Here is a 72,089-nt window from a genome sequence, read left to right as displayed (position 1 = left end):
GTTGAATCGTGGTTCAAAGTAATATCATATCTTTGTTTGTTTTATGTTTTAAATATCCTGATTCATGAAAACGTGAATGCTGTTACAGATTGCTTGTGATAAACGGTTGACATGTCTGGATTGTCAATCTGCTGAGAGATTCATACTTGAGACTATTTCAATTGACGAGTTTTGCGATCTAAATAGTCTCGAATCTGTTAGTGACTGTGAACTGTTAGGTGTGAATCTGAACTTAATCTAATTGCAAAATTGCTGTTCGTTTAAAATTTCTGGATCGTAGTTGGCTGTTTGAACTTCTCGTGAGAAATTTATATCTTGGAAATATATTGTTCTGAACTAGATATTCTTTGTGTTGTGTCTGAAACTCATGGATATCACAGAGTATATTTTTCTGGACTAGATATTCTTTGTGTTGTGTTTGAAACTCGTGGATATCACAGAGAAAACACTGACAGTGTTTTCCTTGTTGGTCGATTGTGTGTGGTTACAGCTCACCGTGTGGAGCTTCCACTACCAACGTCTTTGGACTGCTGTACATGCAGACCGTCTGGACCCGATCTGTTGAGTCCGATTCGACGCCAACTGAGTGGTGCCGCTTGCCACAACTCATTCCTCGAACAGCTGCTTAAACAAACTGAACTGCCATATTAGTATCTTGTGTGTTCATTGTTTTTTTTAATCTGAATATTGAAGTGCATTCTGTTTTGGATATTTGGTGTTTGGTGGAAGTTGGGAATCACATACGGAGTGTGTTTGTTGCAGGTCATATTTATTTCAGCACATATATATAGCTCCTAATCTGATTTACATATACTTTCAAGTTATGAACATATTTTCAAAAATTACAATTTGTTTTGAAAGTAAATCACTTCCACATCTTAGTTGAGGCATTTAGTGGTGTGTGCGAACCGACCTCACGTAATAGGTTGCATCAGATCTTATCAAAGACGAAAAAAATGAGAAACAGGAAGAACACTCACATCAGATAAGAAGAATGGCAAAATTTAAGCAGATTTAAGAGAAAATAGAGAGTGGCAGTAAGTTTTGAGCATATTTAAGAGGAACAAGAAACAGTCAGGAAGTTGGGAATCAACAGAAGCACATAGAAAGCCACCACATGCCATAATGAATCACAAAGCCCCAGTAAATGGTATAGAAGAAGCATCAACAATATCTATGTAACATGGACTTCTGGGTGTGGCACCTGTGTGTGTTAACAGCACAATCATAGCCACATTTTAAATGAAGCAGTCCAAATATTTATAATCACACCTCCTTTTTTTCTGCAGTTCTCTTTGCATTGCATCACTGTAAAGATCTAGAAATACATTCTTTCTTTATTTGGTTAAAGATACCTATAGTGGCTGAGCCATAATACTGAAGAATTGAACCTATGTTTCCTATTCTATTCATAGCCATTAGCCAGCACTTCATTACTTCCTCACCGAATGAAAAGCTAACTTCTTGTTAGTTCTGAGCAAAGGTAGTTCTGTCACTGCAGTAATACATACATTGCATTACACTTAGCAGTCATGAAGTCATCATGGATGGTCACTGACCAGACTTGACCCTTAATGACTAATCATTGACCTAAGTTTCCTTGTAATCTAACCATTCTAGTGTTTGTGAATAAGAGTTGATAGAACCGGGAGACTGATCTACTCACAATACCAAAGTCTACTATTTTATCAACCATTCATCTATCAGGAAAGAAGATTGAAGTTCACTTTTTTCTGCGCAATTGGTCTCCCGCTTGTTAAAATTATTTAGCCATAAATATCCAATGCCTCCACAAGCATCACACACGAGTTCCAGTCCTTCCACATAAAGATAAAACTCGACCTTTCAATTACGAAGCAAGAAGAATGATCTAGCACCAAGTGAATAAGCTACTATAGAGCAAGCTAAGATAGACTATCTTGATTACATAATTTTACACATCTATAATACCTGTAAACAAATGTAAGATGTGTCTGTATTCCTTCAGATTCCAGCAATCTTGAGGCCTCAATCCCCTAAATTGGAAGAACAAAACTTAATGGGATCAGTAAGAGACACAAGAAGCATGAACCTACTAGCACTAACTCACATACATAAAATAACAAAGTATGGCCTGGCAACAGCAAGTTCCACAATTTGGTGATATCTTACCTGCCATGTTGAAGGAATCTTGAATAGGAGACGTTCATGAGGAACTTTGACTTCAGCATACAACTGTAACAGTTCATGAACCTAGTAGCTCAAACATGTTAGAATGAAAAAAAACTCAATGTAAAATATATGAAAGATCTGATTAAATGCAAACTAGTTATAATTGCTGTAGCAAAATACAAGTCCTAGTAGCAGCAACCTTATAAAGAAAACAAAATATCTTTATGCAGAAAATAAAATATCCCCATCAGTTTGCAAAAGTGCACCAGGAAATAAACTAGCATACAAAAAGAAAATTGGAAATTAACCATAGTTGGTATATATTCAGGAATACACAGCAGGAAAAGGAAAATAAGTAAAAAAGAATATGGAAGTATTCAAACCTTCACACGAGTGTACAAGATGAAATTGCTTGCATAAGAAACACTTTCAAATTCAAGATAAGACAAGATTTTATGATATGTGCAGATTAAAGCCAAATGAAAGGTGGCCACGAGCCTGGATGAAACTTTACCCAATGAATATATGGCATGATAACCAAATTCGAACTTTAGTAAAGATGGAAGCATGGGGAAATGACTTATTAAAGTGAAGAGAACCCCAAGACAAAAGCGGGCTTCCAGAGAAATAGGATATATAGGCAAGCTGGGGAATATCCCTCATGGAATTAAAACCCAAGATCCCTCAGTCATGACAGTGAGACCTAACCATCCAGTAATCTCATTCGACCTAGCTCGATACATGTTCCGCAGACATTAAAATCACTTTCCAAAAACGGTTGTTGTGATAGAGCTTCTTTCATGGATGGATGGTTTGACAATTAACAGGCAGAGGATGAAGCACCAACATGCTTTACCCAAGTACGCTAGCACAAAACATGTCAATGCAGCTGCAAATCATGTTAACATTAGAAAGAGCAACAGCAACCAAATCTACAGCAATGTTAATAACCATTCTAATGAAACAGTGATTTACAGATGACAATAAAGCTATAGATTATGCCCCATGCAATTCATCAATCCATCTCATAATTAAATTCCCACATACCTTTCTTACAATTCCATGCGTATCATAAGCCAATCGAGCATCCACCTCAGTCGACACTCGACCCGGCACTTGTTTCACAAGGTCTGCCCCGACATTCACAAGTGCCTACATAAACACAAAATGCAAGCAATCAACCGATTCAGCAATTACTTGAACCCCTTTTCTTTTTAAAAAGGGATGAATTACGAATCGAATAGAATCTGCATGAACAGACCTTATTAAAGAAACAAGCGAGCCGGTCCTTCGGATCATTTTTCGCATAACATTCACCATCTGCGAGAGCTGTTTCAATGGCACTCTGCACCCCATTTTATTAAAACTTCACAACCATGAAACTAGTGCAGAACAAAGAAGAAGGAAAAAAAAAGGCGGTAATCCTCCTCACCTTAAACATGGTATCAGGGAGGCTGGCGATTCCTAAAAGGAGGGAGGAGCTAACCGTCGCAGCTGTTGGTACAAACCTACGAATTACGAGACACAATTACCATCACCATCGACCAAAAAACCAAATTAAGATCGAGAAAATCCGCGGTATCAATCAAGAGTTTTTGGAAAAAATGCATCAAAAAAGGGAATGGAGGGGGGGATCGATCACCTCTCAAAGTCGTCGAAGATGACAGTGTCAGGAACGATCTCAGTGAAGGCGGAGACTGCGTCAAGCTCGTTAGTCGGTACTGAAACAGTTCCAGGCCACCCCATTTTCAGAGAGAGAGAGAGAGAGAGAGAGAGAGTATGAGTTACCGGTTTCAATGGAAGAGGCATTGCCGGGAGACGACGCTGCAGCGGCTGTTGTGAAGGAGGGAAGATGCTGGGGGTGCCTGAGCGAGAGGATGGGTCTCGTCGGCAGGAACCACCATCGATTGCTTCTCTCCTGTCAAGGAATCGAACGAACCAACACCCCATTAAGACAAATTGCCGGAAACACGTTACAGGATTTCCAAAAATGGCATCAAATTTCAAACGAGGAGAGAACGGCGGAGGAGGAAATGAAGAGAACGAGAACCTGAACGTGTCTGGGAGAGGCGGAGAAGAGCGCAGCCGACGAAGACGCGAGCATCGTGCCTCGATTCCTTCTGTTGGTGCCCACCAAAATCCGGATAAATGATGGGAATCTTCTCTTCTTCTTCTTCCACACCACCCTCTGTGAAGTGTGAACCCACTCACTCACTCTCTCTCTCTCTCTCTCTCTCTCTCTCTCTCTATATATATATATATATATATATATAGAGTTGAGTATTGCGTCGTCTGACCGTAGCCGTCTATCTTAATGATGAACAGTGCTCAATACAGAGCAATAACTTCAAGTTTATATAGTTATTTTAAAGAGGATGGATAATTTAGTTAATTAATCAGAGTCTGATAATGCCTAATACTCTAATTAAGTTAGGGTTATCTGGATTTGGGTCTGGACATGTGCCCCAGCTACGGCTCGGCTCGGCTCGGCTCGGCTCGTTGGTAGCTCGTTCATATACATAAAACAGAACAAAAGATTTTCATTCATCACAATGTGTGATCAGAACGGGTTTCAGTCGTCCCCTAACTCATACCCTTTCATCACCCACAAGTTCTCCGCTCGTTTGGTAGGGGCAACTTGTGAATGTCACCAAGTTGACTGGACATCACACACTCGATGTTAACTCAATACAGGATCCAGGAAAGTCATTGGATCCAGATCCAAGTAATTCAAATTATCAGTGTATATCAGTACAGCTGGGTGTGATTCAAGAGAACAGAAACTATCTGAATTTAGTTGCACTAAAAAAGGAAAGTCCACAAATTGTGTTGGTGATGGGTCCTTCAAGGAGAACTTTATCAAAATAGAGAAGGGTTGTTTAAAGATGAAAAAGATCGTAGAAATATTTTTTTTTGAAAGGCAAGCTGGGAGTTGGACCGACCCCTGCCAGTTATACAACTATACCATTGGTTTTTTTCTTCTTCTTGGATTATGCAAAAAAAGGAAAAGAAAAAACTCATTAGCTTTTCATCATACTACCCGTGAGATCTCATTGTTACACACTGTTCTGATTAAATCTGACCCTGTAGATATGATCTACATGGTTCATAAATTAGCCGTGCTGGGATCTAATCTACAGGGATGGCAGTAGACGGGGGCGGGGGATAAGGTCTTCACCCCCACCCCGTCTCAAAATCCTGCCCTTCATCCCCGCATGGGTTTTGATTTTAACCTCCATCCCCGTTTCATGTCCTCCATCCCTGGTTCAAACGGGCCATCTCATTTCCCCTCGGTCCATTGTCATCCCTAAAGAACGATTGGAGATGGGGCGGGGCAAGCCAGGGATCAGGACGGGAATAGGGCAGGGCAGGGAAAAGTGTAAGTTCATCCCTGCACGGGTTTTGATTTTAACCTTCATCTCGGCCTCCATCCCCGTTTCATGTCCTCCATCCCCAGTCCAAATGAAGCGAGGTGGGGCGGATCCCCGTTCCGCCAGATCCACTGGCATCCCTACTAATCTATGTACAAGATTCGTAAAAACCACCAAAGAACTTTATCTTACAAGTCTTACGTCTTCTTTAAAAAAAAGAACCAAGTGAAACTCAGTTTTTCTTCCAAATATCAGCAAACGAGCTCGTTCTTTAGAAATTCTAATGTCCATTTTATCTTTCCAAATCTAAACTTGTAGCAGAACAAGAAAGCTACATATTGGTCATAAAAATAAGGGATCTAACCTATCCCTTGGTCTCAAGTACATCTCTTCCCCATCACTACCACTAGTCTGAATTTGCTAGATGAACTCCTCACACATTCATCCCTATCTTTCTCAGCATAACTTAAAAAAAAAAAATTGAGCATAAGAGTTTCACCTCCCTTTGTTTGGGCTCGTTTTTCTAAAGTTTTTTGAGGGCCCATCTCCTTAGAGAACCATGCACAAAACATTTGGTTATCGATACAAATGTATGCACTATAACCACTGGAAGCTTCTTGCTACATGGAAAAACTTGTTTTTCTACAAAGCTCGCTTCTAGGTCTGGGAATTTTTTGCTTCTCCAAAACAAATAGAAGCTTTGAAAAATCTGCTTCCAAAATAGGCGAACCTTTTTTTCTTTCCTTTAATGGGAAGCTCGCTTCCTCTGCTTTATAAATTGATTTCCCTATGGGTGTCAATGGGCCTGGTTTACCTAGACCCAACCCAAATAAAACCCTATACTGTTTGGGTATGGTGATAAACAAGAAGACCCGAGTCCGGAGCCAAAGGTCCAATTAATACATGGACGTGGATATAGTTTGGAAATTTTATACTAGACCCGGACCGAGTTTCGATTAACACCCACAAATTTTCAAAGCAAAAATGATAAAAATATGGTTTTGCTAGGTATGGTCTAGGTTTGGTTCATGTAGTTTGAAAATTTGTGGATCAATAGGCAACGAACACTAGAGGAGGGTGAATAGTGTTCTTCAAGGATAATCGCAGAATAAAATCAAACCACATGAAAATACATGATATATCCCGGTTCCGTCTAACCTAGACCTAGGTCCAGTCCTCAAGCAACTTGCTTGAGGTTTTCACTAAATCAATCTTGCTTAACTTGGCACAAGATCAAGCCAATACACATCCTTTGAGGAGCACCCTTGTCAAAGTAAATAAATCTGCCTAAAAAACCAAACGTGTTTCACTTAGCTAGAGAAACCTTTACAAACCATTGTTAAAGGTGAATACTTCAACTTAACTCCTATCAGCCTTGGAATCTTGAGTTCTCAGAGAAAGTTGTAGGCTAAATAGGTATCTCACGAAACTTAAAATAAATCTAAGAGCAGAGTTGGACCACAAGAACATTTTCAGTAGTGTAGTGAGATTTTTTTTTACAAAAAAATTCACTTCTTGAAAACTATCTAAATATGTCTAGATTGACTATATAAAAAGTAGGAAAGGTCATCATTGGGTCAGTTCAAGAAGAGTTGTGACCCTTTAAAAAAAATCTAACAGTAAAAAAATGGCTACAAATTTTTTTAAAACACATCTTAGCATTAGTTTGAAAATACACATGGTGTTTGAAAATTTTCTTATAAACACATGAATCAGAATGTCTAAAATAAAAACATGTGAACAGAAATGCATATATTATATATTTTTTTAATAAATAAAAACATTTGTCAAAAAATTTACTTTTCTTAATCTAGTCATATTCTTATACAAATGACTAGGTGTGAGACAAAGAATTTCAGGCTCTTTTACATACGATCTAAATCAAGACAAAATACATTAAGCCTTCCTTGTTATCCATCCCTTGATCATGTCCGAGCCTTCATTGCTGACTTTTGATCACTTCATTTGAACTGCGTAAAGATATGCATATGTTTGGAATCATCAATACTTATCGAGATAGTCATTTACATGACTCAACATAGTTATTATTGGGTTCAGGTATGTTTTTTCTTATAGTGAACCCAATTAGACCCGAGTCCAGACCCGATACCATACCACAGTCAAAATTTTGATCCTGGTTTCACCCGGGTCTAAACTAAACCCTACCCGTTGACACCCCTAGATTTCCCTCTCTTCCTTAGGGTACGTTTAGAAGCGAGAAAAACTCTCATACGAAAAGAAATTGTTGCCTATGAGAGTTTTTGATATGAGAAGTTTTTTAAAAAGAAAACTTTTAGTTTGTTTGTGTAGAATAAGAAAAACAAAGTCGGAAAATGTGAAAAATGAGAGAGGAGAGGGGTGGTGGTGGAGCTGTGAAGCTCTATCAGAGAACCCCTCTACCCCCAGCAGAGTCTGGTGCATCATTGTCACTGTCCGCACTTCCGTCGCAACCCTGCTCCTCGTCGCGATGGTCGTCGTCACCGTTGTCAATTCACCGATCAGCACGGTGGCAAGAAAGGTGGTCATGTCGTCTCCAAGGTCTCCAAATCTGGCGGGGTGATCATGTACCACCCGTCCACCAGCGTTTCGTCGATCACCGACTCCCTCGGCCAAACATTCACCGCTGGAGCTGGCCCTTCTTTCTCTTCTCCCACTGCCGGAGCTGGCCAAACGGCCGTCGTTGGATCTGAGTGTCATAGATGGTGGATGGTGGATGGTAGTGGTGAGATGGGTTGTGAGGAGTATAAAATAATTCTCTTGATAGGAAACATTCCTCCACCCCCCCCCCCCCCCCCCCCTTGGAAGAACGTTTCCTATACAAAAAGTGTGCTTCTTAGAAAAACTCTCCCAGCTAAAGTCTATCAAGTTTGGAAAGGTCGAAAAAATCATACGGATTTTGTCCTTTTGCATCACTTTTCCTACATCTTTCTGGCTTCCAAATGTGCCCTTAGTATTCCCATATTCTTTCCCTCCTCACTTCCTGTGTTTTCCGTATTAAAAAGTAGTAAATTTGTTCATAACAGGTTTGCATGTTAATTTTATATTGTTTTCTACTCGTTATTATGTTGCTTCTTATTCACTTCCTGTTCCACTTCACATTGCTTCTTATGTGTTTGCTTTTCATTTCTCATGTGCTTCCGTAGTTTAGGGATGGCAGTGGGGCGGGGCGGGGGACAAGGTTTCCACCCCCGCCCCGCCTCAAAATTTTATCCTCCACCCCCGCCCCGCCTCCGCGGCGGGGATGGATTTTATCCTCCACCCCTGCCTTCATCCCCGTTTCATGTCCTCCACCCCCGCCCCGTCCCCGTCCCCACCCCGTCCCCGTCCCCGTCCCCGTCCCCGTTTGTCAAATTGCATCCCTACTTAGAAATCATTTTAATGATAAATGAATTCATCCACATGGAAAACAGGATCTCCCCGCCTTCATAGCCCAGACAAAAATTAGATTTTACTTGTGCCTAGTAAACTAATACATAACATCCATGGATCATGCTCTAGAAGATATTGAATGGACTCAGTTCCTCATCCTCCAATTTTTTCTGAACTGGAGAATATTATTTAATAATTAGAAAATTGAATATGCAAATAAGTTGATCTGAAATGTTAAAAAAAATTAAACCAAATCAAACAACCACTATAAATGAAAAAATTAACCTATTGAAACCTGCTTTATAATCACAGAAAAATGTGTCCACTATATGAGAAGATTTGACAGCACAAGCAAAACCACACAGTGCAATACAAATTTAAAACATGAAGGTCCAGAAAGAAAGCAGGATGGAAATATTGCCCTTATGCTTCTTCAGAATGTCAAGCAAAACCCTAGTCCAGTAGCCACGATAACTTAGATTACCAAGATCGGAGAGTGGTCTCTCAGGTGTCCCAACCTTACCTTCTTTTTTTGATAGTTCATACGCTGACAAACAAACAATGCATCAGCCATGTCAAAAGTTGTTTTTAAGATCTCAGAAGATGTCAAACAATGCATCAGCCATGGAAGGAGGGAGAGATCGTGTCGGCCAACGGTGGTCGGTGTCGGCAAACGGTGGTCGGCGACGGCCAACGGTGGTCGGCGACGGCCCAGCTCCAATGATAATGCGGATGGGGAAGGGGAAGAGGCGACGGCCCGGCTCGGCGGCTCCAGGGTTAGGAAATTAGGGAAGGGAGTTAGGGTTAGTAAACATGTAGAAAAATATAAAGGGATGGGGCGGGGCGGGGCCGGGACGGGGATGGGCCGGGGTGGGGATGGGCCGGGGCGGGGCGGGGGAACGTGCCAGTCCATCCCCGCCTCCACCCCCGGACGGGGATGGATTTTAACCTTCGTCCCCGCCTCCATCCCCGTTTCATACCCTCCATCCCCGGTCCAAACGGGGCGAGGCGTGGCGGGGCCCCGCTTTCCCCCAGTCCACTGCCATCCCTACCGTAGTTCCTTCACAACCATATCTTACTTTCCATTTCATACTAATTTTTAACATTTGATTCCCCACCTCCACTTGGTTCATCACTTTTCATATCTATTTTGTTCCTTTGTAACCATAGTATGTACACCGAGGTCCATCATTTGCGCAAGCAATTTAGATTGAAGAGGTTCTTCCAAAGAGAAAAGATAAAACCCTTTCAGTATGTTTGCTTGGCCACAAAAGATGATCATTCTTTTACAATCATGAGAGAATGATTCTCATTTTGTCTCGATTCTCACATGCAACAAATGTGAGAAAATGGAGCAATGAGATTCAAAATCACATTAGAGGCCATTTTACTCACTTCTCATATGATTCAGAATCACATTATCCACCTTTGTGATTCCGAATCAGATGGGATTCAAGCAAACGTGCCCTTTGTGTCATCTGCTTAATTTTTTTATTTTTTTTTTAAGAGGATGTATGGGCCTAAATTGTTGGAGATGATCATTGTGAAATCAAGTTCCAACTGTATACCACGTCTTCTACTTTGCCTTTGCAACGATGTGAAGGGATGCTGCATTAGCATTCTTTAACATCATTAGCATTTGATGAATTTAATAATGCACCGTGCGTTTACAGGTTGCAATTTTATCTCAAAGTGCTCTGATGGCACATATGACCATCATAAAGACCAAACAATCATTGTTAACTAAATCTTTAAATATGACTATTAAACAATTATTAAATCTATCTCCTTCATTCTCTAATAGCTTTTCTTCCAAATTTCATAACCTAAGCTACTCAAATACTATCTTGTCGAGATAAATATGGCCTGCGATGCAAGTTGAAAGTCATATTTGACATGAGAAAGCCTAGTTTAGTTCTCTTAAAGAGCAAAATTGCAGCCAACCTTTCTGCACTGAGTCAATCCAAGAGAGACCAGTGTTGCTTGAAAAATAGCACAGAGACACGTGTCTCCATGCAAACTATTGGTTGGTTTGTATTAACAGTACCTTTCAACATTACATTGTTCTTGGTTGGTTGTTTTAACAGTACCTTTCAACATTACATTGTTCCTTTAATTTAAATACAGGTTCTGCTGCTTTCTTCTGCATTGTTTCAGCACAGGTTAATGTTCCCCCCTAAAGGAGAAATGCGAGGTTTTCATTCCTGACAAAGAAGTACGACTCTTGGATCGAGAACTAAACCTCAAAGAGCTGATAGACTCTAAGAGAGATGTCATACAATGAAAAAAACATATATCAAAATTAACTATATATCATACAGAACAAAGGGCCATAAAAACAAATGAAACTTGAAAGGGTCATGGGAGGATGAATCATATCTCACTTCCATCACCCCAAATTTAATTCCACGTATAACCTATTATGATGTATAATGGACATGATAAATGGTAACTCTTTATTCCTTGGCTGATTTCCTCCACCTCACCAGGTTCTTGAGGAAATCCATCACCTGAGGAAACCACAAACACAAGGTTTACTTTTCTATCAATCAGAGAAGGCAAGAAAGTCAGAAACTGCTGAGCAACAAGCTTACACTCACCTCAGATGGATCTCTCAAGGAGTAAAAAGCATTGGTTTCTTTAGGCACCGAGGATACTAAAATGCCACAACCTCGACTGCCCTCATGCAGAACCTGAATTTCATAAACCAGAAAGTAAACAAGCAGATATGTGGCCATTCTGAGTACAAGCTGCAGATGCAGGGGATACCGCTGCTGTTGGTAAATCCAGAATGCTGCATGCCAAGCACTCTCCATGGTTGTTTGGCACAATCCAACAGCAACGAATTGGGGAGATAAGATATGCCTAAGATTACTGAATCATTCATCTCCCTACCAAACGAAAGATCTAACCTAAAGGATATGTAAAATTCGAGAATGAGCATCATATTACCTTAAAAGCATCTTCATCAGTACTATCGTCTCCAATGTATATAGGAAGTACATTGTCAGAATTAGTTGGATCTGCATCAACAAAAAAATGTAAATAAAACCATCCTGCTCCACAGGTGTGAAGATTTGACGTCAAGATCGCTTAATTAAGATGCAATGACTTCACAAAAAGAATCTTTCTTTCTCAAAGCAGTGAGGAAGTGTGGTTAAAGATGCTCACCAAGTGAATCTAGTAAAAACTTGACGGCTTTTCCCTTGTCCCACTTAATCACTGGACGGACCTCTAAAACCTACAAGTTGGGTTAGATGACTCTTAGGAAAATATGCTTATAAATATGAACAATTCGAAAAACACCACAGTCGGCTAAGTACCTTCCGTCCATGGGTTAGTCTTAAACGAGGGTACTGGCCTAGTACATCACCAACACGTTGTGCAACTGTAGCCCATTTCTGCAAAGACCAAATGTACACATATCAAGAAAAAGCTAATGCATGCGAATGCATTTCATGTTTCACAGTGATTGGAAACGAAAATGTTGAGTGGCAAGTTCCTTACCTCCTCTTCCACAAGCCGATAGTGTACTGAAATGCAAAACCTATTGTTCTCTACCTTCACACCTTTAATTTCTTTAGTACTCTCCGCGAGTGACTTGAAAACCTGAATGAGTAAAAAAAACCCTTAAAACATGGAACAGATGGGAGAAACGAAAATAAAATATGGTGCTGAAAGATTGGTCGTGTGACTGTACCTCCTCAATCATAGGTATAAATTGACTAGCAGGCTGGAATAAGTTAACATCCTTACCCTGCACATGGTTATGAAAATCAATCAAATGAAGGAAGAATGCTCTCCTAGAGCTATAATCATCAATTCATGAAATTTTGCGTTTAGAAAGAAATTCAAAATTATCCTTCTTTCTTCAGAATAGTATTGTGAAAGTCTAGCACAAAAGTAAAAGGGAAAAGTTTTAAAAGTAGCGAGAAAGAAAGGAGGATTGAAATTGAAGGCTAAGGCCATAGCCTCTTAGTAGATGGGCCTCAGTTTTGAATCCCGCAATGATGTATTCCAGAGGTTGCGGACAGAACAGGATTAGGAGCAAATGGGAAAAAAGAAAATTTCCATTTACAAGAACAACGCTAGAAACCAAGGTTATAATTTATCCATTTTCGTTCAGGATTATCAACTCCTTTCCTCCAGAAGGTAAAATAAAAATCATCATTTTGTTGCATCACATGAAAGAGTTGTGTTGCCTTGTGAGATCACTGCGTCCTTGTGTTATTACAATTAGCACACATGAACTTAACCAAGCATCAAATTATATTGTGCTAAAAGAATATGGCCGAGCAACAACAAGAATATTGGTAAAGCATTGTGCAGTCAAGGCATCTGGTTTGTAGGTGGGTGTTCACCAGCTACCAATACTTCTGCTAAACTTACTTGGTGATTAACCAGAGTAAAAATGCCGCTGGATTGCAATTATTTAGATTTTAGTGAAGGAAATAGATTGAAATGGATGTGACTTAATCCGTAATCAAGAATGATGAAAACAATAACACAAATATAAGGCAGAATTGGTTGAAAAGTTATGGATGCTCACTGCTTTGCTAGTAGACCTAGTAAAATTTGGATGGTCATCAACAGATGGAAAATGTTTGACCGGGCCCATTATATCCATCCCATGACTCCCAGCATAGTATAGTTCGGTTAGCCTTACAAATTCAAACACCTGGAATGGTTCAAGTGGATAGAACAAGTCAGAACCATGAACACAACCAACAGCACAAACATCATCTTAAAGACTGCAAAGGGCATATGATGAAAAGTTAGTGATATAATCTCACCTTATCGCGGCATCTTCCACTGATTATTGCTGTTGGAAAACATTCTGCTGCTTCTCTTACAGCATCACGCATCTACAAATCAAGGGTGAATAGGAAAAGATAAACAACACATATGATAGGAAACCTGCACTAACCACTTAAAGAATCTGTAGCTGGAGTTAAAAGTAAGCCTTACAGCATCAGACATAAAAGCATGGTCAGGGTCATCAACAATTGGTGACAATGTTCCATCATAGTCGAGAAACAAAGCCATCTGCTTCCCTTTTGCAGAGTTTGTAATGTTCTCAAATGAATTCAAGGCTGATGGATGGTTGAGCTGCATGAAGTTTCAAACCGTGATAAAGGAAAAATGAACATGATTGACAACTTATAGAGAAATGTTCGAAAATCTTCAAGTTTCAGATGGCTAGCAAACTTACTGCCCATGAGCGATATGCTGCATCCTGTCTATCCAAGGTTGCAATTTCAAAGCTAAGGTCTTTAGCAAAAAAACTCCGTGTAGGTGAGGAGGACTTCATAGAATCAAGCAAACCACTGGCACGAACATCATCGAGTTTAATTGGTATTGGTTTCTTCTTGGAAATTGATCGGCACAGTATGGGAGGGAATGAAGCCGTTGGTGGAGAATAAAGCAACAAGTTAGAGTGAATACCCAGTCTTGACTTGGGTAACGGAACAGGATCAGTAAGAACAGGTGCAGTATGGTTTGATTTCAGATCCATTGGATCCAGATTGATGGTTGTTTTTTCCAAGCAAAATCAGATATTAAATCAAGTGATGCAAACCGATGGTAAGTGGTTATTTCCCAAGGTCCAAATATTTACCCAACCCTTTTATCTATAAACCACCTCTTCAGTCTCTTTCTTGCCGTGATTATGCATGCAGCCCATCAAGAGCAAGCTTCCTTGCACATCTGACCATCCCAAGAATTGCAATGCATTTTTCAGCCAACCAATCACCCCAGAATGGAAACCAAAGCAGAGTTTTGATAGTGATCACAAGTCACAACTCCAGACAAAATGATCTGATCTACTGCCAGTCAAGAAGCCACATTCAAATCAACTAAGAAACAATAAGAGTATTGTTAACGTAAACAAGCAACACCTACTGAAACCACAAATATTTTTCAAAAATGCAATCTTCAACAAACAGCAAGCAAAATAGAATAAAAGACATCATCGGGTCGTCCCCCTAACTAAATACAAAATATTAATTACCAAGCCTGAAACTAACTGTAAGAGTTTTCAGGGAAAAAAAAAAAACTAGGGATGTTGAACCAAGGATAATTCACAACCAGAGAACTAAAACAGGTTCACTTCAGCTTCAGAAGTTTGATGAAGGAACTGTTTCTGAAAAAATCTACAGATAAGCCTGAACTCAATCAATCCCAGAAGGAAATACAACCGTAGAAATACATTACATCAAAGGACAAGAAAAAAAACCCTCTGCAAAAATTTGGGCTGGTTGATAAATCAAGCGGATGTAAGAATCCTGATTTGCCAAATCCTTTGAATCTATGTCAATTGATGATTAGTTTAGGATATAAAAAAATGTGAGCTGAAATTTACCATCCTCCAAATGAGTGTCATCACCAGAAGGATCTCAGACATCAATATTAGCATGGTCTATTTGACAAGACTTGTGAAAGAAACAGAACATGGTAACCCATGTGAATCACTATAAAGAAAGAAAAAATTTGGAAAGCAAAATACGAACTGATCAAAGAGTTCAGCTTTGGACAGCTGGAAAATAGATATCCTAATCAAAACAAATGGGGATCAAATTCCAGTTATTTATTCTTCATGATACTCATACCATAAAAAAAATGACCATGATAATTTAATGGAAAAAGAAAACATTGAATAACTTGTACTATCCCAAAATTCAAGCCTAAGGAACAAATACATCTACATGATGCAAGCAATATACAAAACAGTATAGATCAATAAAACAACAGAATACAAAACTAACATATCATGAAAACTGAATACAATCAGGACAAACAAACCCTCAATCTGATTACCAATCTTACATCTTTCAATTTGAAGACTTCCTCCTTCAAGGGTTCACATATGAACCATGGGTACCTAAGAACTTAAACCGCTCCTCTTTGTATCCCCTTTTTATTTTTCTTCAAAGGAGAGCAGTTCCAACAACCAAACAAAATAAGATGATTTGATATGTACTTGTCACAATTTTATACACGACGGTGCTATGGATTTAGCTACCTTCTGTCTCTATTTCAAGTAGACATCAAAAAACAAACCTACATCATTCCAACAGATTCACACTCCATCAGCGACAAACTTTTTTGGCTAGACTACATTCCACACAATACCAAGGGAAATCTCGCCTAGATCACATTCACATCTAAATCGCCTAGATCACATTCACATCTAAATCGCCATTGACTCATTGAATTGCTATCTGATAATAAATATGAGACTCTTTTAGTTGACTACTGCAACTAAAAACGTCGGTTGATTTGGGACATCTGAAGACAAGAACTAAATAGGAATTTATCATTTCATCAGTAAAGATGAAAACGGGCAGGCTTGAATGGATACTGAATTTGTTTTTTGAAGGTTGGGTCGGGATCTAGATCTTAACCCAACTCAAATATTATAGTACAGATCCAGACAGTGAAAGGATTTGAGCTTCCATGGTTCTAGATCCACTATAAACATATAAGACCTGGTTTCTATATTCAAAATGCAAAACAACTTGTGTTAGGCTAGGAACAATGGGTCCGTGCTGAACCAATTTGGTGCTAAACCGCGTAATAAATGAGTTTTTCAGCTTCTCCAGTGCTTTTTATGTGGTTCGGGCCCTGTAAATGTGTTGGGCATGGTCAATTTACTAAGAATCCACACCTGAATCATGAGCTTTCTATAAAAATAATGATGTTTGGAACTTCGAAATTTTACAAAGATTTTGGACCATTGATTTTTTTTCGAACTTTATAAAAACCCACCCATGTGTTGGAATCAAACAATGCTCATCCCTATAAAATCAAGCACATAGATTACATCTATATGGTCAGAATTTAAAAATAAAATGAAAAAAGCCCAAAAAACCTATTTAGCATGTGGTTTAGCACCAAATGGGTTTAGCACCAACCCATTACTCGTCCTGTTTCTAACGCAAATACAAACTTGCATACCCATTTCTATCCTCCTGGATCCAACTAGTCCCGCCAGGACACATCCATTAGATATATATTGGCCATGTTTGTACCACAATAATTTCAAAAGCTGGTATAATGTTGAAAGATGTGATATTTTGAACTAGCAAAGGCATAGATGGCACTCATTTTTGCCACCATCTTGCCCGAAATAATGACAAACATGGCCAATTCATTACTCAAAATGTGATAAATCTGGCCAATTGGTTTTTTTATGGATGGTTTTACCCTTTTGCCGCCTGAAAAAGTAGGTGTTTTGGTCAAACCACTTGTCTAAGTTGTCTTATCAAAAAACAGTGCACTCATTTTTGCCACCATTTGAATTGAAATAATATGACAAACATGGCCCATTCATGATTCAAAATATGATAAATCTGGCCAATTGAGTTTTTTTATTGATGGTTTTACCCTTGTGAACTGAAAAATTAGGTGCTTTGGTCAAACTACTTGTATAGGTTATCTTCTAAAAAAAAGCAAGCGCCATGTAAGTTGTTTGAAAAAAAAACATGCCATGATTTTTTTTTTTTTTGAAAGGCAAGCTGGGGTTAGGTTATACAACTATACCATTGGGTTTTGAACCTGCAACCCCTCAACACAAGGTGACATGCACTAGCTGCTCCTACCAGACAGACAGCTATACTTCAGGATTTAATTTATGCAAAGTATCATTGGTGTGCTAATCAAACTCAAACTACCAAACCCCACCTTGTTTGGACCTAGGATGGAGGTTAAAATCAAAACCGTGCAGGGATGGAGGCGGGGATGAACTTGCCCTGTCCTGTCTCCATCTTCAATCCTCGCCTTGCCCCACCCTATCCTTCTTTAGGAATAGCAGTGGACCGAGGGGAAACGAGGCCCCGCCCTGCCTCGCTCCATTTAAACCGGGGATTAAGGACATAAAACAGGGATGGAGGCAGGGATGAAAGTTAAAATTAAAACCCGTGTGAGGATGGAAGGCAGGATTTTGAGATGGGGCGGAGGTGGAGACCTTGTCCCCCTCCCCCGCCTGGTTCCACTGCCATCCCTATTCACAGTTCAAGTGAAAAACTTATGTACAGATATTAAAATATTATTTCACAAATTGCCTATTTGTTTATGTGTGACACGTGGCATGACTGGACAAATACATATCACTTGCTATTTGTGAGTAGTGGTATGTGGGCGAACCCACTTGCCTGACTTGGTGCCAAGTGCTTGTATGGCTTCCAGTTAGCATGTCATGTGGGTCTGGTTGGCCTATACCGGTTTCTTGCTTTAGAACGTAATAAAAACTGACGTTTGAACGAAAGGGCTGCAATCTGATTGCTACCTCAAGTGGGCGTTCTCATCTTCCTACCTTGGCTTCTCAACATCCTCATTGCAAGTAGGAATGGAAAATGACTCGAGCAATTTGGCTTGACTTGCGAGAATCTTGGCTCGGCTCCGATCGGCTCATCTAAAAAATTGAGCTTGGCAAGCCAAGCTATGCGCATGGCAAGCTCGGCGTACAGGTTCATTTTACATATTATGTATTATATATTGTATATATGCATATTATATATGTTTTATATATGCATTATATATATATATATATATATATATATATTATTCAGCTTTAAAAATCATTTAAAAAGAACTAGTCGATCTTGGGCTGTTTGGTTGAGCTCATTAAGAGTACACTCCTGCTCGGGATTGAATCAGCTCAGGATAAGCCGAGCCTGAGCAGGAGTGTACCCTTAACAAGCCGAACCCAGACAGCCCAAGATGGGCTAGTTCGGGTCGTTTACGAGACCTACTTGCAAGCCTGCTCATCGTATTTTCAAAAATCAGGTTTTTTCTTAAAGAAGAATATTGGCATGTACAAAAAACATAAAAGATATATTTTTAAAATATAGCAAAGATTTTAGACAATACAAAAAGTTGCAAAAAATAAATTTTTGAGTGTAAAAAATCTCATTAAATATGCAATGTATTCGAAATAAATAATTTTTTGAAAATGTGGCGTTGTCTTTTGCATAATATCAGCCATCGGAAATATTAAATTAAAATCACAAAATTTTCAAAATATCTGGTGGTATTTGTTATTATGGAAGCACAGAGTCTCTCAAGTTCATCACCAATTGCATATTAGGTAGACCTTTCATCGGTAAAAACCCTTGACGTCTCCTTGGCCAGTGGAGAGTACACCTAGCTTCAACCTTGTGGAAAGGGATGCTCGGTTTCGAATTACAGACGTCCAGCCAACTTGGTGACTTTTACAATACAGGGTATTGTGGGCCATTGATTTTTAGCACTTTAAAAATGCATTTAAAAATAAAAAATTCATAATCCAAAACATGTAGTTCACTAAATGAATGATAAAAATCCAATATGTAAAGTCCTAAAAAACTTAATCGTTAGAGACGAACACCATCCGATTGTAGATTTTGGACCTTCTTTGGTTTGACGGTCTCTCTCTCTCTCTCTGTATATATATATATATATATATATATATAGAGAGAGAGAGAGAGAGAGAGAGAGAGAGTATGAACCAGGTTTTTTGTTTACTGGTATCACGGTCACCTTCCTAAAATATGTTTACCAACTATGTTTACTAGCATGAACCAAGATTTTTGTAGGTTCTTTTATCTTTTTTTGAAAATTTTACCTTATTAATATGATCTAGACACTTGGTTTTATTAAAATAGACTCTTGGATCATCCAATTACGAAGAGATACGTAAGAAGGTAGGTGTTGCACCCATTGAAAATAAGATGCGAGAGAATCGTTTACGGTGGTTTGGACATATTCGGCGAAGGCCTAATGATGCTCCAGTTAGAAGGTTGGAGAAATGGGAAAATATATTAGTTAAAAGAGGTCGGGGTAGGCCTAGGAAGACTTGGATGGAGATGATAGGAAAGGATATGAATGCTTTGAACCTCACCGAGGACATGGCGTTGGATAGAAATGATTGGAGGAAAAGGATTCATGTGGAAGACCCAAAATGAATTTCTTTTTTGGTTCATATCGCTGACCCCAATTGTTTTGGGATGAAGGCGTAGTTGTTGTTGTTGTTGTTGATCATCCAATTACGATGTATAAGGATCATTTAAGAGTCGAAAATCGATGTCTTAGAATTTTTATAAATATTCAAGCATAAAAAAATATATTTTTTTATCCGATTACGATGATCCAACAATTGATTCCTTGCAAATGGACCACGCCGAATGCATATGCAGGGTTGGATTTACAAAAAACCCTACAAAATTCTCGATACATACCAGCAAACATATTTAGTTGGTATGCGGCTCTTACCAGATAAGCGGGAACATGCATATGTTATTTTTTTCAAATTAAACAAGAGATTTTGTGTGAGTCAACTCATTTAGCTTATATTTCTCCCTTGAACTATTTGGTGAAACGTATCTGAGTTCATGAAAATCTCGCTATAATATCATGAGAAATTGCCTGAAAGTTTGAAATGGCAATATCTTGCGAGATTTCCAAACCATGACAAATATCGTGATATTTACATTTTTAGTAGTTTTTTATTGTGAAAACCCAGATATTTTTATTTTTAAATGTATTTTATTTATATTTTCTTATAAAAATTAGTTTTTTATATTTTTAATTTATTTTTTATTGGCCAAGATTTTGCCGAAAAAAATACAGTATTCAAATGCAACTTTTAAGCCTTTTTTTTAATCAAAGGTACTCGCTGTAGAATATGAGAACTAGAAATATGCATGCTGAATTTGCTATGAATCAACCATTGGATCATGTATTTTTTTATGAAAAATAAAATTTTTGAATGCTTGAATATTTATGAAGATTAGGAGTCATTGATTTTAAAGCCTTAAAAAAATCTTGTTTACATCAAAATAGGATGATTCAAGAGCTGGTTCTTATAAAACGTAGCATGTAGATCACATCCATATGGTTAGATTAAGAGAAAAGAAGAAAAAAATCCATAAAAATCACACTTCACACATTAGTTCTCATATTTTCACTTCTCAAATTCAAGTGACTCCTCGCTGTATATGTATGTTTATAATAAAAACATATATTTTAAAAATGAAATCTGATTTTTTTTAACATAAAAATATTTAATTGTATATTTAAAAAGAAAGTTTTCCATTGTTTGAAAGTGAAACTGTCATAAAGTTCAAATCGTCTAAGAAACATATGGTCTCATGCTAATAAGGCCAGTTGAGTTTCTAAGGTTTTTTTACTTTGCGTGGATGTGTGTAGGTCCCAACTAGTTTTAACAGTTTTGTTTTTTTAAATTGTTCTAAACAACTCAAAAAAAGCATATGTGTAAGCATTTACTTGACCCAAAGTGGTTTGACTTAGTGAGATGGGGCCTAGGCTGCTAAGCGCCAGGATAGTGACGACATGTAGAGCCGGGCGCGGCTAGGTCTTTGATCATGGGGCCAGTTTTTTCGGGTAAATATGGAAAAAATTACTTAATCTAAGCTTACTTATATTATTTACCAGTCGAAAATATGTGCCAAAATGAGTTACTTTTCATGTTTAGATGTATTTGTAGAGTGATCAAAATTAAAGGTTCATATCACACTAAAACTTAACAATGAAAAATTTTTTTTATGGTAATTTGATATGATTCAAAGCATGATTTTAGTAAATAAAAAATAATAAATACATCTATCGGTTTAAATTAACCAAAATATGTATAATTATTTCTTTTAAGTATTTCGGATGTTTACTAAATAAATTTATTTAGAAGCTACTAATTTTGCTACATACAAATCAGGCTGTGAATGTATAGGCAGTGCTATAAGCTATCATTTTCTGTTTGGAAGCCTCTGAACAAAGGACGTCATGTCATCCAATGAATACGCGTTGCTCAAATATCACCATCCCAGCATCTCATCAATCAAACATCATATATATCTTTTATAATTTGTTTAGTAAGAAGTATATTTTATACGAAGACTTTATGACATAGACATATTTTTAGAAACGTACAAAATCAATGACTCACATTACATTTAAAACTTTATAATACAGGGTATTGTGGGCCATTGATTTTTAACGCTTTCAAAAATACATTTAAAAATAAAAAATTCATAGTTAAAGTCCGATCGATGAAAAACTTTATAGATTTTGGACCTTTTTTGGTTTGGTCGTATACATAGAGAGTATGAACAAGTTTTTTGTTTACTGTTACTGGTTGGACCTTCTTCCGCTGGATAGTCACCTTCCTAAAATATGTTTACCAACCAACTATGTTTATTTGTATGAACCAAGATTTTTGTAGTTTTTTTTTACTTATTTTTGAAAATTTTACCGTACGGATATGATCTAGATGCTTGGTTTTATTAAAATAGACTCATGGATCATCCAATTACGATGTATAGATCTTTTAAGGGTTGAAAATCAACGTCTTTGAATTTTTATAAATATTCATTAAGCATAAAAAATTGTATTTTTTTATCCGATTACGATAATCCAACACTTGATTCTTTGCAAATAGACCACACTGAATGCATCTGCAGGGTTAGATTTGCAAAAAAACCTATGAAAATCTTGGTACGTACCAGCAAACATATTTAGTTGGTAAACATATTTTAGTTTCCCTATATATATATATATATATATATATATATATATATATATATATATATAATGGCATTTTTTGTTGTTAGCTGTAAATGATTCATTTCAATAGGTTAGGCTTTTAATTATGGTGCAGCGCAAGAAAAGAAGATATAAAATGCACAGTCCACACCTGACCCAATCTAAGATTACATAGCTTTATCTTAGGGCTGGCTGTCTCAGCATTATTCATCAATGAGAGACCACATGAAAATACTTGCCTCAAGTAAATCAAATCGGTCGCTTTCTAGCTGACCCAATTGCTTAAGTCATCCATGCTGGCCCCTACCATGTTGGCCAACCCTTAGCAGTTGGCCCCCACTGACCCGCGGTGGACCTACCAAGAGCACTTGTGCTACCCATAGGGACAAAAGTTAAAAACGGCAAAATCTCGTTTGGAAAAAAACTCGGACGATTTTGAAAATTTTCATAAATCTTGCTTTTTTTCGGAAAATTCTTGGGAATAAAAAATAAATTAAAAAATATAAAAACTAGTTTTTATAAAAAAAAATATAAATAAAACACATTTTAAAATAAAAATCTTGGGAGTTTTCATGATAAATATATTTTAAAAATATAAATATCGCAATATTTGTCACGGTTTGAAAATCTCGCAAGAAATTGCCTTTCTAAACTTTCAGGCAATTTTTCCCGATATATCCGAGATTTTTTATAAATCTCACGATATTTGTCACAGCGGTGCTACCAAGGAGCCCAAATTAGCCCTTAAAACATACATTTGATTTTGATACAATTAGTGTCGAAAATGTATGCTACCACACCAACCTTTACACATTTTTAACATAAGTCAGCTTAGATTGTGCATCTTGAAGGAATCCTAGAGACTATGATAGATACTTTGGCACAGATTCATATCTGTATGCTTATGACATGTAATTGATTTTTTTTTTTTCATTTTTGATTGGCAAGCTTGGGGATAGCCAATGTGGGATTCGAGCTCGAGATCCCTGATTGGTGATAGTGTGACCTAACCATTCAGCTTTCTCGTTCGATTTGACCTTTCATCAGTTCTTGGTCAGTCTGGATCTAGGTCCGGGATCCCTCACCCGAATGTAGTATTGAGTAAATCCAATCTGGCACCAATATGGTCCTCCAGTTGGCATACATTACTGATTACATTTTTCCTCCAAATTGTACATCCAGATACATCCTTATCAGGCCTGCCTCTTTTCCTCTTTTTCATATGGTATAGAGTCAAGCTTAGGCTGCTCTTGCTCAGCATGTTTTAGGCTCAGACCCAATTAGGCTCAGGCGGCTCATAAGCTTGAGCCCGTTAGTTTGGAGCTTAGATCTGCTAGCTAATTCCGACTTAGCCAGCTTGCTTTTAGATATCTTTTGCTTGATTGGCAACGGTTAGGAATTCACATATTAAGTAGACAAATACCTCAACAAACTAGTCTACAAATTTGTTTGACGCCCTTGGATTTCAGATCCACGGATCCGAGGTGGTGTAGGACGCACTGATGCAGCCCACGCCAAGAACCAAGGTCTAGCAAACACTGGGTCTCAAATCCGAAGCTACCTCGGATCTAGGATATTTTTTTTTTGGGTGAGAGAAAAGGGATAGTGGGGAGGATTTGAATTCTCAGATCATAGTGACAAACGTTTTTTTTTTTTGGCAAAATCTTGGCAATAAAAAAATAAAATAGAAAAAATATTTTTTATAAGAATTATTAATAAAAAATATTTAAAAATAAAAATACATGGTTTTTTCATGATAAACGTAAATATCGCATTTAAATCACGGTATTTATGGTTTTTCATAAATCTTGCGATATTTTGAAAATCTTGCGAGAAATTGCCGTTTTAAACTTTGAGGCAATTTCTTGCTATATTATCATGAGATTTTCATAAATCTCGTGATATTTGTCACTATGCTCAAGATCCAAGGGTGTCAAGGCCCTACATCCGTCCTACTTCTACATGATAGTTGATATGTATGACTCTCTCTCTCTCTCTCTAAACATGCATCTCTTATGTCAGCTTTTGGAGTGCCTTATTTCAGCTTGGTGATGTTCACAAGTCACCCAACCAAACGAGGGAAGCCCTCGATCGTGGGCATGCAGGTCCTGCATGTTTGTTCAATGCTCGTTCTCAAAACAATCAGTTGTTACCTGTTTCAGTGGGAAACTATTTATTGGGATTTTGGATGAATAGAGATGAATTTATCAACCAATTATCTTTCCCTTTCATGTTTAGTAAGGGAAATTTTGGATAAGTTTGTGCAATGATTAGAGCTGTCAATGGGTTGGGTTTGTATTGGTGATGCACCTGAGGATCCAGAATAGGATCTGACCAAGACAGTTAACAAGAAGAAGAAGAAAAGATGATGGGATTGAGAACCAACATTCAATTGGATCTATAGTTAGTATTTAAGATTTAAGTTTTGATTTTGGATTTGCTTTTGTATTTGGATCTTATTCAAGATCCAATGTAAGGTTAGGGGTTTTTTATGTCATAAATATTTGATTTTTGTGGGGGGATGGATGTTTGAGACTTGATATTTTATTTAATTTTCTGCATTAGTTAATTAATTTGATTAATTTTTATTAAGCTTGCTTTGGTAGCATAGAATTGGAGTAGCGTAACTTAGTTGTTTTCTTCAATCAGACAACTAATTTGCATCAAGTGGTATTAGAGCAAGATAGAGACATTGGGTTGGATCCAATAACCTTGTTTTAGTCTCAATACATTGAATCAAACATAAACTAAACCTAGTCACACTTGAACGGAGCTCTAGTTTCAATTCAAACCGAGTCAAGACCAGACCCAATATAGTTTTGGATTTTTATTGGGTCTAAACCAAACCTTTTACATCCAAAACTCGATTCAGTATTTGACATACTCAAATCCAGGTCCGATGACTCCTTATGTACTCAATCGGGTTATGATCCAACTAAATCTTTATTAAGCCTGTTGTTATCTTGGTCACCTAAATCATAATTTGAATCATAAACCAAACCCAACCCTAAACCAAAACCAGCCTATCCATCGTGTATCCTAGTGACAGCCACCTGTGTATCCTACATATCCCTCACCTGGGCCTGCTCAATACAACCCAAACCCTGTTAATGGGCCTTATGAAAACCTGGTTCCATTTCAGTGCCCAGACCCATAACCCACGCTACAAGACACATTTTGGAGATGTACGTGCAGCACAGCGGGATCAGATATCACCTCACTTGCCTCTTGCCCGTCCACTAAAGAGGCCTCTTCCCACGCACACAACTCAAGGTGATTCAAATAAACCCACTTTTGGATCCAAATGACAAAGTAGTTTTTGGCACGAAAATCGAAAAAGACTAGTTGTGCCTCATTAGGGGTGACAGAGGGAGCGTGTAGATACCTCGTTAGGATTGAGATCCAAGATCCAATTGGATTTGTTATTAGTATTTAGGATTTGGGTTTTGTTTTTTGGATTTACTTTTTTATATTCGGCTTGTTAGTTTTTTTTTCATGCCATAAATATTTGTTATAATATTTCTGTACGTAGGGGTGGATGGTTGAAACTTGATATTTTCTAAATTAGTTAATTTGATTATTTTCTTTTTCTTTTTTTAAGGCAAGCTGGGGTTAGGCAGACCCCTACCAGATATGTGACTCTTAAGCCGCATGTGTATGAGGGATTCGAACCTGGCCCTTCAACTTGGCATAGGACCCCCCCGCTTACCACATGGGATACCACCTCGGTGGTTAATTTGATTATTTTCTATTACACCTGCATTGGTAGCGTAGGTTTGTACTAGTGTAACTTAGTTGTTCCTCCGTGAATTAGGCAATCCATTTGCATCAATCGGGTACCCAACCCAACCCAACCCGAATCTGAATTTCTGGGTTGGGTGTAAAAAATACCGACCTAAATATTTTTCGCACTGACCCAAACACGATCTGAGTAATCCGCAGGCCAGGTTTCATAATGATTTTTTCAGATATCTTACCCGACCCAGCTTTTTTGCAGGATATCCAACTGAATGTTTTATATGCATTTTTAGTAATGATAAACGATTGCATACCATGAATGAGGACATTAAGTTGTCCAACATCTCTCTCGGGTACTCTTTCCATTGCGCTACTAGTCCTAGAAGATGATGCAGTAATGACTTCATAATTTTTTGTATTACTTCTTGTTGCTCAAACCTCGCACTGCATATGAATTGATACACATTAACAATCGACTGTCGATATACACTTTTTATAAGTTAAGTATTGGACAAGTGACAATGAAATACTTACGGTCGACTATCGATATACACTATTTGAATTATTCATCGTGGGTCACATAAAGAAGACCCTGCATCCGGCGCAGGTGGGTCATGTGTAAACAAAATAGCACCTACAGAACAATGAGTTAGAAATTCACATTTAAACTAATCAAGTATACAATTATTTAAATGATATACCTGTCGAAGCAACTTATGAAGATGAAGGCCCAGACTGGCTACCACTGGGTGCTCGACGATTATAACCTCCACGAACAACATTCTAACAAATAAAAAATGTCATGCAATACATTCAAACATTGTAATACATTTTGATACATTGGATCAGTTACACAACTTTATATCTTCATGAATACATAATCAAATCAAAAAAAACTTCATGCAAGACATTCAAATATCTGCTATTTCATTCAAATCATTCTAACACGTTACAATACATTCAATTCATAACTCTATACTTATCAAAGAGTTACAATACATTCAAAATATTGCAATACCTTCAAAACATTCAAATCATTACATCAATTTATACATTCAATGCTATGATGAAACACATATCTAATTTATCTATTAATTCTTGTTTGGTGATTGTTTGTGAGTACTTTTTTGTATAAAGTAATACATAGATTTTCGTGTGTAGCACCATCACATCATATTTATACACATCACGAGGATATTTAGAAATTTGAAATCACATTACATAAAATGATACATTCATTTGAACAAAAAAATCATGATACAATTTCACATGAAATGCATAATCAAATGGAAAATAAGTTTATGCAAGCATGGATACAAACACATCAAACATTACAATACATTTAAATCATTCATATTAAAACAATATAAAAAATTTACTTGCAGCAAACACACTCCAATGTCCCGCTAACTACTACCATGCCTAGCATGGAATCTGTACTCCAAAAATAAGAACACTTCTATTCTTATACATTAAAATCATGCTCAGCATGATCTTCAAACTCCATCAAAGCAGTCATAGATATTGATAACTAAGTGAGTGTGTGAAAAGAAAAGTGTTGCATCTAATAAATTAAAAAAACATGTGATGCGCTTGCATCACTTACTCACCATAGGTATTTACCCGATTTGAATTGTTTTTGCCTTTGCATTTTTTTCTTATTTCTTTTTGCATTGCATTTTTAGTCACATGTGATACTTAGCACTAAGCATCACGCAATTAGCTCAACAACATACTTACAAAACACATATATACAAAACAAAACAAGATGGGGGTTTGACCCCTCCTTGGCGAAAAAAAGGAGGGGGCTCGGCCCCTCCCTCTCATCCTGTAAGCCAGAGGGTGAAAAAAAAAATAGGGAGGGGGCTCGGCCCCTTCCTGGCGAAAAAAAAGAATGGGAGTGGGGCGAGCCCCTCCCAGATATCCCATAAGACAAGGAGGGGGCTCGACCCCTCTGTAGCGAAAAAAAAGGGGAGGGGGCTCGACCCCTCTCGGGCATCCTGTAAGACAGGGAAGGGGCTTGGCCCCTCCCTGACAAAAAAAAATAGGAGAGGGCCGAGCCCCTCCCGCAACACAAAGAGGGGGCTCAGCCCCTCCTTGACGAAAAAAATATAAGGGGGGGGGGGGGCTTCCGCGACTCCCGTAACACAGGGAGGAAGCTCGGCCCCTCCTTGACGAAAAAAACATAGGAAGGGGCCGAGCCCCCTCCCTAACGAAAAAAACATAGGGAGGGGGTCGAGCCCCTCCTATGACTTTCGTAACACAAGGAGAGGGCTAAGTCCCTCCTTGACGAAAAAACATAGGGAGGGAGTCGAGCCCCTCCCGCAACTCTCGTAACACAGGGAGGGGGCTCGGTCCCTCCCAGGCAAAAAATGTAATGGCCGACCTGAGCATCGGGCGTCGACAAAGCGGGAGGTCGACAAAGGGGGAGCGTTGGGCGACGACCGAGGGGCGGCGGCCAAGGGGCGACGGGCGGCAGACCGGGGGGGCACAAGAGGCAAGCTGGGGGGCGACGGAAGGTGGGTCAGGGGGCAATAGGAGGCGGGTCGGGGGACGTTGGGAGGCGGGCCAGGGGTGACGGGAGGCGGGTCGGGGAACGATGGGAGGCGGGCCAGGGGGTGATGAAAGGCAGGCCAGGGGTAGATGGGACAGAGATGAAAAAGAAAAGAGAAAGAAAGGGGAAAAAATTAGGGATTTATGAGGAAATTAGTGACGGATTCACGACGGCCAAATTTCGTTGCTAAGTCATTGCTATTTGGCGATAACTTAGCGACGCAATAGTTCTACCGTTGATCCGTCGCTAAGTTGCAATGGATATGGTGACAAAATAAAATCCATCGCTAATATGTTGCAACATAGCGATGGATTATCGACAGAATGTTTTTTGTCACTAAAATCACAAATAAATGATATTTTAGTGATGAATATCTTTCTCTCGCTACTCTGTCGCTAATTGGCGATGGATTTTATCCGTTGTAAGTGTTCGTCGCTAATTAGTGTTTTTCTTGTAGTGATACCCTAAAAGCCCATTGGTTGCTTAGCCCAATGTCCACTCCTAGCTCTTTTGTATGACTTTTTTATGCAACCCAGTAATCTGAAAGTTGGATGGAATGTAGAGAAGGCAGTGGACCGGGGCGGGGGACAAGGTCTCCACCCCCGCCCCATCTCAAAATCTGCCATCCATCCCCGCACGGGTTTTTATTTTAACCTCCATCCCCGCCTCTATCATGTTTCATGTCCTTCATCCCCGGTCCAAATGAGGTGGGGTGACACCCTGTTTCTTCTTGGTGCACTGATTGGGGATGGGGCGTGGAGGGGCAAGGCAGAGATTGGAGATGGGGACGGGGCGGAGCTGGGAAAAGCGTAAGTCCATCACTGCCTCCATCCTCGCATGGGTTTTGATTTTAATCTCTATCCCCATTTCATCTCCTCCATCCCCGGTCCAAATGCGGAGAGGCAGGCGGGGAGGGGCAAGGCGAAGATTGGAGATGGGGATGGGGCGGGGCTGGGAAAAGCGTAAGTCCATCCACTACAACAGAGCAGTAGATTAGCGACGACCACCTTTCGTCGCTAATCCGTCGCTAATCCGTCGCTAACCATGTTAGCGACGGATTAGCGACAACGCGGCGACAGTATGCTTACGTCGCGAATATTTCGACGCTAACTGGCGACGGAATTATTCCGTCGCCAAGTCCGTCGCTAATTGCGACGGAATAACGAGCGCTATATTCCGTCGCCAATCCGCCGGTACTAAACGGCGACCACGGCGTGGCGACGGATTTAATTCCGTCGCTAAGCCGTCGCTAGATTAATATGAATAGCGACGGAATCATCCGTCGCAAAAACGAAAAAAAATCAAAAAAAATTTATTTAAAAATTAATTACGGAGAACTGTACAATTTATATTTCCTGTACAATTTATATTTCCTGTAAATAAAAAACAAACCACACAAAAAAATTCATATAACAAGTATCTATAATAATTAATCGTTCCACCTTAAAACTAAAAAGTTTAATTATTTACAATTCAACAATTACAATTAGGAAAAATAAAAAAAATAGAACTTCTTCAACACAGTCCTCTAATCATCGCCAAGATTTTGTGCGTCTTCTTGTTCATTGTCTTTATCTGTCCCTTCAGCTCTACTACCCTGATTATCGCTAGCAGCCTACACAAGAAAAGAACAGTCAGTATTGATAAACAAAATATAATGAAATAAATTACACACTATATGTGATTCTATCATGTGCTCATGTGTGATCTAAGGCAATAAAAAAACTCTATATGTGATTCTATCATGCTCATATGTGTGCTAAGGCAGTCAAAAAATTGAATATGTGATTATAGCATGTTCATATGTGTTCTAAGGCATATAAAAAAACTCTATATGTGATTCTACCATGCTCAGATGTGCTTTAAGGCAAGCAAAAAACTATATATGTGATTCGATCATGCTCGTATGTGTGCTAAGGCAGTAAAAAAATTGAATATGTGAATATAGCATGCTCATATGTGCTCTAAGGCAGGCAAAGCCAAAAATTTTATATGTGATTCTATCATAAATGATATATAACATGTTCATATGTGTTCTAAGGCAGTTAAAAAACTCTATATGTTATTATAGCATGTTCATATGTGTGCTAAGGCAGTCAAAAAATAGAATATGTGATTATAATATGCTCATATGTGTTCTTAGGCAGTAAAAAAACTGAATATGTGATTATAGCATGCTTATGTGTTCTAATGCAATCAAAAAAACTTTATATGTGATTCTATCATGCTCATATGTGCTCTAAAACAGACAAAAAGTTAAATATATATATATGTGATTCTATCATGCTCATATGTGTGCTAAGGCAGTAAAAAAATTGAATATGTGATTATAGCATGTTCATATGTGTTCTAAGGCATCTAGAAAAACTCTATATGTGATTCTACCATGCTCAGATGTGCTTTAAGATAGTCAAAAAAACTATATATGTGATTATACCTGAGAGGGACCTGGAATCGAAGATCCCCTATCCTGAACAGCGGCCTTGATCTCATTTCGGAGAAAGGGGGCGACGGTGTATTGGAAGTAGTTATTCAGTGATTCATTAATGATCTCGCGTACATCATCACCGGAAAGAATAGTCGGCTGCTTGGAGCTTATGTCGGCGCAAGAAGTTGGTGAGCCGTAACTGGAAGAACCAATAACTGGTGAAGTGTTCATATTACTCCCAAACCCGAACACGCGACCTTTTTTGGGTTCACCTGCTGCAGTCACCCATGCTGTAGGATCAAATGATGGATGCTGAGTAGCGTCTTCACCATATCGCTCTACCATTTGTTGCTCATATGCCTCCTACAAAATAATGTTGAAAGTATTCATTAATAATTAATGATAACATTATGATGACTTGCATATATATTGCAATGATTATTAATAGAATTAATACATACCGTTGTCGTTCTCGCCTTCTCTGATACGAAGACTCCCGTGGTCTTCCGTTTATGTATTTCTACAAACACATCCTTATATGGTACACTGCCTCCTTTTTCTGCTTCCTGCGAAGTTAAATGACAAAAGATTTAGTACACAAATTTGCAACTATACTTATAAAATTAATATTATATATTGATGAGTTACCATTTTCTTTAGGTGGCTCCCAAATGTCTTAGATCCACCTGTGTGTAGATGGGCTTCGGGCATCTTCGATCGATTTTGTGAAGCCTTCGCAGAGCGATTTTTAAATGCATCTCCCGCCCACATATCGCACATTTCATCCCAGTAATCTCTCCTGATAGTAATAGGACCATGGCCCTTCCACAGTAATGGATCATCTACTACGCCAGATGCTTTTTTTGCTGCAGTCTTCATAGTGTGCAGCATGTCTGCAAATCGATTGGCAGCCACCTTCTGCCACACCTTCCTTGCATCATTTTCTTCCACCGTAGTTGCAAAGCGATTCGAAGCCTACAAATATTTTCAGAAAGTTAGTAGACATTGCTTAAATAAATTAAATATGAAACACATTAACTATGAGGAACAACTGTATACCATGAATGAGGACCATAATCTGTCTAATACCTCCTTTGGGTACTCTTTCCATTGAGCAACTGGTCCTGGTAGATGTTGAAGAAGTGAATTCCTAATCTCCCGTACTACTTCTTGTGGCTCAAACCTCGTGCTGCACATGAATTGTTACACAGTAAATATCAATATAAAATATTTAAAAGATATGCAATAATTGAAAACAAAATACTTACGGTCGATTATCGATATACACTATTCGAATGAGTCTTCTTGTGCCAGCCTGTGAAGACCCCGTTTCCTGTGTTGGCTGTTGACTTGTGCGATCAACTGGTGTAGGTGGGTCGTATACAAGCGCAACATCATCTGTAAAAAAATACACACCAAGTTCTCAGAATGTGCATTTGAACTAATCAAGCATCTAATTAGTTATATGATATACCTATCACAGGAGCCCGTGAAGATGAAGGTTGAGCCTGGCTACTACTGGATGAGCGACCACTATAACCTCCACGAACCATATTCTAACAAATAACATATGTCATACAATACATTCAAATAATTCACATCAAGTATTACAATGCATTCAAGTCATTCACATCAAGCATTGCAATGCATTCAAATAATTCAAATCATTGACATCAAGTATTGCACTAATTCAAATCATTCGTTAATTGCATAAATTATAATACATTCAGATAAATTACAATGCATTCGAATCATTCGTATCAAGTATTACAATACATTGAAATAAAATTTTTAATCATTCACACCAAGTATTGCAATACAACTCACATCAAGTATTACAATGCATTTAAATAGAGGTTTGTAGTATAAGATTTTTTTCACTAGCTTGAGAATTCTTCCTCGTCACTAGTTTGACTTTCTTCTTCTTCTTCTTCTTCTTCTTCTTCTTCTTCTTCTTCTTCTTCTTCTTCTTCTTCTTCTTCTTCTTCTTCTTCTTCATTGTTTGCCCATCCACTTGGTACATCATTTGGATCACATTCCTCTATGAATGTTTCATCAGCCAATGGAGATATGACATGCATATCATGCGCAACATCGTGACCATAAGCGAAGTCACAGACATCATCTGATTGATAGTAATCACTGTCTTCAGCTAACTCATCTTCTTGTAACTGATCATACTCGGGGTATAGTTTGGATTTCACCTTGCAAACTGCCCACCATTCATTTCTATCTGACTTTTTTATACTCGGATATGAAGTATAATAAACTTGTTGAGCTTGCGAGGCTAATATGAATGGTTCATATGTTCCAAACCTGGATTTATGATTCACCTCCACAATGCCTGAAGCTTTGTCGAGTCTTGTTGCAGTTGGATCAAACCAATGACACTTGAATACCGTAACCCTGTTATTCATGCCTAAGTAAGTCAACTCCATTATTTCCTCTATAACACCGTAGTAATCATGTTCATTTTCACCGTAGCTGCTACCCTTGACACACACGCCACTATTTATCGTTGATTTGTTTATACCGTAGTCTTTTGTATGGAATCGATAACCATTTACGATATACCCGTTGTAGCATTGCACAACTTTGGTCGGACCATTTTCTAAATCACATATTCCTTGATCTTTAACATCACCATGGCGAACCTACGCACAGACATAAAAAATTATTGTGATCACGATCAATTAAGTAACTTAGTGTTGTTTATAAGTACAAAATTTATGTTAGCTTCTTTACCAACTGTTTCAACCACTCCACAAACTTAGTTTCACGTTCTTTTTGTACTTCTGCATTAGTGAGATGTGAAACTTTGCTTTGCAACTCCAGATCAAATCGTCTGCAAACCACAAATACTTATATTACCGAGCCATGTATCCACATATAGAACATAAAAGGATTTATAATTGAGTTGCATATACATATACTTACTCGATGTATGGGTCGATCGCTGAACAATTAAAAAGAATATAGATGTGTGCTGCATCTTGCTCTCGATCTGTCAATAGCCTTGATCGGCAACTACCAAATGCATGCCCAAGTCGTTGAAATATCGACAGCTTGTCAGCTACAGTTACTTGTTCTCCATCATCGTTACGGGGCGGGCATGTGTAACGTGTTGAAATATGAGGTTCGAAGTACATAGATGAGAAATTTGAAATCTCTTCTAAAGTGTACGCCTCACAAATAGAGCCTTCTACTCTTGCTTTATTACGAACCTTTTTTTTTAGGTCGAACATGCATCTGACAAGAATATACATTTCAAATTTTAAATATCTGTCATTAAAGAGACAAATATAAAAAAACATATACCTTTCAAATGGGTACATCCATCGATATTGCACAGGGCCACCAACCCTTAGTTCATATGGCAGATGTATGATCAAATGTTCCATAACATCGAAAAATGCTGGCGTAAATATCTTTTCTAACAGACAAACAGTGGTGATGACAGAGTCCTCGAGATTCTTTACATCTGATACAATGACCTCCGATGCGCACAATGTTCTGAAAAATCCGCTCAACTCAGACAATACCCCCCATATAGGTTTGTCTAACATATCATGGAATGCTAGGGGTATCAATCGTTGCATAAAGATATGACAATCATGGCTCTTCAACCCATATAACTGTCCATCGTCAATCTTCACAGCCCGAGCAATGTTAGAGACATATCCATCTGGAAATCTCAGTTGTCTCAACCATTGACATACATGTTTTATTTGATCAGGTCCGAGCACGTACTTCGCCTTTGGTTTCAGTACTTTGCCATTATACTCTTTGAGTTCCAATTCTGGTCTTTTACATATTAATTTTAAATCCATACGGGCCTTCGGATTATCCTTCGTTTTTCCTTTAATATTCATTACTGTATTGAACACATTATCAAACACATTTTTCTCTACATGCATCACATCCAAATTATGTCGTATCAATAGGGTCGGCCAATACGGTAGTTCCCAAAAAATAGATTTTTTCGTCCAATTGTGTTCCTTCCCAAATCCACGGAAGGGTGTAGGACTGCGGGCATCTGTTAATACATCTGGAAAGTATCGTAATCTTCTTAAAATCTCTATGCCAGACAATCTTGAGGATGGACCTTCCATTTCAGTTGTGCCTGCTGTAAATGCATTCTTTTGACGTCGGAACGGATGATCGCTGGGTAGAAATCGACGATGGCAATCAAACCAGCAAGGCTTCCTTCCATGCCTCAATCTAAAAGCTTTGGAATCCTCCATGCAGTACGGACAAGCCAACCTCCCATGTGTGCTCCAACCAGATAACATACCATATGCAGGGAAGTCACTGATTGTCCATAGAACAGCGGCCTTCATGTTGAAATTTTGTTTTTTGTGGGCATCATACGTGGTAACACCGTCATCCCATAGTACTTTTAATTCATCAATCAATGGCCTTAGATATACATCAAGATTTTGGCCAGGTGAGGTCGGACCAGGGATCAACAGAGACAAGAAAAGATTTGGACGTTTCATACACAAGCTTGGTGGAAGGTTGTATGGAGTTACAAATACTGGCCAGCATGAGTATGGAGTTGATCTACCCCCAAATGGATTAAATCCATCTGTACATAGACCGAGTCTAACATTTCGCACTTCCATTGCGAAGTTCTGATGAGTACGATCAAAGTGCTTCCAAGCTTCAGCGTCAACAGGATGCGTGATCTTGTTTTCATCGTGTCGAACTTTATTTGCATGCCATCTCATGTGTTTAGCTGTCTTTGAAGACATATACAATCGCTGCAATCTAGGAGTGATAGGAAAGTAGCGGAGCGACTTGTATGAAACTTCCTTTGATCTCGTGCTACCATTGCCTCTTGTCTTTGGCTTGAACCGAGGATGCCCACATGACGGGCATGATATGTCGTTTTCCTGCTCCTTGAAATACAACATGCAGTGATTTGGACAAGCATCAATCTTTTTGTAACCCATACCTAGAGCGTTGACCATAACTTTCGCACGATAGAAATTTTGTGGCAATTTCTCATCTTTAGGCAACATACTCTTCACAATCATGCACAAACGGTCAAAACATGATTGACTCAAATTATACTCGGACTTCAAATTCATTAGTTGAAGAACTGCAGACAAGATAGTGTGACTCTCACAACCGTTCCAAAGTGGCTCATCAGCATCTCTAAGTAAATCATAAAATCTACTAGCTGCATCGTTTGGTGATTCTTCATCTACGACAGTTCTTACATCACTAGAACTCATAGCAGAACCCAGTTCTGTTCCTGCAGCATCAAATATCAAATTCGTATATGGATTATCGTGCACCACATTCACCCGTGCATCAAAATCGTTTCTAAATTCTTCTCCATGAAACGTCCAGTTCTGATAATCACTCACAAAACCCTTCCTGTATAGGTGATGTCTAACGCCATGAGGTTCTACAAATCGATTATTCTTACAAATCTTGCAGGGACACCTAATCCGACCTGTGGGATCTACCGTACTGACACTTGCCGTTGCAAATTCAATAAAACTGTCGACACCATCCATATATTCATGCGATAACTCATTGTCTACTATCCTACGGTACATCCATTCACGGTTTGCAGTCATTCTGTCGTATGATGTTACGAATAGTATCCTAACCAGTTAAAAGAGAACCATCAGAATACTATGATGAAGAAAATATCAAATTTATCATGCAATATATGATGTCATACAATCACAAGAATTATGATGCATGCATTGATAACTTAATATTTTCATGTGCAAACTATTCATGACACGATACATTCATTTGAAGCATGCTTTCAGTATACAATTTCACATGGAAGACATAATCAAATTGAAAGTAACTACATGTAAGCATGGATACAATCACATCAAACATTGCAATACATCGAAATAATTCATATCAAACAAATATCAAACATGTACCTGCAGCAAACACACTTCAATATCCCACTAACTACTACCATGCATAGCATGGACTCCGTACTCTAAAAATAAGAACACTTCCATATTCATACATTAAAATCATGCTCAGCATGATCTCCGAACTCCAACAAAGTAGTCATAGATATCAACAACTAAGTGAGTGTGTGAACAATAAAGTGTTATATTCAATAAATTAAATAACATGTGATGCGCTTGCATCACTTACTCACCACGGGTATTTACCCGATTTGCATTGTTTTTGTCACTTACTTACCACGGGTGGCGGGGCACAAGCAAGTTCTGTTGAGAAATCTGCAAAAAAAAATGATGTTTTAAAATGAAGTCACCATGAAATTATTCGACCATATTAAATCATAAAACCTTAAAATACAAGAAAATAAATTATAAATAAACCAAAACATCATAAACTATAAGAAAAATAAACCATAAAATTAAATAAAAAAGCCACAATTTAAACCTTAATCAAACAAGGAAAAAACCTGCCAAAATCAAATACAAAAAAATCCTTCATCAAATTAACTAAAAAGTATTAATTAAAAAAATGTGATTTAAATCCCTAATTATAGAAAATAAAAATAAAAACTCTAAATAAATAAAAAAAACCTAATCAAATTAACTATAAAAGCCTTAATTAAAAAATTTTGATTTAAAGTCCTAACCAAATTAACTAAAAATCCTTAATTAAAAAAATTATGATTCAAATCCCTAATCATAGAAAATAAAAATAAAAGCTCTAATCAAATCCAAGAAAACCCTAATCAAATTAACTATAAAATGCCCTAATTTTTAAATTTTGATTCAAAGCCCTAATAAAACAAAATCAAATAAAAAACCCTAATTAAATTAACTACAAATAGCCTTAATTTAAGAAATTTGATTCAATTGCTTAATAAATGAAAATCAAAATAAAAAATCCTAATCAATGAAAATCAAAGAAAACTAAACAATAAAAATAAAATAAAAACCCTAATTTCTGAAAAAAGAAAAAAAAGAGCAAGAAACCAGGGGGTCGACCCCCCGGCCGGACACGGCAGGGGGTCGACCCCCGGCCGGACATCAAAAGGGGTTGACCCCCTGCCGGACAAGGCAGGGGGTTGACCCCTGGCCGGAGACGGCAAGGGGGTCGACCCTGGCCGGACAAGGCAGGGGGTTGACCCCCTGCCGGACATCAAAAGGGGTTGACCCCCTGCCGGACACGGCGGGGGGTCGACCCCCGGCCGGACATGGCGGGGGGTCGACCCCCCCCCCGGCCGGACACGGCAGGGGGTCGACCCCCTACCAGGGTTGACCCCCGGCCGGACACGGCAGAGGGTCGACCACCTACCGGGGTCGACCGCCTGGCAGAGTCGACCCCCTGCCGGAAAACGCAGGGGGTCGACCGCCTGGCAGAGTCGACCCCCTGCCGGAAAACGCAGGGGGTCGACCGCCTGGCAGAGTCGACCCCCTGCCGGAAAAAGCAGGGGGTCGACCTCCAATCCATTTACGTACCTGCGGTTGCTCCGGGCAGCGACGGCGGCAGCGGAAGGTTGACGGAAGGAAGAGGGCGGCAGGAGGGAGAGGGCGGCGGGCGGGAGCAGCGAAAGGAGAAAGGAAAAAGAGGGCTGGGATTAGGGGTAATGCGACATATAGCGACGGCTTAGCGACGGATTAATTCTGTCGCTAAGCCATCGTAATTCAAAAAACAAAAAAGGCGACAGAAAATATTTCGTCGCCTAGGCCGTCGCTATGTTGCGACGGAATCTTAGCCGTCGCAATTCCGTCGCTAACTGTCGTATTTATTGCGACAAAACATTCTCTCGCAAAATCCGTCGCTACTTAGCGACGGATTTTGCGAGGGAATGTTTTCTGTCGCTAGTTTCGTAAAATTCTACAAATATAGCGATGGATTCATTTCTCTCGTTAATCTGTCGCTAAGTAGCGACGATATAACTCCGTCGCTAAATTCCGTCGCTAATCAACTATTTTTTTGTAGTGATCCCCGCCTCCATCATCGCATGGGTTTTGATTTTAATCTCTATCCCCATTTCATCTCCTCCATCCCCGGTTCAAATGCGGAGAGGCGGGGCGGGGGGCCTGTTTTCCCTCGGTCCACTGCCATCCCTAATGGAATATCGAAAAGGTATAAATAAAGAGGAAAATTAGTGGCTCCTAAATAGTTTTATCTCCTAACCACCCTAACTATTAAAAAAAAATAGCCACAAACATTTGTTTTCTTTATCTAAACTTTTAAATGTGTATCATTGTTTAATTACTTACTAAATCTCATAGTCTAGTGCAAAAGTCACCCAGTGAGACAACTACTGGATGGTGCAGATTGAACTATTGGATTCCTCCCTTTGAAGGGTGGGTATTAGTTAGCTACCATGGTATCTTCCTCAACCAATGACATTTTGGATGCACTGTTAGGAACCATCAGGGTCAGTTTATTTTTGCAGAATGTTTCTCAATTCAGACTGGTCTTGTAGAAAAGGAATGGTGAGGTTGGCCAACTATTTTTATTGGGTTGAACCTGACAACAAAAGTATGCTTGGAATCCAGTAGTCCCGACATAGTCTCCGAAACCTCAACACAATGAGACCCAAGGGGTTTGGCATAGTGGGAAGGGGGTTTGGCTACTAGATAGGTGGTCAGGATTCCATTCTTATCAGCGGCAGCCCCTTGCATATAAAAAGGGGAAAGGGCATTATGTCTCTTACTCATGCCGAAGCAAGGTCACTCCTAGGGGGCAAGGGGTACGCCATGGGTTTACACCTTCAAGAAAGTGACCGTAAGTATGGTTGGTATAGCTAGTGTGACTAGGTCTCTGATCTTGGGGGTGGTTTTTCCGTTCTTCATGGACAAAAAAAAAATCAATAAAATGGATTATATGCATGGACCCTTTGGAATTGGAATATTCCATTTTAGCCATAATTGTGTATTATAATTTAATTAATATTAACCATCCACATTTTGCCTCTAGACCACCTTGTTGAGAGAGGCATACTTTAGAGATCCTAAATTAGGGGTGTCAACGGGTCGGTTTGTTCAGACCCAGGTAGAACAAGACCCATAACTTATTTGAGATATTGGTACTGGGTCCAGACCCGGGTCCAATCAAACCCACCATAAGAGAAACCATAACTGGATCCTATAAGGATTACATGAACCAAACCTCGTTCTTATGGCCACTAGTGTTGCAAAGAGATCGAATACACATGATATCCTATTCAAGTCCGACATGATATTTCCAAATATAGTTCCTTTTAAGTAAAATCCGAATTGCATTAGGATCAGACTCGAATCTGTTCAATCACATTATTTTTGGATTCGGTTCAGATTAAGATGAGCATTTTAAGTCAGATCTGGTGTTGGTCCAAATCAGATTCCAACCCGATTGCATTTTTTTACATGTAAATATCTTGTTTTATTTTATTTTTTCCAAATCCAATATTACCACATGTATTTCGAATTGGAATTCAACCTCATGTTCTCATGTTGATTCAGATCTGGATCTGGATTCAGATCTACTGATTGCCTTTCAGATTTGGATTTAGATATGGCAAGATCCAGCCCAAATCTGAACTCTTTGCACCCTTAATGGCTTAGGACTCTAGTCGACTACCAAGTCAGGCCCAAACATCACGTGGGCCAAGTAGAACCTGATAAGAGTCGAGCAACTCTTGTTTGTAGACCAAGGTTATCAGAATTGAATTGAATCAGCCAATTCGAATAGCATCAACCCCAAATCGATTCACTTCAGGGATGAATTGGCACATTTTAAATTTCTTTGTATTTTTTGGATTTTTTTTTAATTTAAAGTAATTAATCGACCAATTCACTTCCAACTTGATTCGAGCCGGAATCAGGCAATTCTCTAAATCTTTTTGAAAAATGATTTAGTTCAAAAATCGACTTTTAGCCCTAATTAAATACAACTTATAGTTATCTAATTGCAAAGGATTAGCCAAATATAGCCATGACTTCTCTTATTCAGGAGCCTACTTGAGATACCAACAGGCTCTGCTTGTCTGGTAGGAGCACCTAGTTCACGTCACCTTGTGTTGGGACGTTATGGGTTCAAAACCCAATGATATAGTTATATAACAGGTAGGGGTCTGCCTAACCCCAGCTTACCTTTAAAAAAAAAGGAGCCTACTTGAGATGAACAGGGTCGAGCAGCCCATGCAAGTTCTCCGAAAATATCTTGGCGAAGAAAATCTCATGATAAACTTAAATTTTTTTGTTCCCAAAAAATCAAAAAAATAATATATAAGAATATAAAATTTATATAATTGTAAAAACAATATTAAAAAGTTTTAAAAACATTTATATTGCATGACCATTGAGATGAAATTGTGATAATTTCTGAAGAGGTGGCATATCTAAAATACCATGTTTTTTTTTCACTAGACCAAGGGAAACCCCTCCATCACTGACCGCTCATTGGCTGTCCTTTTTTTAGCTGGGGTTAGGCAAACCCCCACTAGTTCTTATTCAATGTACCACTGAGGTTTGAACCTGCAACGTCTCACCACAAGGAAGGAAGCGTGCACTAACAACCAAAGGCAGAGCTGGGGGGGGGCAAGACTGGGTTGTAGCCCAGTCCTGCCTCAGAAGCCGGATCGAACCCTACCCGGATCCGAAACCCGATAGGGTTTTAAATGGGGGGTTCTTTTTAAGAAATGCATAGCTCCTCTATGTAATGCAGGACCTGAGCCCCCTTTGTTGAAGGCCCTGCTCGACCCCGGTGGAACCTCACCCCCCAGGTACTCTCTCTCTCTCTCTCTCTCTCTCTCTCTCTCTCTCTCTCTCTCTCTCTCTTCTAACCTCCCTCATCAACGCCATCACCCCCACAGGCCCTGCTCTGCTACACCACGTTGCTCTGTGCTACACCACCCGGTAGAGACTCAAAGTGTTTGTTTAAATGCTTCTGAGAGACGTGGTTACATGGTGTGCCATAGGTCATGGCAAGTTAGGGGTGTGGATTGAGCAACATAAACTTTTGATTCTGCAAATGTCTTATGATTTGTTACTGACATGAGAGAGAGAGAGATGAATAGAATTCAAACCAGCATACTTTTTCAGGTATACAAAATTTTTTTTGGATGAAAGTTTTCAACATAGCAGCATCTTTTGTTTGTTTCCAAAATATCTTGAGGTTATTTAGTATAAATTAGTGGAAAAGGATGTAGTCTTTATTAAAAAGTGTTATTTTTTTAAGCATCTATTTTGGTTTATGTTTGTATGTGAAGACATGGATCAGATTCATCATGTTTAAGGAGTGTATACCTCTTAAATTCTTAACTATTTTTTTTATTACTTTTGATGATCTCATATTGTTTTTGAAATATTTGATTTTGATTTTGATTTTTGTTTCATTTGAGAATTTTGACACCTGGGAGCTCAACAATTGCTTTTCTCCTCCCCCCCCCTCCCTAAATCCCTTCTCGTTTGAAATTTGTTGAGCTTAACATTCCCAATTTTAAGATTTTGATTTCCCCACAAACTTTGTAGCCTTTTTCGGTTCTGCTTGTGTGTGAAAACTTAGGTTAGTTTGTATGGTGTGGAAATAATATTGTTTCTGCTGCAACAAAGTCGTTTTCGTGGGCTAAGAGAGGCTCCACATGGGACAGTTTGCTTAGGTGCCAAACCTTCTAGATACAGTTTGAATTTCAAATCCCACAACCTTATTGATCAAATTATAGTGGAAGTGAAATAGAACTCAGCCTCTCAGAACAATTTCATATATTCTGAAAAGAAAGGTTCATGGCAGATTATTTTTAGAATTTACACAACATTTTTCACATGTGAATTTTGATTTTTTTGTAATGTTTTATTGAACAAACTAATTGTACACAACATGCAGTCTGCTTAGCAATAATTGTCAGCCACTAATCAATTACAAGGTTGTTATATGCCACACTATATATTGTGCATTGTGAAATTTTTTAGTGTATGTAGTAAACTGGTTGCTCTTCTAAAAATTTATTGTCTAATATCTTTGATTTAACGACTACAATATTACATTTTGATTTTGTAAACTACCCACTGCCATTTTTCTGTTCAAGTGCTGCTTTCTTGATTTTCTTTGCACAGGAAGATATACTAATTCTCTAAAATAAATAATCTTGAATATTTTTTTTCTGGACATTACAATATCTTAATGGTCCACCTCTAACCCTAGTCTTTCTAGTAATTGATTGGCTTTTCATTATTGATGGGAATATGTCCATCTGGTTTTGGTTTAATTTGTACTTTGGAATTATAGTTCTCTTCCCTGTTAAACTAGTGCTTTATGTGACAAATATCCTAGCTGTGATATTTCATTGACATTACCATTGTCATTCATTTATTGTACTTGTTGCAAAAGTGTTTATTTGATCAATGCGAACATTTTGCATGCAATGAATCAAAAACTTATAATTTGTTACTGACACGAGAGAGAGAGAGAGAGAGAGAGAGAGAGAGAGAGAGAGAGAGAGAGAGAGAGAGAGAGAGAGAGAGAGAGAGAGATGAATATAATTCAAACCAGCATACTTTTTCAAGTTTTTAAGTGCAGCCAAATGCTATCACTTTTTTCTAAAAATTTGTAAAGCAAGCATGATTTCTTTCTCAAGAATAATTCAAAAAAAGGTAGAAAAGCTTTTATGTTTATGCATGCCTAGCACTTATAATTGTTGCATGAAAAATCCTTAAATGTCTTAAAATGGCATACACTTACTGATTGCTCATGTAGTATCTTATTTATTTGTAGAATTTGAAATGAAAAGAGAACAATCTTTGAGCACTAGGAAAAGAAAAAACTTGTTATCATTTTTTTAGAAGTTAGACAACTCTTCAGATGGAGAAGTCAACAAAACTTCAAGTCCTACTCCAACCATTTCTTCATCACCTGAGCATATTCCATCTCCGAATCCAACTTCCGAATTTGATTTTTATATTGAAAGAGATCCGGGTAAAAGAAAGTGCATGTGTGATAACCTTGTTAATGAAATAGATTGAATTAGACATGCTTATTTTAGGGCATGACCTTTTCAACCAAAACTTGCACAATACCCAAGTAGACAATGTGGTAAATAAGTGCGTTGATGTCAAGAACATTGGTATGATAAGTTTCGTTGGTTAGAGTATTCTCCGACAGAAGATAAAGCATATTGTTTTTATTGCTTTCTTTTTCTTGATAATAACCCTTCTTCGAATCTCTCAGCATTGACAATGATTGGTTTTAATAATTGAAAGAGGGTTAGTCAAGGAGAAAAATGGGCTTTTCTTACCCATGTCGATTCTTCACCGTCTTCATATCATAATGTATGTGTAAGAAATGCAGAGATTTTGATGAGATCGGGTCATCACATTGACAAAGTGATGAATATTGTATCCCAAGAGGAACGTCAGAAAGCTCATTTGAGAGTAAGAACCTCAATGTTAGCTCTTCAGTGGTTAGCGCTCCAAGGTTGCGCATTTTAAGAGAACAATTTTTTGCAATTAAAAGTGTTAGTGATACTACCTCGTTGAATCTGAAAAATCAAATTTCTGATATTCTTAGTAGTCACAACTTTCAAATTCAGAATATGCGAAGACATGGGTATGATGGTGCTAGTAATATGCGGGGTGCTTGGAATGGGCTCCAAGCTTTATTTTTAAAGGATTGTCCATATGCATATTATGTCCATTGTTTTGCGCATCGTTTGCAATTAACATTTGTTTCTGCAGCTAAGGATGTTCGTGGCATTTGGCAATTCTTTTTTCATTTGGATAATGTTGTTAACATTATTACTTCTTCGCCTAAGCGTGTTGGTGAGTTGAAAGCTGCACATAAAAAAGAAATTGAGCATTTTTTAGAAACTGGGGAACGATCGACAAGAAGTGGGGCTAATCAGATTGGGAACTTGCATAAAGTTGAAGCTACTCGTTGGAGTTCTCATTATGAATCTGTAAAGAGCTTGATGGATATGTACGTTGCAATATGTAAAGTATTTGAGTGTCTGATTAAAAATTCTCCAAGTGCTAGATCTCAGACTGAAGTTGATGGTGCATACACTTGCATTACACGTTTCGAATTTGTATTTGTCTTGCATTTAATGAATCAAGTATTTGCAGTTACTAATATTCTATGTCAGGCCCTTTAGAAGAAAAATCAAGATATCTTTACTGCTATGAGATTTGTTTACACTACAAAGACTGTGATTCAAGCTTTGAGAGAAGATGGTTGAAAAGAATTCCTTCAAGAGGTAACATCATTTTGTTCAACAAATGATATTTGCCTACCTGACTTCACCGGTTCGTATATGGTTGGTCGATCACATGGTCGTGAGTATCCCTCAGTTGAGCATCACTATGATTTTGATGTTTTCAATAAACCTATAGATTTCTTGTTGGTGGAGTTAAATACTAGATTTAATGACACATCAGTCAAACTTCTTTCTCTGAGTGCGACATTGGATCCTAGAAACTCATTTAAATCCTTTAATATAGTTGATATTTGCAAGCTTGCAGAGAAATTCTATTCTCAAGATTTTACACCACAAGATATATTTTACTTGAAATCATAGTTACAACATTATCAGATTGATGTGGTTTCTGAGATTTCAAGTACCTACTCTACTTGATTTGTATCAAAAGTTAGTTGCAAGTAGAAGGTTAGAAAGTTATGTCATGCTAACTAGATTATTTCGTCTTATATTGACATTACCAGTTTCTACGACAACTATAGAACAAACATTTTCAATGATGAAGCATGTGAAGACGGAAATTCGTAACAAAATGGATAACGATTTTCTTGCTGACTATATGACATTGTACATCGAACGTGAATATACTATGACTTTAGTTATAAATTCTCTTATAGATGAATTTTATGCTCGGGTAACCGTCGGGGTCCATTTTAGTTGGTACTTTTGTATTTTGATTTATTTTGTCATAAATAAAATTTATACATTGTTGTGAACTTCAAACTATCGCACCAGTGTTATATATTGCCATTAGATAATGTTTAAGAACTTTCCGTTGAGGTTGAGAAAGACTGCAGGAGATGCTTTGATTTGTCCATATGAAATGGATTTTTATTAATAATTGTAGCCATTTTTTATTTTATCTCAAAAAATTTTTTTTTGGGGCGCTGCCCCCAAAACCACAAACTATCACACAATTTTTTTTCCTACACCCATGTTTGCCCCCTACGCCCCTGCTGACAGCTCCTACCAACCATGCCGATCAGCTCCTGTTTGTCTCATTGGCTGACTTTCAGTTGGTAAAATCCTTGAATTCTCAGTTGCCCGCTGGGAAACACACCGAGCTTCAACCTTGTGTCTATAGAGGTCCAGTCAACTTTGGTGATATTCACAACTCATCCTTACCAGATGAGTGTAGCTCATATTTGTGACATTCATTCAGACTTGAGACTCAGCTTATTACGTACGATAACATCATAAAATAGTTTTTTCTTTTTGCAAAGGCAAGTTGGGGGTAGGGATGGCAGTGGACCGGGGGAAAGCGGGGCCCCGCCTCGCCCCGTTTGGACCGGGGATGAAGGGTATGAAACGGGGATGGAGGCGGGGGTGGAGGATAAAATCCATCCCCGCCGCGGAGGCGGGGCGGGGGTGGAAACCTTGTCCCCCGCCCCGCCCCACTGCCATCCCTAAGTTGGGGTTAGGCAGACCCCCACTAGTCATACAAAGATACCGTTGGGATCTTAACATGCAACTTCCCAACCAATACATTAATTGCTTATACTGATTTATAGGTGATTCATTGGTATCGCAAGAACAGAAAGTGTTTTTGTCGTTAATTGAAGCTAAGTATAATCGTGCCATGGCCGCACCAATGGATACTCGAGTCATTTACTAGCACTAAATTGGTGACAGGATAAGCAAATGAGCTGAAAGAATTGCGAATGAAGTGTTCAAGCTGGGCTTGTTTTTGTGGCAAATTGAGTATAGCTCACGAAAAAAAGAAAAAAAATAAGAACTTTAAGCTGAAAATAATAAGAGTTGAACTCTAAACGTATTGAGTCAAGCTTAAGCTGACTCATTTACAGGAAAAATACACGTCACTACAAGGCTGGAAGCAAAAAGGTTTGAATTCTACACCATATTACCTGCAAGGCTAAAACATTGGTTATTTATATCATGTTGTTCTTCGGTTTCTGACATGAAACATACTTCAAATAGCCTACAAGTGCTCCGCTCATCTGGTAGGGGGTGACTTGTGAACGTCACCAAGTGACAGGATGTCACAAGCTTTAAACCAACAGGTGGCATCTCTTGCCGCAAGATCGAAACTGGGTGTACTACTTGTGGGCAGGTAGATCTCAAGGGTTTTTCCTTGGACTATTCAAAAAAACAATTCTTCCAATATATTTACTAAGTTTGTACGAGCGGAACACCAGCTATTAATGTTCAGTCAAGCCAAAATCTGAAAGTAATAGGAATTAAACTCTAGGCAATATTGAGGAGTCAAGCTCAAGTTTGATAGTTTATAGAAAAAAAATACATCATTCAAAATCTGGAAGCAGTAACATTTGAACTTTAAACCTATTGCTGTAAGCCAAATACTTTGTCCCTTAATTTTATACTTGATAGAAAATATAATACTACTCAACAAGCTACGAATTGAACACCCATTTGTTCATTTCATGGTGAGCTTGCCAAGAATTGTACGAGTTGAGCACGAGTCAAACCGTGATTCTCAACCTTACTAAAAGTTTCACAACTACAAATTAAAAAAAAAAATTACATAATGACAACAAAATCATGACAGAAGAATGCAGAAGAGCTCATAGATTAGATGAAGACTTTTTTGCAATCTACCCTGAAAGGAATATAGATCGTTTGGCGGACTCACTCGGTGGGTGCAGAATCGGCAAAAAAATAAAAAATAAAAAATACAACGAAAACCCAAAAGATATCGAAAGAAGAGAAGCAACAGCCTGCCCAGTGATTGCGGGGTGCAAACCGTACCGTAACGGGTCTCTCTCTCTCTCTCTCTCTCTCTCTCGGAATGCTGGGGAATGGGGAGACGTCTTCATGAACGGTTGTGAAGTGCATCGTCGTATCTCCCGTGTATAAACGCCCTCTGCCTCTGGCGATGCACCCAAGATTTTAGATTTTCGGCGCATAAATCACTTCAGAATTCAAGCGTTGCCCCATCTGGTACAGAACAAGCAGCACCCAGAAACCCCCACCCTCCCCATCTCCCTCTTGTTGCGTTTTTCATTTTGTATTGGTTTTTATTTATCCAAGTTGGAATGGCGAGCGCCTCTCGTCTGTTATCCCCTTCTTCATTGGGTATTTCTGAATCTGGGATTTGTTTGGGGAGGAAGAAGAGTGTGCTTCGTGAGTTCAGATGCAGCGCAATCGAGGAGGGGCCGCCATACAGAGCCGGACCTGTCAAGAGGCCAATGAGACTTGGGCCTGAGGGCCCTGAGCAAAAAAAATTTAGGGGCCCATTTTTAATAGGGATTTCATTTTCGATAAAGACTCCAAAAAAATTGGAGGCGCTGCCTTCGAACTCCTATGAATAGGGTGCCCAAAAAATTTCGAGGCCCTGCCCCCAAACTCTTACTATTAATAAGGGACCCATTTTTTCCCTCCGCCTCAGGCCCCATAAAACACAGGTACAGCCCTGCCGCCATAGGATCGTCTTCTTCGTTGAAGCCTCGATTCTCAAGGTCATTCTGTTTTTCCTTTTTCCTTCTTTTTCGTGACTTGTAGTTTTGGTTTTTATGTGATGGGTGCGGTTGGTATCTGTGGAAGCATTCACTCAAGTTGGTTATGGTTGTGGTTTTTGTTATTTAGTACTTATGGGATAAAAAAAAATTGCCCTTCTCTTCGCGTTTTGAATGATAAAGGACTGCACTGTTTCAAGAGAAATGAGATCTGTGTTGTTTTAGTTTGATCCAGAATTTAGTTTCGAGCCTGCTGTGCTATCGATTTTCCCGGCGTGTTTATCATTTGGTAACCCGCGTGCTTGTCTATTTTGGATCATTTTTTGTCATCATGGTCTTGTTGCCTTTTCAATTAGGGAAACCATCGTTTTAAACCCAGATTTTGCGCGTGCCTACTTGTGCTTCTTCATGGAAGCAGAGGTGCAGTTTTCTAAATGGGCTTCAATGAAAGTAGTTATAAAAGTCTTTGGACGAATATCTACACTTTCTGGTGAATGAAGGTGACAATATGCTGGTTACATAAGTACGCCCATTAATTGTTCAAATTTTGTATGTATTATCCTTTACCTACTAATAAGCATAAGTATTTGCATTCTAATTGTAGGCGTGAATTTCTCTATGGCTTCATAATTGTAAATGGACGAAAGTCCTTTCTCATGGAATATGGGCTTTGCTATGGTTATGATCAGCGAATTCATGATCAAAAGGCATAATTAGCTTTGTTTTGAAATGGGGAGTGAAGTTTAACATCTTTGAGTTTATGTTTAGAAATTGTGGTGGAAGTTATTGTTCTTGGGCCATTCAAATTATTTTATATCTCCCTGACGTGGGCTTAATCCGTCTCTTTGTTGCCTAGGTGCTGTAAATCGCAACCCTTTGTGAAATTTTGATGAATTTGTTTTGGTTGTTCTTCTCTGGTGTCAGAATCTTTTAATCTATTTTATATTGTTGACATGAGAGTCGCACAAATCAATGCTAGTCAAGAATTTCAAGCAGTTCAAATATTTAAGATTAATTGCTACTTTAAGTGTGATCATTATCTGGTTTGGTCAACTTATTTTACTTAACTGTCAGTAGAGATGCAGTTACTTGACCTCTTATTAGAAGATAATGAGCTTTAGAAACAAAGTGTGAGATGATTTCATGTAGCCGTCATGAGTTTCAGAAGGTATCAAGAATGTACGGAGAGGTTTTCATGATCTGTCCACCTTTGTGTGCCTATGTAGAACCTCTTCCCGTTCCCAACTAAATTGAACTTACTATCCTCTTAACAAATACAAGTGTTCACCTATGTATGCATGTAAATATAGATGCATATGGATACATATGTACTACACAGTCACCATTGTTCATGCATGTGAATTGGTAAGACCATCTTTAGTATTTTTTAAAAGTTTTTTTTACTATTAAACTTTATGCTTCAAATGCTTCAAGGCTTATAGTTATATGCCTTACTACACCTTTAAAAACTTTTGTCTTGAGTGAGATTCATGAATACTCTGCATGTAATTTTTTGAGTTGCATCTTATGGTATCACTTTCTTCTTGATTGGAAAAGTATTTATTGTATGTGAATACTTAAAGTGATATTCATTCCCATCATGTAAAGGAAAGGATGGACTTGTTTGTTGTGCAAATATGATGAATGTTTTGTTAACTAGTTTTAGCTTGAAAATTTTGTGTCTGTTGTCACAATAAACATTTGTGATCTCAAATGCTTATTTCTGCTTACTTATTTTATAAAATGTAAATGCAGAGTTGTTGGCAAGGGTTCCAACTTCCAAACTGGTTGGCTGTGGTTCAGCTGTGCCAAAACTTAGCATTTCAAATGATGATCTTGCAGGAATTGTTGAAACTTCAGATGAATGGATATCTGTTAGTACAGGAATTCACAATCGAAGGATCCTTTCAGGTAACTTTTTCTTGGTGTGATAATTGTGTCGTTTCAACTGTTTCACATTTAACAATGACTCATAATATCTAATTTTCAAGTTAGCCGACTGACTTGATATATGGTATTTCTAAAGGACAATTTTGATGCTAACCTAGTCTTATTTGTAGAATTTGAGGGTAGAAATGCTTAATAAATGTAAACTTTGCAGGGGATGAAACAGTGACAAGCTTGGCAACTGAGGTGGCCAGAAGAGCTCTTGACATTGCCCAGGTTGAAGCAGTGGATGTTGATTTGGTCTTGCTGTGCACATCTTCTCCTGATGATCTTTTTGGAACTGGACCTCAGGTATTATTCTCAAAGTTATTATGTTACCTGAACGTTGTTGCTGAGCTGTTATCAACTTTTTAAGTCTAAAAATAAAACAACCCCTGAACTTCTTGTGGTACTATGTAATCAAAGATCGAACAGTTTACAAGAACACCAATAGAAAACACAAGTAAAAAATACAGGTAATATATCAACTTATAACACATTGCAAGTTCGATAACTGCGGGCACAGAAAAAGTTATGAGTTGTGGAGTCTGATTCAGAGTTTTTGCCCTTACAGTAAGGGGGGTCCGGGGGCTCCCCCCCGACGTGGGTCCCGCTGCGCGTTCAGCGGGGGGGGGGGGGGTTAGGGGGGTAGCGCCCCCCAAAAGATTTTTTTTTGGGCTTATGTTTGGACCCGGTGTCTTATGGATAAGACCCAATTTGTTTAGGTTTAGGGCTGTCGCCCTTGCCTTGTATAAATTCTTTCTTTTCTCTCTCTCTTGTATCTGTCGAGAAAGAGTAATAAAGTTTTTTCCTCTGGGCGGCCGTGGTTTTTTACTCCCTCTCGGATTTGAGAGGAGGTTTTTTCACGTAAATCTGTGTGTTTTGTTTCCTTCAGTTGTTTCTTGCTCGCGGTTTTCGTAATAAAAAGAACAATAGCTAAATAGAAAACCAAAGGAGCAATCTTTTTTTAATTTTTAGATTAAATGCTGCCTTGATGAAAGTCTGAATTATTGAAGATTCGTCACTCAGCTGATCCTCTGTTTCACCCTCTTGGTCATCTCTTGTAAGACCACTTTCTGTGCCTTCCTAACACTATTTTTTATGTCTTCTATGGTTTGGACATTTTGTTTTGGCTAGATGCATCAAGATTTATGCATTTTGGGCATTTTTGTTGACATTTATCGTTGGAAATCAGTTGTTGATGTCAGCCTTGGTACCCAGTATGTGTCCAACTGCACTGTCAGGTTCTAGAAGTGTCTAGGTAAGCATAGTCCACAGCTGATGTGACTAGATATAGGAGGTTTACAGCATATGCGAAAACAATGATACTTTAAATCATGGTAACCTGTATCATTCAAGGTAATTTCTCGGCGAGGTTTTTTCTGGGAGATATTTTCATAAAGTGATTTTTCTCAGGAAAATCTCAAAATCTTTAAAAATTGAAAAACATAAATAATAGTAAGAAAGATAGGAAAATAATATATTTTCTTTTATTTTTCTTGCAAAAAATGTAAGGAAACAAGTTTTAAAAGTTTTTAAAATACAAAAGAAACCAAAAGATAGAACTGAACTTAAAATATATACAAATAAGATTTTTTTAAAAAAATATCACAAAAATATCATGATATTTTCGTTTTGGAAATATTTTGAAAATATCACGATATTTTGATATAATCGGCCTACCTGAATATGGCAATAATATCACAATGTTTTCAAAATATCGGTGACATTGCTTTAAATTAAAATCATTCTTTTCAATAATCTCATTTTTTTTTATGATTCAGACTTGTTTCTAGAATCTTGCTGTCCATAATATATTTACAAACCTGACTTTATTATGTGCATCCACAAGAAATATTATGTTGTTTAAGTCTCATCATCAAATGCAACCAAACCTCACATTTTGTGGAAATCTTGGGGAAAATTTAACCGGTCACCATGTGTAGTTGATGCGTGTGTGATCATTGCAAAATTTTTCCTCTTTGTGTTCCTTCTTTTTCATTCTCTTTGCCTTTCTAACTTCTATTTTCTTTTTGAAGGGGAAATAAAAGATAGAAAAAAAGAGAGAAAAGAAAAAGAAAGAAGAGAGAGAAACTCTTTTGCAAAGGTCTCACTTGACCTTAATTTAGAAAAGATTTTGAAAACTACTCGCCTTCGTTTTTTTTTTTTTTGAAAATTTGCTGGAAAATGGAGAGACGGGATTCGCTCGTCGGTACGAGGTTCGACCGTTCCTGGTGCCTTTACCAGAGGTAATCGAACCAAGGATCGAACTTATGCCTTTTGCTTTGCCTAAATATTGTCTAAGAATTTACTCTAAGTCTAAAATGCACAAAGAATCATGTTTGTGCAATGCAAATGCAAAGATGTATGCTTTTGAGAAGAATAATTTAGAATTTTTTAGGATATCCAAATGATTTTTGAAATAAATTTGAAGATACTTGAAAAAAATAGTTCAAAAGTTTGAAATTGGTTTGAAAAAGTTAGGTTTTTTAATTTAACTCAGAATTTGAACAATGGATCTGGAAGAAGAGGCTTTGAAATTTTAAGTCTAATAAATCTTGGATGAAGAGAAAAGGAGAGTTGGAGTTCGAAATTAGAATTTTGAAGTAAGAATGAAATTTCAAAGTCAAGATAAACTTTGAATTTGGATTGATTTTCAAGAATCGATTTTGAAAAGGGATCTTTGGTTTTGAGTTCTGAATTCAGAACCTGAAATAGGAGTTTTTGAGTTGGAAATTGAATTTAAACTTGGAAAAATAGATTTAAGGTGGTTTTGGAAAATAGAAATCGAAATTGGAATCTTGAAATCCAAATGAGATTTGAAAAATGGAATTGAGTTTGAAATTGGAAATCAAATTGGAAAATGGTATTGGATTTGAAAATCTGAATCCTAAATGGAATTGGATTTGAAATCTGGAATCCTAGATGGGGTTGGATCCGAAATCTGGAATCTAAGATGGAATTGGGTTTTAAATCTAGAATCCAATATGGAATTGGATTTGAAGTTTGGAGTCCTAGATGGAACTGGATCCGAAATCTGGAATCCTAGGTGAAATTGGATTCAAAGTCTGGAATCCAAGATGGAATTAAATCCGAAATCTGAAATCCTAAATGGAATTGGATTTGAAATCTGGATTTGGGAATGGATTTTTGAAAATGGAATTGGATTTTCAAAATCCAAATGGATTTTGAAAATAGAATTGGATTTTGGAAATCCAGATGGAACTTGGAATTGGATTTGAGAAATCCAAATGGAATTTGAAGATAGAATTGGATTTTGGAAATCCAGATGAAACCTGAAATTGGATCCGAGAGATCCTAGATCGATTTTTTTAAAATTGGAAAGAAGGATAGAGAATGAAACTTGATTTTCAAACTTGAATTTTGAAATCAGGAGATGAATATGAAAATTTCAAAGTTGAATTGAACTTTGAATTTTGATTTTGAATATTGAATCGAATTTGAAATTGAATCTTAATCCTGAAAATGAATTTGGAATTCCAAAATTGAATTGAACTCTGAAATTTAATTTGAGTTGGAATTGAATTTTTGAATTTAGAGATGAATTCGGAATTCCAAAGTTAAATTGAACTTTGAAATTAGAATATTGAATTTTTGAATTTTGAAGTAAAATAAAATTGAGAATAGGAAAGTGAATTTGAATTTATGAATAAGAATTGAAGATTAATTTGAGAAATGAAGAAGATATTTGAAGAATTGTCTCAAAATCACTTGATTTTTGAAGAAAATTTGAAATAATTTGAAAATATGATGTGATTCTGCCCTAAATGATGAATGAATTAAAGAATTTTTGAAAATTAGATGTTGAAAAACATATTTCATTATTTAGATGAATTGAAATAAGATTGAAGATATAATACATTTCTGGCTATGGTCATAAAATATATTATATAATAATCATATTTAAATTCAAATGAAGAATAAAACATATTTTGATGCCTTTATAGAGTTTAAAATGAAATTAACTCTCAATATATCCTGACTATGGCCATTGATATATATTTTGAGTTAATTTTAAGTTAAACTCTGATATGTTATTCCATAAAAGCTAAAAATCTTAAGCATTGTCCACATTTTGATTATGGTCATCAATGTGGATCATTTGCTTAGGATTAATCACTTCTTATGAGAATGGTGCGCGTGCCATTCATGTTTCACCATTTGTGGATTTTTTAAAATAAGATAAAAATGAGATGAAACACATGATTTCGAGATCTATATGCACATACATTCTATTCTAATACTGAAAATGTATAATTCTCATTATAATCTAGCTATTACATCATTGAATGAATTAAAATGATAGAATTCTAATCTAAGAAGGAATTTGATATATTACATATTTCCTGCAAAACAGAGTTAGCACAAAATAGAAAATTCATTAAAAACATACAGGTGACTATAGTTGTCCTAACGAATGATACCTATGCAAAGTACCCTACTTATGTTGAAATGAAAATGTATGCACTTAAACATAATGCCTATGCTAAATGGGAAATGTATATCCTGGGTGATATGCTAAAATATATATATATATATATATATATATATATATATATATATATATATATATATATCATAAGTGGTGTGTTCATGAAAGGAAAATTTGTATATGCCTTTCCTAAATGACAGGCTTATGTTAATGAAGAAGGGAAAGTATGGGTTTTAGAGTGTATTGGAAGTGGAGAAGAGGTGGAACAACACTATGCTGTGAAGGAATGTGGTGAAGTGAGGAAAGACTGTATAGCAAGCAAAGAAGGTGTCAGTGGGGTTACAGAGGAGATGCTGGAGGAAGTGCAATGCTCTTGGTAAGATGGAGGTAAATATGTAAATGTATAGAGGGGCTAGTATGATAGTGAAGGAGTAAGATCAGGTGGCAGCAATCATGATTGCAGACATGTCTGTAATGGAGCAGAGGTGGTTTGAAGATAGGCTGTGAATACAAGTATGAATTGCAAAGGGTGCCATTGTGGTGAACAGTGTCATTTGCAGGAAATGACAGGCAAATGACATATGCAGGTGTGATGATGAAGGCGTGAGTTTGAAAATTTGAAGAGGGTGATGGCGCGAAAGGATGGAGCTGTGAATGTTTGTGCAACAGTGGCAAGACATGATGCGAGTGAAGGGAGGTGGATATTGGCAGGTGGAAGTACACAGGTGGGCTGAATGGCACAGAGGAAGTGCTGGAATAATACACAAGTGAATGATGGTGTTGTGGAAAAGCATGATGGAATGTGCATACATACAGGAATTAGGACTTCCACTTGCTATATCGGGACTTGGTATACATATCAGACAGATTCAATAAGACTATAGGAGGGCGATTTTCTCAAAAGAGTGAAGCCAGATTTTCACACTCTAACCCAGGCTGTTCAATACACTACTAAAATAAACAGGGAATTGCTTAATGTCTCTATGACCTTCACGGTGAGTTGAGAGCTAGTACACTGTTGGTCTATGAGTTAGGAGTTAGGACTCACCTAGCAGAAGGGCCTTAAGCAACTCAATAATATTAGGTTGGCATTAAGCAACTCAATACTTGTAAATCCAGAATTTTCACTTCAGGGTGAAGAGCCTTCTTGCAGCAGTATGCGTATTAATATAGCTTAACACAGAGGGTGACATAGAAAATGCACAATATTCATACACCTTATCAACGTTGGATCTGGAGGAATTCCAGGCTTTACCAACTATCGTCCGATATCATATTCTTACTGCATGCATTCCCTAGCAGAACCTTTGGACCAGATCAAAACTTGTCCAGTGCCCAGCAGATTCATCACCGGGATAGTAATGAAGGCATTAGAACTCCTGGAAAGGTCAGGATAATGTACTCGGACTGCAAAAGATCCCCAGTTCGTATGACGAGAGAACATATGCTAAGAATCTATCAACACGATCACCATGATTATCATAGAAAAGAAAGAAAGAAGAAAAATAAACAAAATAAATAAATAAATAAATAAAATGTACGAATAAGCATTATATAGTGGCAAATGAAAAATCAGGAGATAGGAAAAGGGGAAGACTAGTTGCTATATTTTGGCCTAAAATTTACAGAGAAATCTATGGAATTACATTGCTGTAAACAAGATATGAACAAGGTCAACCAGAGAACAACTGCTAAACAGAGCATGCAATATATTAGCAAGTGTAATAAACCTATGAAATGAAACAAATATATCGCAGAAGAAAACGCAGGATGCCAATTAAGGGTATAGCACAAAAAGGAACTGTAAGTGCTGAGTTGAAAACACCATATACCGATCTCTCTCTCTCTCTCTCTCTCTATATATATATATATATATATATATATATATATATATATATATATATATATATATATATATATATATATAGGAGCAATGAGGGCCCAAGGGTGCCCCTGAGGCCATGCATTGATCTAGATTTTATGAAAGCATACGAGGACGAAGCAGAGGAATGAGGAACTGTGGGGGTGAACATATGATGCCAAACATGAAAGGTTGAATACTCAATAATTTTTTTTCTACGTACTGCAGAATCGGATGGCATTGACGTTATGCTAAGTCAATCCACTCCGACTGTAGTTTCAACAAAATCTGGTACAGTAACCCAGAGAAGTAACAAAACATATTGCTGGATATGAATGTATTAGTGAATGGTGGTAGTGAAGATAGGAATGACATGCGTAAGCCCATGGGTTGAATAGGCAGGACATCCCTAAACCATTTAGCTGATTATGATGAAGCATATGGTTGCTGCATGGGACAATCAAATGGGAAAAAGGATTCTAAATAACCAACAGGTGGTGATTCAGGAACCTTCCCAATAGCTCCCGGGGCAATTTCATGATGAATTGGGAGAGCTAAAAAAAAACGATGAATCGAGAATTGGCAACAATGGGTTGATAGAAAACAGATACATGATTGACACCAATCTGAAGCTAGGGAGCTTGCAGATTCGGTGTTTGATCAATCAATAACAGCGGGTGGTTATGCCATAAGAAAAATACATATGCACAAATGGTACTAGTTGGTGAATATGAGAAAGAAAGATCAAAATATGAAGAATTGACGCTTTGAATACATCGGTAATTAAACAACCATGCGATGCAATAAACGAGACGAATACAAGGATTATGAAATTAAAAGACAAGTTAAAGGAATGGGTGATGTTAACAGAAGATGTAGGGAAACGAAAGCAATTGGTGATTCCTGCAAGATGAATCCGACCTGATACAGGATCAGATCGGACATCATTGTAGAAGTCATTCCCAGATATAAAACGTATATGACAAAATAAGTTAGATGAAGGAAATGTTATGAACAGGAGAGAATAATATATCATCGAGCACTATTAAAACGAGAAAGTAAATGCAAATTAGATAACCAGATTAAAATTAAAAGGAAAAGAAACATAGAAACAAAAGATAATGTCAGAATCATAAGATTACTGTTGCTGTTACACAGTGATGCATTGAGGTTGCTATATGCAACCCAACGTCATCCATGGTGTATTAATGGAGGCCGAAATTGAAGAGTAAGATGAAAAACCAGAGAAAAACTGAAGAGGAAGAAGACGTATTCACCGTACTTCTGTGGGGGTCCTGAAGGAGAGAGGCGAGATTTCTTCAGCAGCTCTTGAGGGAAAACGCCAAAGGGAGGTGAAAGAGGAAGAGGGTGATCCGAAGAAGAAATGCGATGGTGGTGGGGTGAAATGCGGTGGGAATTTGACCCCCTGAAGGTCGGTTTTTATAAGCCGAGACCATTGGAAATTTTTTCCAACGGGTCCCTCTTTCTTTGGATAATTTTCAAGGCGATGGCTCTTCTTTTACAAGATTTTTCAAAAAGAGGGTTGTAAGCTATTTTCTAAAAATCCTTTTCTTTTTTTTTTATATTTTTAAAAGAGAGAAAAAAAAAACATGAGGACAACACAAAGAATTAAAAACAGGGGATCTAAAATGAGGTTTTTGAAAGCTTTTTATAAGATATTTGCTTTGAAATTGTAAGTTTTTTTGAAATAGGGTTTTTCATAAAATACATTATTTATTTCAGAAAATGACCCCCGAAATGGATTTAGATCCAAGATTTTGAGAAAATATGGATTTTGGATCTCGAATTGAGATTGGATCCAGATAAAACATCCGATAAGATTCAAAGAATTGATTTTTTTTTATTTTTTGAATAATAAGAGATTCAGGATCAGAATTGGATCCAGATATCCAATCTGGATCCGAGATTGGGTCAGAAATAAAAATTGAATCTGGATTCCAGTGAATCCGAGAAATAAAAGGATTTTGATTAGAAGTCTACCTAATTATTCAGAAGATGTGAGGTCAGGGGCAAAATTTTTTTTTTGGATTTTTTGGAAAATTTGGGGTGTTCACAGCGTATTTGGCACATACCCACCTCATAAAATTAGTTTAAACCTTGTTTCGTAGAAGGCAGAAGAAAAAACGAGGAGGAAAAAACAACGGAAAATGTGAAAAAAATTACATACATAGGATATAAAAAGCTGATGTTACAATATAGGACAAGATGTGCACGGTTAAGTAAATTCAGGGAAGAGCAGTAGGGAGATGTCAGAACAGAATTATAGAATATTTTGAAAAAAACAGAGAAAAAGGTGGAGCTACCCTAATTATACACATGCACACACAACACATGAACACATTGTAATAAAATAGAATTTCAAACGGAACTCCAAAATCAAGCTCACAATCTGCATCACAATGTGTCCTCTGCTTCTTACATCTCCAAGAAATCAATGATTCTCCTAAAAACACACAAATCCCAATAATTGAGTGTTGATCATTTGGATCACCTCTCCAATCTGCATCAGTATAAGCAGTTAGTTCTAATGGAGAAGAAGCAGACAAAAAAAATTCTCTACAAATAGAGGTTTTAAGATATCTAATAATTCGTAATATTGGTCCCATATGAACAGTGGTGGGTGCATGCTGAAATTAACTTGCTGTGTAGACAACACGTGCAATGTCAGGTCGGGTGATGGAAAGGTAAGTCAATGCCTCAACAAGCTGTCTATAAGGTGTTGGGTTTTCAAGCGGTTATCCATCATCCATCTTCATTTTAGTATTTACGACCTTAAGAGTATCAACATGTTTTTTATTTGTGATTCCGGACCTATTAATAATATCAAGAGCAAATTTCAATTGAGTTAGTAAATAACCTCTAGGAGAGTAGGCCTCTTCAATTCCAAGAATTTTTTTTAAGAAACCCAAGATACTCATTTCAAAGTTGGTTTTGAGAAATCTTTTGATGTTGTCAACTCCCTATTTATCACTTCTTGTAATGATCATGTCGTCCACATAAAGTAGAAGGTTAATAATTCCAGCATTAGATTTCTTAATAAACAATGCAGTGTCAATAAGATAAAATTGAAAGTCAAAAGTAAGCATAACTGGACTAAATTTGTCATACCAAGCCTTTGGGGCTTGTTTAAGTCCATACAAAGCCTTATGTAAACGAAGAACTTTTCCTTGAGGAATCCTAATACCAGGTGATGGTTCCATGTAGACTTCTTCAGCTAGACTACCATTAAGAAACACATTTTTGACATCCATCTGAAAGACATGTCATTTATTTATAAAGGCAACAACACAAAGGTTTCGTCATAGTCTATTCCATATTCTTGAGAATAACCTTTAGCCACTAGACGAGTCTTAAATCGTTTAAAAGTGCCATCACTCTTGGTTTTGACTTTGTATACCCAACGACATCCTATAGGTTTCTTCCCTGGTGGAATATCTTGAATAGTCTGCGTGTTTACCTTTTCTAAGGCGCTTAACTCTGCTGTCATGGATTCAACCCATTCGGAATGTTCTTTTGCAATATCATAGTTAGAAGGTCCTATGTAGGAATGTAATAGGGCAATATATGCTTGGTACTTTGGCGAAAAGGACTAGGATTCAAATTTTCCAGTTACTTTTGATACTCTAGATGATCTTCTAGTTTCCATATGATCTTGTGCTTTAGTATATTTTTCTAGAGCACAAGGTTGCTCTAGGTTACCCCGTCTGAAATATGGAATGCATTCTAGGTGAGGTGATTCAGTACTTATCGTATTTTGATCTTCTTGATGAATTTCTTCCTCATTAATCTCCGGTACTAAGTCCAGTAAAAACGAATATTCATTATCTTCTGTAGGGTTTTTAATTTCAAAAAAACTTTCATTTTCTAAGAAGGATACATTTTGTGACACATAGTTTTCTAGTTTTAAGATCAAGGCATCTATAACCTTTTTTTATTGCTTGCATAACCAAGAAACACACATGGAATAGCATGAGGTGAGAGTTTGTCATTTTTGTTGAAAAAAAACAAAACATTTACAACCAAATACCCTTAGCCTTGAATAATCTGGGATTTGTTTGAAGAGTTTTTTAATAGGTGAAATGTTGCTTAACAAAGATGATGTCATTATATTAATGAGATATACTGCAGTTAGGGTGGCTTCGGTCCAAAAAAAATTTGGTACTAGATGAGTAATGAGTAGGGTTGTCGTTGTTTCTATGATATGCCTATGTTTCCTTTCTGCTAGACCATTTTGTTGTGGGGTATATGGGCATGAATTTTTATGTGAAATACCATGTAAATTTAAGTAATCGTTAAATTCTTTTGACAAAAACTCTCTCCCTGAATCAGTGTGAAAGATAGAGATATCATTCTTAAATTGATTCTTAACTAGTTTATGAAATATTTGAAAATGAAAAAATACTTCGGATTTATTTTTGAGAAAGTAAATCCAAGTATGCCTTGTAAAATCATCTATAAAAATGACATAATACGAAAAACCTCCTTCAGACATGATTGGTGCAGGACTCCATACATTTGAATGCACTAACTCAAAAGGCCGAGATGAAACAAAATTTCTTCCTTGAAACGGTAATCTCTTCATTTTTTCCAAAATACATTCTTCACACTTAAATGTTTCAGATTTACAAAAGTTTTTCATATTTGGAAACAGATGAAGCTTGGATATGCTAGAATAACCAAGTCTCCTGTGCCATATATTTAAGTTCCTTTTCTGAATATTACAACAAAATGTATTCTTGAGAATTTCCAAAAAATCCATCTAGTATAAGCCTCCTTCTCTATGGTCTTTCCCTATCAGGTTCCCTGACTGGTGATCCTGCACTCGACAACCACGAGAGGAGAAGGAAACGTTATATCCATAGTTTGATAGTTGAGAAACAGACAAGAGATTGAGATTTAATTTGTGAATATATCTAATTTGTGGAATATGACATCCTTTTAGGTTTTGAGAAACTTTTTCAAAAAATTTTATTGCTTCGATTTCTAGTGATGTTCCATCGACAGTAAAAATATTGGATCCATTTGAGTTATGACATTCGGATAATATTTCAACATTTGGAGTCATGTGAAAAGATGTACTTGAGTTAAGAAGCCATAGAGTTTTACCTGGATCGGAGGTACTCACGGAAGAGACTCTAGTTCCTGTAGATGAAGATGCTTCTTTGAGTAGAGTTCCAAGTGCTTCTACCAATTGAGCGAGAGACAAACTTCCAATGGAAGTTTCGCTAGATTCTTGTGGTGGTCCGACGGAGGCAACTTTTTTTCCATAAGGCCTCTTTAATTTTGGAGAGTGAGTTTTCACATGTCCAAGTTCATGGCAATAGTAGCAAATGATTTTCTTTTTCTCAAAATCATCATTTCCTCTTTCATAGTTAGGAAGTTTGTAAGTCCTGACGAAGTTTTCAGGTTTTGAGACGGCTAGAACTGAGTCATCATCACTTTTAGCAATTCTACTTTTTAGTCTATTCTCTTCCTTACTCAATTCCTCTATTGTGTCTTCTATTGATGGGACTTTTCTACGATGGAGAAGAATAGACTTAGTGAATTCAAATTCCGATCTTAATCCACTAATAAAATGAAAGAAATGCTCTGTATTGATTTGGTTTTGGCGGAGTTCAATATCTTGTGGACAATGCCACTTTGGTTCAAGAAGAACTAATTCTTCCCACAATTTCGACAAGCTATTATAATATTCCCTAATGATCTTGTCTCCTTGAACCATATTTCTTACTTTAATTTGAAGATTGCGTGCAATATCCTTAAGAGAATACATTCTCTTAAGATAGTCTCATGCTTCATTTGCGTGCTCAAATTTTGCTAAACTTAAACATTTCTTTATATCAACACTTGAAATAAGTCAATACATGATCTTGGCATGTACCATACGCCATTCTTTCCACTTTTTCTCGTAAGTAGATATGGTCTTAACTCTTTCTACCTCCGTGAGAGGTATTTTCATTTTCCCCTCATCCTTTGTAAGAATTGAGTAGGTTTCTCATCGGTTCTATCTACTAATCCCCATAAATCTATGTCACATGGACTCTTCAACTAGGTGTCGCACCCGCACCTGATGCGGTCAACCTAACCCTAGGTGCAGTCAATGCACGCAGGATCATTTATGTCTAACTTTTGGACTTTATATATATAATTTTTTATATTTTTGCCGAACCCCCACACCCTTTTTGAAAGTGCCTCACATCCGCACCCGCACCCGCACTCATGTGACATAGCCACAAACCCTTCCCCCATATAAGATGCTTCATGATTGAAGCCCATGTGACATAGTTGGAATCATTTATTTTGATGGGCTTAATGATGACGTTATCATTGTCTTTCATTTTACAATATTTGGGAAAAGAGGTAAGAGAAGAAAGAGAAAAGATAAATAGAAGGATACTCTACCATAAATGGTGAGTACAAATATTTCTTCAAGCTTTTTATGCCTCCACACGATCACCATTTTAAGGAAGGTTACTTTCTTGCAAGAAACTCGTGTGGCACGTTTCTCAATGCACCAAAAAAACTTGCTTCAACCTCGCTCTGATACCATGTAATAAAATAGAACTTTAAACGAAACTCCAAAAACAAGCTCACAAAAGATCTCTTTCAATGAACACAAAGGTTCTTTCAATACACTTACAAGAACCAAAAATACTCAAGAGAGTATATAGTATATACACCAAGAAAGAAAAAGAAAATATCTCATTCAAGTGAGAAAAACCCATACCAAAAGTAAATACAAAGACATGGGGTATTGCCTTATATTTATACAAGTAATAAGGGAGCTAGAGAGAGCCGTTGGACTCCCAATGACTCTTTCTTTAAACTTTGCTTTTTGACTTAGTAAAAAAGCATAAGTTTAAAAGGGTTCAATTTGCTTTTGCTTTTTGACTTGGTCAAAAACCATAAGCTTAAAACAGTCCAAAGAATTAAAATTAACCTATTAACTAGCTATCCTATTATAACTAACCTGAAAAAAACAAAAGATTACATATGAGTTTGTCTATTAGATTACAACTTTTAACACGCATAATATTTTGTTTTCGGATCTCTGTAACCGGGACACTCCAAAATGGTCAGCGTACCCGTGTTGAAATGCATCGACATGAGGGCGGGTACTGGATGCAGTGTGGGTACGCCATGGGTCGGGTCCTGCACTGCTCCGAGTCAGGTCCAACCCTGACCCGAGCCATTTTTTATGTCAATGAAAGGCAAGGAGGAAGAAGAAAAAAAAAAGATGAGAAGGAAGAAGAAAGAAAAAGAGAAAGAGGAGAAGGAAGAAGACAAAAGAGGAAGAGGATGAGAAGGAAGAAGAAAGAAAAAGAGAGAGAGAGGAGGAGAAGGAAGAAGACAAAAGAGGAAGAGGATGAGAAGGAAGAAGAAGACAAAAGAGAGAGGAAGATGAGGAGAAGAAACAAGAAGACGAAAGAGGAGGAGGAGGAAGAAGAAGAAGAAAAAGAAAAGGAGGAGAAGGAAGAAGAAAAAAAAAGAAAGAGGAGAAGGAAGAAGACAAAAGAGGAAGAGGAGGAAGAAAAAGAAGTAGAAGAGGAGAGAGGGAGAGAGAGCATACCAGAACCTTCTTCTAATGTGCCCGAGAGAGAGGCGGTGGCTAACCATATCCGTTGTTCCCGTATCCTCATTTTTTTAAATTGCCATGTCGTATCCTCCGTACCCGTACCCCGGTGACATGGTTGAGGATGAATCTATTTCTGCCTCTTAAGTGCCATGCCGTATTTGATGCAAAGCTACGGTGGACTCGGTACACACCGATCCACGATCCAAGATCCAAACGCACGCGGAAGCTGAAATGATATAGAGTCCAGACAGAACTCTGGAAAACTAGTTTTCGGGATCTGTGCGCTCTGTTTCGACAGAAGAGATCCAAATGAAAGTTGTGCGTGATTCGCACAGCTTTCCAACGAATTCAAAAATACTAAATTCGGAGCAAGAACGACCGCTCCACGGACTCGACACCGAAACTGCTAAACTAGTCTAACACAGGTTATCAAAATTCAGGGGTAGACTGTTTGAAGGGAGTTTTGACCCGTCAAACGTTGGAGTTTGGACAAACTCACAACTGACAAAATGAAGGTTAAATCCAGACCTTTCCAGAACACTAAAGATCTCAATTTTTGGAATTTTTTACAGTCCTCTACGAATTTTTGAATTTCGGAATGGTATGAGTTATTGTTTCAGAAAATAAAATTCAAAGATTCGACAGTAGCAGCAAAGATCAATATTTTTTAAACAACTAAGCAATGATTCAATCAAAACCATAAACATGAAAGTTGTAGGTCTAGATTATAGCTTTCTACAGAATCAAAGAAATCGAAATTCCATTCAGAGAATCTCCAGATATTCAGAAAATACCGAACACTATTTCAAAAGTTCTGTAACAGAAATGCAATAATGGACTTCTGTCAGTCCGACACCTTGACAGACAATTTTCTAGATCCAAATGGACGAATCTCAGAAAAGTCTCAACTACAAAGTTGTAGGAAATCTTCGTAGCTTTCCAGGAAGCTAAAGAACACGAAAATCCTCTCAATATTGAGTCCGATACGGATGTTTTATCAGGTACTTCTCTGTTATCTCGTAACAGCGATTTGGTCCTTTTGAAAGAACCCGAGTTCATTCACACACATCAACAACCCGAAATAGCTTAAGATCAAATGAGACAAGTTTTAATATGAAAAAAATACTTCTAGCATGCCTTCACAACTCTTTCATGGTCTAATACAATTTAGCAATATCAAATCATGAACAATCGCAACAAATGCGAATAAAAGTAGCTAAAGAAATAGAACGAAGAACCGATAGAGATATCCGGGCTGAAATCGATAATGTCCGTCGTTGGAAAGCAACCGACGCCACAAGAGAGATACGAACAGTAGGGATGGATGAGCAACCACCACGAACAAACTTAGAACAACCACCACGAATAAAACATCTTCACAAGAGCACCTTCCACACAAAAATGAAGTTCGGCTTTTCTTTCACACCAAGATAGCTTTCTTTTTAGCACCAACCTCACCAAAAACTTGATTTTTCTCACTCTAGAACCAGCCACACTACCAATTTCGAAATTGAACAAGACCCCTCACCCTTTGGACTACCTCCCTAGTTAAGGGCTTAGGTTGCTTGGGAAGAGCCACAATAAAGAGACCTTGGCCTTCCCAAGCTTTGCACCAAAAACGAGTGTGCAAGCCTAGATTTTGTCAAATGCTAATAACTCCACCAACAGTCCATTTTTGACTTTGGGCTGGTCAACATGAATTCAAATGAGGTCCAAGATGGACCACACTAAATTGGTGCCACCTAGGACCCCCCTCATAAAGACGGATCAAGATCCGGATCCAAATAGGCTGTGAATTGGATCCTGCACCAACACCAAGAGAGAAGCGAATTTGCGAAAAAATAAAAACTACCCTTGGACCCCATACACCCTCTAGTACCACAAAAAGATCCTACAGGGTACCAGAACTATCCGGATCCGTAGAATCCGGCTCCTAAAAAAAAATAAAAAAAATTACATGAAATAACTATTGATAAAGTAAAATCCAAAAATATGATTCCGTAATGGAATCAAAGCAATAAAAGGATCACGATGAGCATCAACTAACTGGGAGATCCAGTAGGACCACGAATGTCCTGCAAGCGTGTGGATCGCCTTGGGTAGCGATGTCCGAAACGGGTCTGGATATTTGGATTGGGATCCAAATCCGCTTCCAAATCCGCTTCTGTCTCTAGATGCTCTGCATCAGTATTTCTGTGTAATAATCCTAGTGATAAGTGAAACGGTTGGTGCTTGATTCATCCTTTTCTATTTCTTTTTTTGATCTTATTGAAAAAACACATTTATCATTTGCTAATCAAATATTGATTAAATCGTCTCACAATGGGAGGATGAATAATTGAAAAGGAAAGACTCGAACTGTTGTACTGACTGCAGGTCCAAAGGAAACTTGGTTGTAAAAATGCACTTGCCTTTGACATAACGGCTGCATGCAGTGGGTTTGTGTTAGGCTATGTCACATGGGTGCGGGTACGGGTGCAGCGCAATTTCAAAAATTTTGGACACGGGGACTCGGCTATATATATATATATATATATATATATATATATATAAAATAAGACTCGGTCAAAGTTGTGCCCATTAGGGGAGACGGCTATATATATTTAAAAAAATATATAAAAATTTGATTTTTTTTTTAGTTTTTTGCTCTAAAAAATGGACAAAAATAGACTCGATCAAAGTTGACCGAGTCCAAAATGTGGATGGACTCGGCCCCGGTGCGTTGACCGAGTCCGACATTTGGTTGACCGTGTCCGAAGCCACACTCGTGTCAGGGTGTGTCAACGCGGGTGCGTCGACCCCCTAGCCGAGTCCGTGTGACATAGGTGTTAGGTCTTGTCAGAGCAACCTGTTATGTTAAAGGTAGTTTGTGTACTAGACAAATACCTTTTATTTCTCATGCTTTGATTATTTTTCATAATTCTTTGTAAGAATAATAATGTTTTGCTCCACCTAACAGGAGGTGGTTTTCAGAATGTTTTGGTGATTGGGGCAGATGCGCTTTCTAGCTAAGTGGATTGGAGTGATAGGGGTACCTGTATTCTTTTTGGTGATGCTGCTGGTGCTTTATTAATGCAGGTATGATTCTGTCTCCTTATGCTTTTAGTTGGAAAGGAGATAGGCTCCTCTATACAAGTCAGAGTGGTGAGTTCCCATTGGTTCGTGGGTCCTTTTGGGTTTCTGGGCTTAGAAACATACAGTCCTTTCTGAGAGCATGCTTTGTCACAGAGATAACCCTTGTTAAAGCTCTTTCTTAACACACACACACACTCATAGTCCTTGCCAAATAGGAAGATGACATTTTTAGTAATCAATGTCATAGCAGGGAAACAAATTGGGAGAATTGTAAGGGTGGTTCCAGTATGTACTGCAATCCATCTGTTATAGGAGAAATGTCATTTCTTACAAGAGAAGATTGCTCAACAAAATTTATCAATACAATCTTATACAAGTCTGGATCAACTCATCTGATTTTGGCATGAACTAGATCAGTTGAATTGGCACATGTATATGAAAATGGGTCTGTTTAGGCCAATTTCCTGAATAACTTGAAATGTTCAAAACTGGCTGGTCTTAGATGATTCATCAACCATTGTGTTCTTTATAAGTAGTTTGCTTTACTTGGATACTATGGTGAATCTTTGGGCCAGTCGCCAGAAAAGTATTATGGGATTGTCATAACCGTGAGTTTCCTGTTGTGGACCCTAACAGATCATGTAGTCCTCCTCACCTTCTAATAATGAGAAATTTGATAGCAATGACATCAGTCTCTCCCACTGGTGAAAAGCTTGCTATGTAGGATCCCTTCTAAGCACTATATCCCAACCCGTCCTATCCATCTGATCTGACCCAATCCCATGTCCAAACAGATTTATACTTGCCTCTAGCAAGCTGGTACAAAAATGGGAACCTCTCCCTGAGGCTTTGGCTCCCCAACCAATGGTCCTGCCAGAACAATGTTTTGTGATCTTTCTTAATGTTTATCAACCCCTGTAGAAAGAGATCGATTAGCTTGATCTGACTCTTCCAAATGCCCAATCCCCTCTTCCATTTACCATTATGGATACAATGTGATTTTGGTGCTGGTCCATAATCAGACCTTTGAAGTGTTTGATCTTTGGTTAGAACTGGTCTGGCACAAACTTTAGTGTGGTTTTCTCAAGTTCCATTTAGCAGCATATACCATAATGAACTACCATTTTCAGGCAAGCAAAGAAGACCAGGATGGCTTACTTGGATTTGATTTCCACACTTATGGTCATGGACAGAGGTACTCGATCTGTTTCCACTGCAGATCTTAACAAGTCGGTTTCTTCATAACATTTTCTTCTAAGCAGGCATTTACATTCCACCTGCAAGGATGATGGTGCAAACCAAAATGGTGCAGCATTTGTCCCGCCAAACCTGTCCTCCAACTTCTTTGCCATTCAAATGAATGGCAAAGAAGTTTTCCGCTTTGCTGTTCGTTGTGTTCCTGATGTGATCGAAGGTGCACTTCATGAAGCTGGCCTGTCAGCAGCTGACATTAACTGGTTATTGCTTCATCAGGTATTACATATCTATGCAGAGTGTTGATTTCTGATATGTCAAATAAATGCAATCTGAATTCAATGAAACATGTAAAAATGCATCAGGTATTACATATATACTCAGAGTGTTGATTTCTGATATGTCAAACAAATGCAATCTGAATTCAATGGAATATATAAACATTCAGGCAAACCAAAGGATAATTGATGCTGTAGCAACACGCCTGCAAATCCAGATGGAAAGGGTTATATCAAATTTGGCCAACTATGGGAACACCAGTGCAGCTTCCATCCCTTTGGCCTTGGATGAAGCAATTCGCACCGGGAAGGTGCAGAAAGGCGATATCATTGCTACTGCAGGGTTTGGAGCAGGACTGACATGGGGCTCTGCAATTGTAAAGTGGGGATGAGGTCCTAAATAATATCAAATATGTGAATCACCAGAATGTGAAAGCACATTGAAAATGTTTTTTTACACTCAAGGCATTTGGGTTATTGTATTCTCTCTCTCTATATCTATCTATCTATCTATCTATCTATCTATCTATCTATCTATCTATCTCTCTATCTCTCTCTATATGTGTGTGTGTGTGTGTGTGTGTGTGTGTGTGTGCGTGTGTGTGTAAGTTGGCATAAAATTCCTCACGTTTCTGAACATCGTATTCATTTCATTGAATTTGGGATCCTCATTAGGTTTATGTTCCTTGGCAATGGACTGCTCAAATGCCCAAACATTGTTCTTTTTATCAAAGCTGATGAGTTTAGAAATGAAGTGCATGGTGTAGTTTCTTCTCCTTTTGTGCCTATTGGAGAAATGGTATCCTTTCAGGTATGACTGGCTAAGGAATGAGGGTATTATTTGCTACCTATATTTCATTCAAGCTAGAGACTGACTAAGGAATGCCGAAGGAACTCGTTGCCCATCTTGACATGCTATCCTCTTCTGTATCGTTCGTTTCTGGTATCCCCTTCTGAACATCAGTGATGCTGTCATTACTCTTCATCAGGCAAATGCCATATGAGTCGCTTCTTTGCAGACTGTTCTTCAAAGGATGTGATTGTGCTTGCGGACACCATTGGAGCATTTGACAATCGTGCAAATTTGAGGCCTGACTGACTTGGATTCTGGGGAGTTTGGTTCATTGGAATTCTAATGTTTTGCTTCAATTCTTTTATATAAATTTTGGTTTTGAGAGGATTGCATAAGGTAGCTTCAGCCCCACCCACATCCAGGGAAGGTCGGTACAAGCGCCTTATCTTCAGAGCCCGTGTAGCTGGTTCTAAGATGTAAGAATCCTGGAACTGTAAAATTCTAGCATCTTAGAACGGTGCATATTTTGCTACACTTTTAGAAGCTTCTCAAAATTCACTATTTGGTTGTACATTATGAAAAAAATCGTCTGTTTTATTTATTAAAATATCAGCTCCTTCAACTAAGTTTCAGCAAATAATTAGCTCATTTATTGACCTAATATTGGGTTTTATCAGGCTCAAAACAAAATCAAAGTTATTCATTCAGATCTGATTAAGTCGATCCACGTTGCGAGTATGCACTAAACCCCTTGTTTTTTCTTTTTTGGAAATGGTGTAATAGTTTGTAGGTTCAAACTTAATGCAATATCAAACAATTTCAACAACTAACCCCTGCAATTTGCATTTTCTAACTGTGAAAGACATGTTTTGATCAGTGCCCACGAATGGCTCCGCTCACCTGGTAAGGGTGATTTATGATTGTCACCAAGCTGAAGGGATGTGATGAGGTCGAAACGCACGGGTGTGCATCCCTTGCTGTGAGGCCAGTGCTGAGCATTCTTTGGTGGGCAAGGGGGACCTTAGATCATTATACTAATAAACTCGTGAGCAAAGGTGGTTTTCCCCGAATATCCAAACAGGGAAAAAAAAAGCAGCTAGAAGTTTCTATTGGACATAAGATCAATGACCAACATAGAGCAGAGAAAATACAAGAATCGAAAACCCATAAAGTTAATCACTGACATTAAATGCATGATAATCACACTCACATCAAATGCATTCAAAATTAAATAATATATATTAGACAGATTTATACAGAAACACAATAGAAGCTGATGCATTCATATATATACAGGAAAATCATGGAACTGGAATAAAATGTTGTAAATTTAATCTCAAAATAGTATGAAATGTTTGAAATTTCAAAATAATTAACCTAGCCCGGACCAAACTTGTAAGCTTGAAAGCACTCTTTCCAAGTTCAATGTAGAGTGGGAGCAAGTGGGGAGTACGAGCTGCTCTGAGTCATGCACGTTCTCCACTTGAGGGAAACCATATGAAAAAGGTGGATTCTTGCAGTTGGTACAATTATTGATTTCAGCTCACATGTGCCCACATGCACCACTTCCATGGACGAGTACCAAACTAGTAACCTATCTAATTCCATCCAATCAAAGATTCAGCATGCAAACCCAAATCAATCCTGAGTTAGTTTCTCAAAGAAACCCTCAATCATCATCCATTTGCCACAATCTTGATTTTTTTTTTTGGATACAGCAAGCAAACCCAAATCAATGCTGAGTTAGTTTCTCAAGGAAAGCCTCAATCATCATTCTTTTACCACAATCTTGATTTTTTTTTTCGATTTATTACACGTAGAAACCTGAGCCCCAGTAGCAGGTAGATCTTAGATCGACCCTCCAGAGGGTAAAACTCCATGACTAGAACCCTTGGCTTATGCAGAAATCGAACCTTGACTGCCTGTCTGGCTGAAGAGCGTCTACTCCAACTACGATAACCTCTTTGGGGCGACAATCTTGATTCTTGACTGATAAAATTTTCACTACTTTCACAAAGCCAGCCACACTAATAGCCTCCTGTAAATAAAAAGAGAGTAGTGTACTTAGCAATAAATTGATATTTAAATGAAGTATGTCCACTCGATACAACTTTGACCAGCGAGTCCATCTTGCATATAAAAACAGTACTTGGAGTCTTTAGGACAAGTTACAAATTCCAACATG

The 72,089-nt window shown here is 37.9% G+C and overlaps 3 protein-coding genes across 5 annotated transcripts in view; 1 reads left to right on the top strand and 2 right to left on the bottom strand.

The window, feature by feature from the left end:
• LOC149819408 (uncharacterized) overlaps positions 1-4,394 on the bottom strand; it is a 9,618-nt gene extending 5,224 nt beyond the window's left edge. Inside the window, exons 1-8 of one of the 2 annotated variants that reach the window (XM_089986459.1) lie at positions 4,202-4,394; positions 3,940-4,069; positions 3,794-3,872; positions 3,584-3,659; positions 3,413-3,496; positions 3,199-3,303; positions 2,152-2,232; positions 1,951-2,015 (exon numbers count right to left, since the gene is read on the bottom strand). In XM_089986459.1, the coding sequence (XP_089842585.1) occupies positions 1,951-2,015; positions 2,152-2,232; positions 3,199-3,303; positions 3,413-3,496; positions 3,584-3,659; positions 3,794-3,872; positions 3,940-4,069; positions 4,202-4,255 (674 nt within the window). In that variant the 5' untranslated portion in view covers positions 4,256-4,394. The remainder of the gene's footprint in view (positions 1-1,950; positions 2,016-2,151; positions 2,233-3,198; positions 3,304-3,412; positions 3,497-3,583; positions 3,660-3,793; positions 3,873-3,939; positions 4,070-4,201) is intronic. The other variant, XM_089986461.1, reaches the window with a different exon arrangement.
• Positions 4,395-11,175: 6,781 nt separating this feature from the next.
• Positions 11,176-14,406, bottom strand: LOC149819407 (putative trehalose-phosphate phosphatase F). Its single transcript, XM_089984914.1, has 11 exons — positions 14,104-14,406; positions 13,860-14,000; positions 13,685-13,756; positions 13,441-13,569; positions 12,592-12,648; positions 12,399-12,500; positions 12,215-12,292; positions 12,063-12,132; positions 11,844-11,914; positions 11,492-11,584; positions 11,176-11,401 (listed from the first exon to the last, which is right to left on the bottom strand). The coding sequence occupies exons 1-11, from the start codon at positions 14,404-14,406 to the stop codon at positions 11,348-11,350; spliced, it is 1,170 nt and encodes a 389-aa protein (XP_089841040.1). The 3' UTR covers positions 11,176-11,347.
• Positions 14,407-48,121: 33,715 nt separating this feature from the next.
• On the top strand, positions 48,122-69,590 carry LOC149819406 (beta-ketoacyl-[acyl-carrier-protein] synthase III B, chloroplastic-like). Of its 2 annotated transcripts, none has more exons than XM_089984989.1 (7): positions 48,122-48,730; positions 50,570-50,638; positions 50,829-50,965; positions 67,524-67,642; positions 68,770-68,834; positions 68,902-69,112; positions 69,282-69,590. In XM_089984989.1, the coding sequence occupies exons 4-7, from the start codon at positions 67,637-67,639 to the stop codon at positions 69,501-69,503; spliced, it is 504 nt and encodes a 167-aa protein (XP_089841115.1). In that variant the 5' UTR covers positions 48,122-48,730; positions 50,570-50,638; positions 50,829-50,965; positions 67,524-67,636; the 3' UTR covers positions 69,504-69,590. The 2 variants fall into 2 exon arrangements, with proteins under 2 accessions (XP_089841115.1, XP_089841116.1); XM_089984990.1 differs by having other exon boundaries at positions 50,483-50,638.
• Positions 69,591-72,089: the final 2,499 nt, after the last annotated feature.

The sequence above is a fragment of the Nuphar pumila genome, chromosome 13, assembly GCF_984573655.1.
Source record: "Nuphar pumila chromosome 13, dmNupPumi1.hap1.1, whole genome shotgun sequence".
In the NCBI taxonomy this organism is placed as follows: Eukaryota; Viridiplantae; Streptophyta; class Magnoliopsida; order Nymphaeales; family Nymphaeaceae; genus Nuphar; species Nuphar pumila.
Note: the sequence above shows the minus strand (reverse complement) of the source record. Positions and strands in the feature narration are given on the sequence as shown.

Excerpts from the sequence above, each read along its gene's own strand:
- LOC149819407 (XM_089984914.1), bottom strand. The coding sequence starts at position 14,406 with ATGGATCTGAAATCAAACCATACTGCACCTGTTCTTACTGATCCTGTT. Across the intron at positions 13,757-13,859 it reads ATGCTTTTATGTCTGATGCT|ATGCGTGATGCTGTAAGAGA; the intron begins GTAAGGCTTACT and ends CTTGATTTGTAG. Across the intron at positions 13,570-13,684 it reads GTGGAAGATGCCGCGATAAG|GTGTTTGAATTTGTAAGGCT; the intron begins GTGAGATTATAT and ends GAACCATTCCAG.
- LOC149819406 (XM_089984989.1), top strand. Across the intron at positions 68,835-68,901 it reads ACTTATGGTCATGGACAGAG|GCATTTACATTCCACCTGCA; the intron begins GTACTCGATCTG and ends TCTTCTAAGCAG. Across the intron at positions 69,113-69,281 it reads ACTGGTTATTGCTTCATCAG|GCAAACCAAAGGATAATTGA; the intron begins GTATTACATATC and ends ATAAACATTCAG.